Genomic DNA, 72,089 nt, shown 5'->3' with positions numbered 1-72,089 from the left:
AGTTTGAAGTTTGCTCACATGGTATCAAGCTTGTAACAAATTGGTTAAATGTGGTACTTTATGGTATATTTTCAGGAAAAGCTATATCTTTAAATTATAATGTTTTTTAAATGTAGGGTTATGAAAACTATGTCAGTGCTTGCATTGTTATAGTATTCTGTATTAAGTATTAGTCAACTTTTTATATAAACCAACAGATTTTTAACATCTGAGATAAGTATGAGTAGTGTGCTCTCTAAATTTTTTATCGCTTAATATTCAAATTTGGCATCTTCGCTTATTTGTTATCTGATGAAAGGTTTTTACTTGTTTCATTCTCGTTATTCTCCATAATACAAATGAAATAGTTAAAATTATCTTTCAAAAAATTAGCAAAAATATACAAATTTTATTCAGCTTTATTTTCCTAAAATAAACACTTGCATTTATGCTGGAAATAAAGCAAAGATAGCAAATTTTCGTTATTTCATATAGCCCACCAGAGGACGAGCGGTTAAGACACTGAACACTGGTAGTTCGGTCCGAGGTTCGAATCCTGCGAACGGGCTGGCTGCATGGGTGTTTTCATGGTTTTTCCCATGTGTAACGTGTATATGAGCCAGTTTCCCTTAGAAAGTCCTCCACGAAGGCATCCCTTCCCTTAGGCAGATAGCCGTAATTAAATAAACCAAACCAAAACCATTATTGATCTTCATCAGTAACTAATAATAATATATGTAAAACAATAATAATAATTCATAATAAATTCTCCTGGTCAAAAGACCCAAAAAAAAAAAAAAAAAAAAAAAAAAGTTAAAGTGAGACATTGAAATCAAATTATGAGCCATACTGTGCACTTTTATAACAACTTTTCCATATTAAGGAACAAGTAGTACAACAAATTATACATGGCAGTAGATAAAAAAAATAAGTTGCATTTTTTGTTAAATTTTTATAAGACATTAGAATAAAAATATACAAATTGCACCCACACAGAAAAATAATCTTAGTTGTTAAAACTATAGTGTTCTGAAATTATAAGTTTTATAGTAATTAATGTATGCTAATTTTTTCAAATAAATGTATATTTGTGTGCTGAAACAGCTTAAATTAATAATACCATATATATGTTTTTTCAAATAAATGTGTGTGCTGAAATAGCTTTAATGAATAACACCGTATTCATTAAACTATTTAATTTGAATATAAAAAGTTTAAGGGCTATATACAGAAGTCACGTAATATATTTTTCTTATTTATAATTGAACTAAAGAACAAAATAAGGAAAAGATCATTACAAACCTTGTTTTTTATGGAACTCTAAGTTTCATACATTTTGTCATGTTATTATAATTATGGTGAGTCTTTAATCTTAATGTGACTTAAAACTAACTTAAAAGTGAAAAAGAGGTCTTGTAACTTAAAAGGAGGTCTTAAATCTCCTGTGGTGAGAAACAGTTCTAGACATCCTACTTCAGTGAATTTAATATTTTTTTCACATTACGTTATGAATGCATATTCTGTGTTTGCTTAAAATTGATGACGAATATGGCGTAACTTTAGCGACGGTATCTTTGTGCATACGTTTATGTGCTTTTAAATATCTCATCACATAGAAAGATGCACTGCAAGATTTGCATTACGTTTAAATATCTATATAATATGGATATGTTTAAATATCCATCTCAGTAATAAAAGCAAAAAGAAAGAAAGCGAAGTGCAAGCTCTTTGATATAAACAAACTGCTAACAATTGACGAGATACGCAGTTGGAGAACTAGAAATAGAGCCAAAAACGTTTCAGGACTGTCATGTGATATAGTCAATGACAGTAAAGATAAGCATTTTGCGTTATCTATCTTGAGATGCCTGTTGCCGCATGGCTCTAGAAACTTCTGGATGAATTGGTCACAGGGCTTCGAAAATAGGTTTTCGTGTCATAACGAACTTTGCATTTATCTTGCATAACACATCCTGCAGAGTATAAATACGGGTCTGAGAACAAGAGAGCTTGTGAATCAGGTGCCAGACTTTGCATTTAGCTGAATTACAAGTTAGTGTTTATCCTGAGAGAGTGATTTAGGAAACTTTAGAATTTATTCCATGAGCTAAAAGTGAATTGCTAAATATCCCTATTCTCCTTGATTTGTTTTCAGCTATTTTTGTTCTGTGTGTAATAGTATTGTGCCTATTCTCCTAATAAATTGTTCATACCATCCTGCTTATCTGGACTCATTATTTAAAGAAACATCAACAATCCTATCACCTAACTGGACAATGATTATGTATATGATAAATGTGTAATTCACATTTACAGTAGAATAGTTATTATAAAGCATGACTTTATAAATAGATTTAATGTATGCGTAGATTAAGTATAGGATAAATGCATAGCTTAGATATACAGTAGAACAGTTATAACAATTTTATTAAATTTATAATAAGATACATAATTAAATTAAAATGAGACATCCAGATTAGTTACATAAAAATCAAATAATTTGTTATAAATACACAAATTTTAAAAATACTTAAATAGCATAATTTTCTTAAACATTATTTAGTGACTTTTCTTTTAAACTTTTGGCATTCAATTCACTGCAATACAAATGATCATAGCTGGGATCTGAATTAACAATTAATTGATTTAATAAAATAGGTTTGGTATTATTTTTTTCTGCTGTTGAAGGATTTCCAAACTGTACTTTTTTACACACTTTTCGTTTTTTAACTGAATAAAATCTCTTTTGGGGAACAATTTTTTTATTTGTTGGTTCTTTTGAAATTGAAGCATGTGCTTTATCTAACAAAGGAACTTCTAATAAATGTTCAATTGCATTTAAATGCTTTTTTATTTGTGTAGCAAGATTAATGTCCATATTTTCAATGCAGTTTAATTTTTCAGAAATTGAAAATGAAGATTGAATAAGTTCACTAATGCATGTTTTACATACTGTTAAAGATTCATAATTATTCCTAGTAGGTATTCTGTTTAGAGGGCCTTTATAAGGTTCTGTCTTTTTTTCAGACATGATTACAAAATGTATATGTTTACACATATTATTTAAAATAGAATAATCATGGCATGTACATTTATAAGCTTTTAAACAGCATGAACAAAGTCTACAAGTTATGAGGCATAAATCATTACAAACATGATCTCTGATAATTTTATAAGAATTTTCTCCCAGTTCTGATGAAACTTCCCATACATCATCTTTTTTTACACAGTTAGCATTTAAAAGCTCAGCAGCTTTATGACGTTGAAATGTTTTTGTTGTCTTCTTTGTTATTTTTCCTTTCTGATATTTTATGTAAGTGTCAAACTTTTGATCATTGACAAGATTGACTCGATGATACATTTATCAACCCGTTTGGTTTTCTTCCCATCTAAATAAATATATTTTAATTTCCGATGAAATGTTTCAACATACATATTGGTGTTGATTTTAGCCCCTTTTCTGAAACAGTATGCCCACATTTTGGCTCTTTCAAAATAGTATGTCATAAAATATTTATGGAATTCTCACGTGTCTTCATCTTCACATAGTTGCTCAAATGTTTCTAACATTTTGTTGAACATTTCTTCATCTAATTCATACATTAAAGTTTTTAAAGTTTTGTACACTGCTTGTCTTTTATGTTTTGGCACAAAATTCAAATGACCTTTCCATGCTCTGTCCACATGCCAAGCACATAATAATTTTTGGCAAGAACCAAATGTATGCTCCCATGCATTATAGAACATGGGAGCATCATCGCTCATGAAAACCTTTGGCTTGATATCAATGATCTTTTTGATGCAGTTAAAAAAGTTTACCAAAATTTTTTCTGATACTGTTGATGATATTAAGAAAGCAACTGGTATGCCCTCTTCATACTTATCAACGACAAGCAATGTTCAAATCCATAAGCAGAAATTCCATGTGTAGAATCAATACAGATTCTATCAACATTTTTTTTTGAAATTCTGTCATTATTGCTAACATGAAATCATTTTTGTTTACATTTGCATATTTTTCTCCTTGACGTTTATACATCAGAACGGGGTTGAATTCCATTTGCGACATCGTATTAATCCAGGACCAAACACTTGTCTCATCATCTGTTAAAATTAATCCTTTAGAATTAATGCTCAGACCAAAATCCCTCTTAATGTTATGCAGGTCTTTTCTCGTTATTAACTGTTTTGTTTCAATATCATCTCTCGAAGAGAATCTTGCATCTTGCAAAATTCGTTTCTCTTCCATCCCCTGCAATAATTTACCTGAAATAATTTAAAAAGATAATTAGGAGATAAAAATTATATATATTATATGCAAAATAAAGTTTTTCATTTATATGAAAGAAAATTTTATATTATTTTATACCTACTAAATATGAATTCCATGCAAACAATGGTATGATATTAGAATATCAGCTTGCAACTGAAAATTTTTTTTAATGAACATTTCATTGCCCTAATCAATTCTTTCAACAATATATAAAATAGTAAGTGTTTTGAAATTTGAACATCAACTTAAGGAGTACAGCAACTGAGACCAATATTTATCCAGCGCTTTTTGCATTTCTGCCTTATAAGACACAAGCAACGTAAGTTGCAATGTTTCAGGAAGTGAAATGTTGGTACCCTAAGTAGAAGCCGGACATTATAAAATTTGATTTTGAAGCCGCAGCCATCAATAGCTGTATGTTAGAATTTCCCAGTTCGACTATATTCGGTTGTAACTTTCATTTTAATCAATGTTTGTGACATAAGATGAATGGGGAGAAATGGGTGTAACAAAGGAATATAAAGAGAACGAAGATATAAGACATGTCTGTAGAATGATTTCTGCCTTAGCTTACTTGCCAATAGAACATGTAGATGATACTTAGAGCATTGTATAGGAAAAAGCTTTTAGCATTGACAAACTTACCACATTCATTGATTCTTTTGTTGAGTAGTGAATGGAAAATCAAAATATGCCCATTAAAATACGGAATGTACATGGACAGCATCATAAGACAAATAATTCTGTTGAAAGGTGGAATTCTAAATTAAACACAATCACTGGCAGAAACCAGCCTATTGTGCACTTATTAGTTAAAATACTAAAAGAAGAAACACAAAAAAGTGTCTTTTAATTTGAAAGCCAGAGAATTAGGCGACCCTGAAATAACAAGGAAAAAAGCATATGTAAAATTGGATGAAAGAATTAAAAACATCCTAAAAGAATTCGAAACATCAAACAATTTAGAAAAATGCCTAAAATCTTTTAAGTTTTGTAACTAGGTTGGACTAAATTGTAAATTATATTTATGCCTTTATAATAAAGGATAGCTAGTATTTATTTACTAGTATCTGTTTTGTATATTTTACTTCTAATATTTATTTTTACTTACATTAATGCAGCTAATTAATTTTATGATAACTGCACCTGTTCTAATATTTGACTCTAAAATACAGTTTTCCACAAAATCTCTGAAATTTTTATTTTTAGTCTGCTATTTTTTATTAAGTCTGCTGTTAAGCCTAATTTTAAATTTCACACTCGCGTGTTTCTCTCCCAATCTGAATTTTTCATGAATGATTTTCGTTATCAACTTCATTAATATTAAAATTCATTCACTTTTGGAATTTTGAACCACCTGTATATTAATGACAGCTAGAAAGGCTCCAACTGCATAAGTAATTATAGTTTTATTTAAGAGAAATTAATACAATCAAAATACGGTCTAACACATAACTTGCCTGCTATACTTTGCTTTTCTTGTTTAGGAATAGGGAGATGACAAAGGGATTTTTCATGCTTGTAATGTTCTTTAAAATATACAGCTTCAAAACGATTGCCAAAATCTTTTAGTATGACAGTAGCTGTGCAAGAGAAACCTGTTTTGGAAGTCCCTTGTGCTTTTAGCTGTCTTTCACCTTTGCCTTTTGCTTTGTATGTCCCACTTCTATTACAGCAAAACAGCGTCCTGGTGTAATTTTTATGTTTCTGCCCAGATGAATCTACCACAAAATGAGTCTTTGTTTTTCTTTCTTCATCCGATAGCCATGAATAAAAGTCTAATAAATAAATAAATGTATAAATTTTCATAATAAGGGCATCTGATTAGTAAATAAAAATATGCAGATTGCAGCCACACAGAAAAATAATCTTAATTGTTAAAACTATAGTGTTCTGAAATTATATGTTTCAAAGTAATTAATTTGTTAATTTTTTCAAATCAATGCATATTTGTGTGCTGAAACAGCTTAAATTAATAATACCATATATATGGTGTTTCTTCAAATAAATGTATTGCTGAACTAGCTTTAATGAAGCTATTTAATTTTAATGTAAAAAGATTAAGGGCTATATACAGAAGTTACGCAATATATTTTGCTTATTTATAATTGAACTAGGAAAACAAAATAATAAAAAGTTCATTGCATACCTTGCTTTTTTTGAAACTCCAGTTTTATACATTTGGTCATATTGCTGTAATTATGGCAAGTCTCTAAGTGAGATCTTAAATCTCCTGTAGTAGGAAATAGTTCCCGGCATTCGTCTTCGCCGCATTTAATATTACTTCGCCTTATATTATGGATACGTATCCTATGTTTAGCTAAAGAATTTTTTGTACAAAATTGCTTCGTACAATACGTACACGAAAATGGTGCAACTTTATTATTTAAATTCGTGTATTCTTTGTGCATGCGCTTTCAAATATCTTTTCGCATAAAAAGATGAACTGCAAGATTTACATTTAAACATATCCATTTTGATAATAAAAAAAAAGCAATATCCTTGATTTAAACAAACCGCTAACAATTGGCGAGAAACACAATTGCAGTTGGCGAAAAACCAGAAATAGCGCCTAAAACCAAAGAATCTCTTACAGATTCTTTGCCTAAAACGTTTCGGGAGTGTCACGTGGTATACAGCCAATGACAGTGAAGATAAGCATTTTCCTCTTCTCGTCTTGAGACGCCTGTCAGACTCGCTCTCCCTTCTGCTGTCGAGTGGAAAGAGAATCCCGACTGGTTTTCCTAAGGATTTTACTATAGGAGCCTTACCCCTAGCTGGAGAGATAGCTGGTTTCCAACTGCTATTTTGACGTCATCGGTTGCGAGACGGATGACGTCAAAATAGCAGTTGGAAACCAGCTATCTCTCCAGCTAGGAGAGCATAACCGATGAACAGAAGCTGTTATCCAATGAAATTGTGTATCCCTGTAAACAAACTCACGTTGTTCGATAAGCGAAGAGAACTTGAACATTAGCGTCTCGTTTTCGGTTAAAATCATGCAAAGATCAAGTAATTTCTCTATGCGAGAATTGGAAGTTCTTGTAAATTCTCTTGAGAGTTACAAAGAACTTGTTAGTGGAGAATTAGGAAAATCATACGCTAATTTAAATGAACAAAAAGAAGCATGGAGTGAAATTGCGGAGATTCTGAACTCTGTTGGGTTAGGAGTCAAAAGGACCGGACAATAAGTAAAAAACAAGTGGATTGATTTGAAAAGCCGCACAAAAAAGAAGGCAGCGAAAATAAAAAATAATCATTTCGGTACAGGAGGAGGGCCAAGTACGAATATGAAACTTTCATATGTTGAAGAAAAAGTCCTTGCCCTGATAGGGAAGACTTGCGTTGAAGGCATCACCTCATTAGAATTTGATACTAGTGCACAATATATAATAAATGTAAGCATCTTTTGAATTTTATAATGTGTTAATTTCAGATATATAAATAAGATTTTTTTCATGTGTTTGATGTTCAAGATATTACTGATATTCAGGGTGTTTTAAATCTTATTAATGTCATTAATAAATGTGAAAAGCGAGTATGATATTCATAAATAACTGAATTTTCTGGTAAACATTTGATAAAATAGTTATAAGTTACTGAATACTTTTTTCTAGTTTTGAGTGCTTGGATTTAAATTTAACAAATCTGTTATTATTTATTTGAATTAAGTATATAGTTATAAAACTGCAGGTTTTAGTCCCATTTATAATTCAAGTAATATATCCAACATGGGAGAAACTGTAATTTCTTGTATAGTTCAAACGGGCAAAAACTGTAGAAAATCCTCAAACTATTTCCATCTTTCACCTGCAGAAGAATTATATATATGTGTGTAATTTATAAGAATATTTGTGATCCTGCATGAAAGCTCTCCTTTCCTTAAACAGATAGCATTCTTTATGTTTGTCATAATTCAAACCTATTCTGGTGGTTTGTGAATTTCATGACATCTTTTTAACAAGTGTAATAATGTTATTGCCTTATCAAAAATGTAAAGATAATGTCTTAAAATTATGACTTTTAGAAAAATAACATTAAAATGTTTTTAATTCCCTGTGTCATGTATTAAAATATCTTTTATTCTAGCAGTTTTTGAATACCTTGATACTGAAATTGAAATAATAATATGTTATAAAACATAATTTTTGATTTGTTTTTCAATGAAAGGAAAAAATTACTTAAACTACAATAAAATTTCATTTCTAGTTTTCCATTTCTGATAATAAATGTGTATGTATGTCTAACTATTTCAAAATATGCCAGTTTCAGATTCACTTTACACTTTATCCTAAACATTTACTTTAACGAGTTTGGTAGGTATTACTGTTGGCTAAATCTCAGTATTTACACCATTTATTACCTTATTTCATTCTTTTATTTATTATTATTGATAATACAAATTGCAAACTTAAAGAAATGTGTAAGCTGGTTTGCATTAGCAGATTTCCAGTTTCCTGCAGAAAACCTTAATTCTTTAAATTTCAAATAATTTTTAAGTAAAAGTTTTCTAAAGTTTCAATTACTGTATAGTTAAAATTTAATTAAGTAATATATACTATTGTATTTATCTTCAGGAACAAACAAAACTGGAAGGAAATAGTAAGTTGTTACAAAATTAATTTAAAAATTTAAAACTCATTTTAAAAGTATATTTTTTAAATTTTTATTTTGAAATCATTTGCTGTAAAATTTTTTTGTCTTATGTAATATTTTATTTTTTGGAAGCTTCAGAAAATTCTGCGATACATACTCCAAGCCAACAGGTAGGTGCTAGTGCCATTATTTTCAAATAATCATGAATATGTTTGTAATTTTTTTGTATAATAATTTCTTAACATAAATATTTATCATAAATATTTCTTAATAACTTTACATATGTATTTGTTTTTTTATTTTTTTAGAATACAGCATTAGTTTTCACGCCACGTTCCTTGAATAGTAAGTGTTTGAATACGTTAGTAAAAAAATTCAGACTTTTCCAAACCACAGCTTACTTGTATGCAAGTACATAATGTAATGCATTTAACCATTCTTAAAAATAAAAATACACTGTTAATGAATTATGATAGAATTCTGAAAGAATGGAATTTTCAGATTTTTAATATATATATTGCTATCTAGATTTGATATGAATATATAAAAATATTAAGTACATTTTTATGTAGTTCAAATAATTTCCACAGGGTACAGATAATATGTATCTGTTTGCATGAGTTAGGTATCATTATATTTGTGCATTTCAAAAGTTTAAAAATTTTTAGGAAATGTAAATCATCACTGAAATATGCTTGTTAATTATGCTTACTTTTAATATTGCAGTATGTTTCTATCAATGCATATTATGATAAATGATGTTGCCCTACATTAGTAATTTTAGAAGTTTTCTCTGCTGTTCTTCAAATAGTTGTGTGTTGATGAATGTTCTACTAAGTATTTTTTTTTTCCTTTCCTAGATGACGACTGCAGAGCACAATATCATCAACAAAATTTGGTTAGTATTTCAAAATTTTAACCATTTTTATAAATCTTTTTAAAACGCAAAAATTGATGAATTACAATTATTATGATTTCATGTTTGAATTTGAATAAACATATTATAGACAAAAAGTTATCATTTCTTTAATTTTTGTCTTGTTTTATATGGATCTCTTGTAAGTAAAATTGATACACATGTCACTCTGTCTCTTCTGCAATGTTTTTTGGGAGATAAAATATCTATTTTGTTGATTTACTCACTTTGTTGTTTTCAAGCAGTCAAAGAGCAAAGCAGCATAGTATAACAGTTTTATTCTGTCAACTTTCTGAAAGTTATTAGCTTCACTATCCATCTTATCACTTGAATTTTCTCTTGGAACAGATGTATCCAAGCTCCCAAAACATGTTAAACTGATACTAATCTGTTACTGCATTATACAATAGGTATGTCTGTTTCTGTAAACATTTATTATATTTCAGGGATCATCTTCAGTAAACAATTACAGAATACTGATGGAAGCAATGAAAATTTTGCAGTTATAGAGAATGATGAAATGCCTACTGGTATTAAATGCTATCTTTTAATTATGATTATGCAAAATAAAAAATTATCTCTGATTGTATAAATATGTCAGAACAAATTCTTGAGTAAATCATACTTATATTCATACGATTTCTTCTCATTTTCCCCCCCTAAATTTACTTTAGTAAACTCTACATCACAATGGCATTCTGCAGCTGAAACACCACAATGGCATTTAGGGAAACGAAAAAGTTTGTATTCTAGTTATATAAAATTACAGTATATATGTTTTTAAAAGCCTTATATGTTTTTGCCTTATTTATATGTGTCTAAATAAACAAGGAAAACCATATAGTATAAAATTATAAGATGTAAATGAAAACAATGAATTGTATAATTTTTTATTTTTGTTGTAAATAAATTGCCCTTATGGAATTCACTAATAACATTCAGGAGGGGGGGAATATATGTGAAATGTTCTAAATTAAATGCTCTGGTAATCCATTTTTTAAATAATTATTACTTGTGTAATTGATATTAAGGTAAGAAGTTCTGTTCTACACAAGATATGGCTATCTTCAAACCAATTTCTGGCTCGCATTCTTAAAAATTTTCATCTAACATGTAAGTAAAATTCTACCATTTAAGAAGTACAGTATATATAGTATTCAAATTAGTGTAGTATGCAAATTCGAAAAAAAAAAAAAAAATATGACACTTTCTTTTTCATCAGCCAGCAAACTCAACAATCCTCTTACAATTCATTGTGAGAAAAAAAGTGTACTTTATACAAAAACATTAATAAAAAAAATGACTGTTGAATTCATAAGATGGAAATATGCATGAACTGAAATGAACAACTGCTGCCTGCATGTTGCACATAAACAAATTTTGGCAACATTTTAGTTTGTCACATACATAATTCTGTGCATGAATACTTTTTGGAGGGTAGGTGGATAATCAGAAAGAACCAATAAAATAGATATTAATCATTAAGAAATGTTTCTATTGCTTTTAAATTATTCATTTTTAAATGATAATTTAAAAATTTTTATTTTTAGATACAGGTTCTACAATCAGAAATAGAAGAATGAGAGAGAAAAGGAAAAGAATAGAAATGGAGAAAATTGAAGATGAAGAAAAGGACATCATTCAGACTCAAAAAAATATCTGCAATTTATTAGCTCAGATGCACAATTTATTTGAGAAATCTGTAGAAAATCAAAGAATTTGTATCGAAAATCAAAGAAAAATTATTGAAAACCAACATACAATCATAAATATCTTGAAAAAATGAATAAAAAAAAATTAATATAACATTATTTTCTATTCTAATATATTTTTGAAAACATAGTTTCGAACTCGATACTGAATCATAAAAAAAAACTGATTTCTTTGCTTAAAATTTAGAAATCCACATATTTCTTGATTAGTTTTGGCATTATCAGATCTTTAATGATTATTGCAAATTCACTTTTGACCAACTTCATGTAATTTTATTCTCATTGAAACATGTCAGAGTGCTCAATGTCATGAGCTTACTTGACCATTGCACATATTTCAAATCATTATTGCACATCTGTACCCACTTTTTCCTGATAAAATACTATTTCCATATACCCATACATCTCACACAGCATGTTATAACACTCCCTTAGTGTTTTTCCAAGTTTGAAACAAAATTTTACATTGCTGCATTTCACCTGTAGCAGCATTGTGGTGCTGTTCACATTATTTGGATAATGTGTACACAAAAACTGCATATCAGGACATCTATCAAGCTATATCTAAAATGGGTAACACATTATTACAATACGCAATTTAGTTTTGAATTTAATATCAAATTATAATAAAAATTATTCAATAATTAAAAATCTACACATTCTCCAATTAGTTTTCATATTACATTTAATTCATTGCAGTCCACTTGTGGATTTTGTATAATATTCCAGCTTCAAAATCTATAAGCTAATTCATAAAATGTATATATAAAATTCTTTCTGGAAATCCGTGTTTGGCAATTATGGTATAGAACATTCAAAATAAAATTTAGAAAAAAGGAATAAAGCAGAAATAAGTTCAGTTTAGGGAAGAAAATCAAGGCACTGCTTTTGTGTTAGAAAGAAAGATTTGAATGGTAAAGTCATTCCATTCATGTACAGAGAAATATTCGGTTAAAAAACACAACTATATAGCAGTTGAAATCCACTAGTGGTCAGATGGATAAAAAAATTAAATCCCAGTATTTTGTAAATCCAGTAAAGGCATAAATGTGTTACTAATAAGTACACATTGTGACCAATGTATAATGATACTGATCATTACACTTTAAAAATACTTTTATTTCACATAATAATCAAGAGATAATGAAATAACACTGAAGAAAAAACTGTATAGATGATCTTGCCATCTTCGAGAGGTAACACATTGGTCATAGAACTTTTTGGATGTTCTAATTTTCGTCAAAGAAAATCTGCAAGTATCCTAAAAGCACTTATTTTCTGAAAGCTAACCAAGCATACTATATAGACAGTCACAGAAACAAGTGCCATTGGGACTCCATACAGTACAAGCTGATACTATATTAAAATACACGAATGTCAATATACACTCATAATATTTTTGCACAGACATAAAACCATCATTTAACTGCATAACTCAAATTTAAACTTTTGTTTTAATAATAAAATATACAAATTATTCCTAAGAAAATTTCAGCCATTAATGAGATAAGGGAATTGAATATAATAAAATTTCTTAGACAACAAAAATTAAAAATAATTTTATAAACCTGCTTGAAACTGAAAACATTAAACATTAGAAAAATTCAGATTTGACTATGGTTACACACACACGATTAAATATAAAATATTTCTATCAAAAATATTTAAAAGATTTAATACCAGAGATTTTCTTCTTATTATAAAAATACACAGGTTTTATGCCAAAGTACGTAGAAAAATAGTTGTCCATAAAAGCTGCTTCACAGGTCTTTCAAAATCTGAGCAAATGGAAAAAATGAGCTTTATAATTCTGCACATTCAAAGACAAATATTCTTTAATCTATTTTGTCAGAATCTCTGGTTATAAGTATTTTACATCTCTTTTTAGAAAGCTTAACTCTAAGCACTAGAACATAATTATAATTAATATAATATTAGTTTGTATATAAAACACTTAATTTAAATAACACAGCATGCAGTGTAAAGCAGCAGAAAATGACTAAAATAATTAAAAACAATGATCTGTATGTCTACTATTGGCATAAAAATTTCCGTGTTTGTCTGTACATAATTGTGCAAATTGTGTAATCATCATTCTGAAAACTTCCATGTGGAAAAAACATAAAATACATTCAGAACCTTAAATATATATATATGAAATGAATAAAAAAACCACATTTTTATTTAAATTTTTGAAATTTATTCTTTTATATATATATATTCTTAAACAGTAATTAATTATATATATATATGAAAATTTAATAAAGTATTTTTAAATAGTACAGACATAAATAATGTTATGCATGATTACATAAATAAAGTATCTAATATTACATACAAAGAGGCCTGGCACTGGGGGGTCAAATTTAGAGGCATCGGGTGACAAAATTTTAAGAGCAGCAAAGATTATGCAAGGTGAACATTACGCATCGACTCAAAATTCTCTGAATTATGAATCATATTGAAGCTTCATATGCAATATGATATCTACTCAAAGCTTTCCCGTTAACAATTATATAAAATGAGACGGCAACTTTCCAAAATCTCATTTTCGTTAACTATGTTATTTACTTTCAAGTATAATCATATAATTTACTTACGACCATTATTATATGTCGGTCAAACTTTCAAATCGATGGGAAAAAAGAAGTTCTCAGAATTTTCAAATTAAAAAGATTTTTGTTAAACTGCACTTGAAAAATAACTATGATTCAACGTTGATGCAAATATTTACAAAATACAATAAATAACTGCATATATTAATGGCAAAAACAACTATGATAGGGGAACATTAAAGCATGATTAAAATGAAAAAAAAATCCATTTCTCAGCTAATCACTAGCTTTATAACATTATATGACATCTGTTTGAAAGAAAACAATTCTGATTTTGCAAATATTCTCTTCTAATGAAACACATTACATTAGAAATAAAAAAATTCTGAGATAATTTCAGATGGATTTTAACTAATAGCCAATGCATTAATGTGATAATATAAATACATACGTGTATGATAATTCTTATCACCAGTAGTGAAAATCAGACATTATACTGCAGTTAACAGCAATGCAAAAAGCATTTGAGTAATATGAATGAAATCTTTTCAACAGCACATTATAGCAGCATTAACATTTAATACAAAAAGATAGATAAAAGTGAAAAGACAGTTGCATTACAGAAAATATACGAAATTAAGCTGAACTTTTTTATTTCCAATGCTGATTTTTCTTTACATATTCTCTGGCTATTTCAACTAAGGAACTATTTCATGATAATGATAAAAGTACAAATATTTACAAGCTTTCGATAGTATAAAATTATTACTATTAGAAAAATAAACGTGTTATTTGTATGCATATAGAATACTAAATTTAGAAATGAAATTAGAAAATGCTTATACGTAAAAAACATATGCTGGAAAGTAATACATGCCTGTTAATAAGTAAGCAATAATTCCCAAAACATTTCGGCTTTTCTTACAGCATCTATCACATACACACCTGAATTTCCATAGAATATCCAGCAACATTTAAATAAAGCCTCATTTCCTAGCATTAATTCTTACAGCCAAGCGAATCATACCATTACCGATAATTCGACAGAATTGTACTGATCTTTCAAACGCCAGAAATTAATCATGATTGTGATTTTGCTGGTCATCAAAATAATATAACTTCAGCCATCTTGTTTACAAAAATGCTGTTAAGTGAGTTTGCAAAATTTGCTATAATCGTGACGTCATTTTCAGAGGCCTGGTCACAAAATTTGCTATAATCGTGACGTCATTTTAGAGGCGTTTCTTCAAAGCGTGGCACTTGAATTCGGTTTACCAGCTAACAGGCAGTTGCGACTGGTAACGTCGCACTTGAATTCGCCCCTTAGTCAAATGGCAAATATTCTTCCGAATATTCACCCACTGAAAAATGAATAACCTCTCATTAATATTTCTGCCCCTTCAAAAAAAATGCAATATAAAATCTCATGTTTTAAACAAGCGTTTTCTCTCATTTACAGAAAAAGCAGACATTTTCGGTGTTTCTTTGGAAGAGATTCTTTGGAGCATCATTTCTTATTTGTTATTAATTGAATGTTTTGAAACTGGAAGATAATACATAAAATTAAAGAAATTATTTTGGTGTTCGCTGCGATCCAAAACACTTTCATAGAAAAAGATGGGAAAATTCATATTGGGCGAATCCAATTTTGCAATTGGGCAATTTTTTTAAATATATCGCAACGGCGTAAACGATTTCAAAACAGTGAAGATATATTTTTTGATTTGGCAACTTCGAAGCCTCTACTTGTGAGTTGTCGTCTCTAAGGTGTCGAGTTAGACGTATGTTATGTGTTTCATTTAAAATATTTTCATTATTTATGTTGAGAATGGTGAATACTCTGTCATGCTAGTGTACAATTAGGCATTTTTATGAGCCACTTTCTTATAAAATTATACATGTTTAGCAGTTTTCTTTATTTTTATATTCATAACAATGTTTATTAACTTTTTAAATTGCAATAATTCATTGCCTTAGATTGATAGTTTTAGAATGTATGTAATTTTTTTTAATTGTTTCTGCCCTTAGGTAGGATTCTATATACTGTTTGAAGAATTTAACAGTCCTCAGAATGGTATGTATGAATTAATATATTTATCGGTAGCAAAATTTGAGTCTTATCATTTTAACTATTATACGGAAATCCTTAGATTTGTTTTGAAATCAAAATCAATTTGTATGTGTGCACTGTTGACTTAGTTGTCAAATGAGTGACCAATATTCCATCGGGAAAAATTAGTCAAGACAGCTAAGAAAATAAGGAAACAATCAATTTTTGTTTACTGAACCTTAGCTGATATCTGCAGTTGATAATTGCAAATTTCAAAAATATATCAGACATTTTGCTTCCAATCAGTGACAATATTTACAATCAATTTCAGCGATGCTGAACTCGTGTTTACAAATTACACAAGTTTTGTGAACAATAGATAGAATGAACTCTATTAATTAATTATAAGCATGACTGGGAAACTGTTAATGTTTCTTTAGTGGCATTTTAAAATTCTTGCTTTATATTTCACTGCCAGTGTTTATCATGCACGGAATTGCTTGAAAGTTACACAGAAGACATTGTTTGGAATTTGAAAATTGACTTTATCAAGAGAAGAAGTACATATATGGAGCTGTGAATAATTTAAGTGTTGGATCCTAGCACAGCCCACACCCTTGGTGTGCCCAATTATATGGCGCGTATCGATGTCTACATGGACGAAGTCAAGGTAGTGTGCAATTCTAAGATGTTTCTTTAAGAGAAAATAGGTTGATGTGTACATGGCTACCTAATTTGTGCAATTTTTTGACTTGTTATTTTCAAGTTGGCGAGTTTGAGAAACGTGCGAAGCAGTGGGTGATTCTGCACTTTCCCAGTTTGTCGCCAAGGGTGTGGTCTCTCCTAGGATTTTACCTAATTTAAGCCATTTACATTTGGAGATAGCTTATTAATAGAATTGTATCACTTTTGATTTTAGTATAAAATGTTGCTGTAATTACATATTTGTATGACATTATAAATAAATTTTGCCAATTACTTCAGATATTGATGGCCTTGATTGATAATAAGAATTATGAGAAAATTAGGATGTCATCAGAGGAGCTGAAGCTAAAAAAAAAAATTAAGAAGTATGGAAGATTGATTATATCAGTGATGTGTTAAAAATTATCTTTTTCAACATCATATTTTCACAAATTAGAAAATTAATGAATGCAGTAAATGTTAAGGTATATAAAATGTATAGTGGAATGTATCTTTAAAATATAAATATAAATATATATTTAAAATATAATATATAAATATTAATAAAAAGGTATATAAAATGTATAGTGGAATGTATCTTTAAAATCCCTTAGTATCTCAAAAAGAAAAGAACTGCGCTGTAGTTGAGTGGTAAGGTTATTGAGCAGTGGTAGTTCAGTCTGGGGTTCAGATCCTGATGATGTACTGCATAAGAGTTTTATTGTTTTACTCAAATGTCTAATGGTTATAAGCCAGTTTCCCTTTAAAAGTGCTCAAAAGAGGCATCCCTCCCTATAGGGAGATAGGCCTTGAGTTGCTTTTTTCTTGCTCAAGATAACCTAATTTAACATATCAAAAAGTTATTTGCAATTTTGGTTTTAAATCAGTATATTTTCCTATAAGCTATCTCAAAACATATTCTTTGAAAACCTTACTACACTCAAAAGTCTTTAATCCGGACTCGTCGGGACTTCGGCGATTCCGGATTATAGATCATCAGTTTAAATCTGGTAAAATCGCATGCAGAAATTATAAAATTAAAGATATGAAACCGTAATTTATAAAATAATGAGCAATTATGATCGAAAGGGTATCAAAATTTGCAAAAAAAGAAGCTTAATATTTATTTGTTTACTTTATTAAACATTTCTTTCAACGTGCGCATGCGTAAAGCATACATTACGCATAGTCGAAATTAGAAAATTGCAACCAGAAAACTATTTGATTTGTATTCATGATATTTATCAAAGACGGAGTAGATCGAGATGAAATACAACATTTAGTAAAGAATTATAAGCCGAATAAAATAAAAACATCTGCCCTGAAGATAAGGATAGTGCTGACAGATCAACTTCCAGTTCATTGCACGTCGGGATGTCCCCCCCTTCCGCAGAGCAGCGTGAAATTGATAAACAGATTTTGGAATGGTTAGAAAGACAAAGAATATGTCTTTATCTATTTTTTGCAGCAATTCCACTTTTTGTTTGATGGACATCGAAACATGCTTTCGCTTTGTAGATCGTTTGGCAGCTCCAGAATCGGAAATTCTATTTGACATAATCGAAAGTTCAAGCTTACTTTTATAAAATTGCTCTTACAGTCTGCAAAAAATAATAAGCCGGATCCAATTCGAAGATTAAGGAACAACGCAATCATCAATATTAACTGTAATAGATAATTAGATAATTTTAGCTTATACCGTTCGTTATTAAACGCGCACGCGAAAACGTATTCTACGCTTGCGCAGACGAATATGCAAGTCATAAAGGTCTTGCGCGCACGCAAAAACGCCTATGCGCATGCGCAGAAAGATTTTAGCTTTGAGGTCCGGATTATAGATTATTCCGGATTATGGGTGTCCGAATTAACGACTTTTGACTGTATTTCAAATTTTTAATTTACATGTCAGAACGATAAGTAAGCAGTTAAATCTATTATTTTCTTGGAATACTGAGTAATCTTAATGACTTCAGGTCTTGTTAACCAGTAATTCCCAGATTTTGCACCAGCATGTGGGAGGGGGAAATATTATCTCTAACAGCATTTGGTGTGGAACAGTTTAATAACATTTAGCTTTTCGTACAATAATAACCAACCAAAAGAGCTATAATTTCTTGTCTACATTTATTCATAGCAACCTTAAATTTAGTTTTTTTTTAGAGTGGACATTTCAGTTGTCAAATGCAGGACTTGTATGTCAAAATTGTCAAGACATGTTGTTTCTTTAAATTTTGTCTTGCTTTTATTGCATTCTAATGAAATTATCCTGAATTCTATTACTTTATTCATTTATTATACTTACAACAGTTTCCTCGCATATGCTTAAAGTATATCAGAGTCCCAAATAGTTAATTCCCATGTATCCAGGATTAGCACTAGACATTTTGCAGCCTGGTGCAATCTTTGCAAGTCCAAATTCTGTTGCCAGGAGCCTCCCTAAATTGTAAAATTTTTCTTCCCAGTGCCTTCCCTAAATTCTGGAGACTTTGCCATCCCTTAATTTTTTTTTGCTTAGTGCTTCTCTAAATTCTAAAAAATTTCCTTCGGTAAATTCTGTCACCCAGTGCAGCTGCACCAGCCCTAGGCTTTACTGAATAATAAATCAGTTATTCTTAATTCCAACAGCACTAAATGTAATCTTTTGGCCTGTGGGTATCACTTCTAAATCTATTCAAAATTTATTGCATATGGAGAGAAATTTCTGTTAAATTTTCCATAATCACCTAGCATAATGTCAACATAAAACGTTACTGTACTCTTTGGTTTTCAATCTCTAATATTAAAATTTAAAAAAAAAGAATCTTTAGGCATCACTGTGCGAGTCATTCCTTAAGCTGCGATTCATCAGGCTGGCATCAGTGCCAAAGTGAAATTAAGAATTAAAACTCTCCACATATTTAATTATAAAAGAAATACCAAATGTGCAGATGTAAAGCTTGAAAATTTTAAAAAAGGGGTTGGTGGTGATCTAGATGTCTGGATTTTAGATCGTTTTTAGATAGTGGATGTCCTGCTTTTGAACTTTGCCCTGTATTGAAATGGTTTTTATATGTAGGCTATTCAGAGAGTAAGGAACGTTTTGGAATTAAAAAGAAATTTAAGTGCAAGGAAAAAAAATTATTATATACATCAGAAAGAGCGACTAAAATTCTACTTTTCTACATAGTCACCAAACTAATTAAGGCACTTATCATAGCGACGGACAAGCTTTGAAATTCCTTCATCATAGAATTCTGCCGCCTGCGATCTCAGCCATTCAGTGACGCACACCCCCAGCTCCTTGTCGTCATCAAGGCACTGTGTTGCTAGCCAGTTCTTCATCCTTGGAAACAAGTGAAAATCACTGGGTGCAAGATCGGGCTATAGGGCGAATGAGGAAAAACCTCCCATTTGAATGAATTGAGGAGTTCTTGAGTGTGGTTTGCCGTGTGAGGTCAGGCATTGTTGTGCAAAAACAAAATTTTAGACATCAACTTTCCTTGCCGCTTGTTTTGAACTGCTCTCATAAGGTTGTGCAAAGTTTGACAGTACCGCCCAGAGTTTATTGTGGCACCATGTTCGAGAAAATCAATCAGAAGCACACCTTGCCTATTCCAAAACACAGTCGCCATAATCTTCTTTGGTAACAAGGTTTGCAAATATTTTGTGTGCTCCCACTGCATGGTCTGTAATTTTGTCACTATTGCCAATTCACGTGTCTCACCCGCGTTTCATCACCAGTTACGATTTGATCCAGTAATGAATCACCATATCTGTTGTAGGCCTCCAGAAATGTCAAAGCTGCCCCCATTCGCTGACCTTCATGGTGGTCTGTAAGCAATTTCGGCACCCATCTCGCACAAAATTTGCGGTAGCCTAGCTTTTATGTGACAATTTCAAACAACAAAGTCCATGAAACTTGTGGAAAACTAAGTGAAAGCTCCGTTATTGTGAAATGGCGGTTTTCACGAATCTTTTCATCAACTTTAGTGACCAGTTCGTCAGTCACAATGCTAAGGCATCTACTCTTCTCTTCATTGTGAACATTCGGCCGTTTTCAAACTGAATGCACCATTTCTGGATTGAACTTTCATTCATTACGTTGTTTCCGTACACTTCACACACTTGCCGATAAATTTCCATAGGTTTTAGGTTTTTTTGCCAACAAAAACCGTATCACAGACCGCACCTCACAACTGGTGTTCAATTGCAGCGTACATTTTAAATTTGAATATCGAAAAAGCAGGCAGCGTAGAAATGATCCCGTTGTGATGGCTGGACACCGACTAAGATGCCGAGCATGCAGACACCAAAATATACGTGATCGGCATGTGCGTAGCAATGTTAGACAGAAATGTTCCTTACTTTCTGAATAGCCCTCATAATTTAAGGTTGCCAACAGGTAAACTTCCTCAAGAAAGAGATCTTCAAACAGAAAGATTGTGTTCAAGTAACCACTTCATGAAATTAAATGCAATTAGTAGCTGAAATTGCCATGCAGCATTCCTGTATGCTGAGAAGGAAAAGGTGTTTCAAATATAAACATGATTTGTTGGATCATATATTTAATTCATTACTACTGTTTGATTCTTTACTTGTCAGACATTAATGTCTTGCAAACTGTTTCAAATGAATTGTAGTACAACGGTTGATTGAAAGAGCATGATAAAGTCTTTGCTATCTCATCCAAATGCTAAAATCAATAGACACAATAAAATTGTAAAGTCATGAAAACTTATTTATAAAAAGAAACATAACTTATGCAGTGCTCTGTCACTCACAGTTAGTTTTGAAGGATTTTTCTTGGACTGGAAGAATTATCTTTTCCAACATTTTTATCGTTGTGCCCATAGGTTTCATTTCATCTAGTATTAAACCAAAGCCTTTACTGTAAAAAAGAGATAAGCTAAAATTTGCCATTATTGTGCCAGAAATATGTGGTATGGCTTTAACTGAAAAATATTGTTATGAATTGTGCACATTTAGAGAGTTTAGTGCAGTTAGATGTGAAATTGTGTGTTTCTGCATAATGTAACATGAAAAGTCTGCAGAGAAAAGCTTTGCCGAGAAAGTAAGAATACAAGGGCAAGTCTATTTAACCCTCCGAGCGGCCAGGGTTTTTGCTAAGAAAGCACAAATTTCCCAAAACTATTACGAGAACAAATTATTTTTTTGATTTTAATGTAAAAACTCTGCTGGTATTTCATTCCTGGATTTGTTTTCTTTTCATATATTGCCTTAATTTCTTTGACATATTTTAATATGCACATATATATACATTCTTACAGATATCACAAAAATTATTCTAGCCGCTTAGAGGGATAACATTGACTCAGTAGTATCTCAGTAATTTGGTGAGATTTATGACCGGCAATGGTTTTGGCGATTAACCTTTGCCACCAAATTTGGAAGAGAAATTGCCAAACGTCACCAAACTTGGCAACATTTGAGTCCGGTCCCTGTATCACCGTTAATATGTATTGTTATTGAATAAATGTAATTTATCACTATATTAGCCACATATTGCCTTCCAATAAATTTAAGAAGCAGAAAGTACTAGAAATATCTCGGTGGCCAGGTGAAACTACGTCAGGCTGGCGAGACTTGTTGCAAATTGTTAGTTCAGCAAGAAGATCAGTGTAGAGATATCTCTGGGTTATCTTTCTCTTTAGAGGTGCTTTGCATTGCGTTGTGTTTAACATTCATATTAGTTTGAAGTATAATTACTGATTGCACTCTGCAGTATTGTGAAGAGTTGTACGACTATTTCTGTGGAACAAATCCATCAAAAAATCTTTTAACATTGAAAAAGTATATTCCAGTTGCATTTGCACAGTACTAAAAGAATGATATCATGAATGTGGTTAGAGTAGACTGAAGGATACCCCTTGTATTATTACCAAGTTGTTGTTTCGTTTATTGCCAAGTTGTTGTTTCATTTATGATAACCTGAGTAGTTGAATGTTCTGTAAATATACTTTTATCTAGAATTGGGTGCTTCTTTGACTTTTTAAGTGAAAATATATCGATGTGTACATGTACAAAGTCAAGGGAGCGCACAATGCCAAGTTTGTGCAATTCTCTGGTGTTTTTTTTTTTAAGTGAAAATAGGTCAGTGTGTACATGGATACCGAGTTTGTGCAGTTCTTTGACTTGTTATTTTGTCTTTCTGTAGTACAAAGCCAAAATAACAGGTCGAAGAATTGCAGAAACTCAGTATCCATGTACTGCCAAAAATCACCAATTTTCGTCAAGGGGGTATCTGTAAATATACTTTTACCCATGAATGTGAATTTAAACTGCTTTTCCATGCTGTTCATGTGCATGAAGTTATACCACATATTTATATTATTCCAGAGACTTTATTAGTGCCACCTGCCACATTTTCCTAATAACCATCTGAATTATTAAGAAGATACAAGTGACTGTTAGAAAGTGAAGTGCATAATTAGAACTCTCAAATTGTGAATTTTATTTTATTAGGTATAATTTGGCAAAAATATTTGAATTGCAGTTCAAATTTCAATTAGGAGCTCAAAATTCAGTAAGTGTAGCTTAATAATTCACTTTGTAGATAACTGGGGGAAACATAATGGGGTGGGCTAATAAAACTATTTACGGCCTATTAGTACTAGATAAACAAAATATGTGTAAATCTCTAATAAATCAGACTGGATCGCAGTTAAAGTAATAAACAGAGGAGTGTTCTTCCACACAACATTTATTCACGAACACCAAAGACAAACTGATACATATACATAATTGACATCACAGTTTCTTTTTACAAACAAACACTACTGCCATCTATTGGCGATCTATGGATACACAATCCTAAACTTAATACTCCCCCCCCCCATGCATCCGTAACGGATGCATCAATTTTATTGAACTTCAAGATTATAAAGTCTTTCAATTGGTCTTCTAATAACACCCTTATCCAACTGAATCTCACAAGATCTAATTCTATCATCTCTTCCATGAAATAATTCCTTAATCCTACCTATCTTCCAGTTACAGCGTTTCACATTATCTTCTCTTACAAGTACAACATCATTAATTTTAAACACGGGAGAATTCTTTGGAGTTTTTGAAAACATGACTGATCTTAATTCTAACAAATATTCTTTATAAAACCTTTTCCAAAAATGCTCTAATATTAATTGCCTATGCTTCCATCTTTTAATCAACTGAGATCTTGTAGATTCTAGTTTAGATTCAGGTGAAGGTAAAAGAGTCAATCTAGATCCAGTTATAAAATGAGATGGTGAAAGAGGATCAGGTTCATTTGGTTCATTGTATACATACGTTATAGGTCTAGAATTAATAACAGCTTCAACTTCAACTAAAACAGTATACAGTTCTTCATAATGTAAAGAAGCTTTACCTAAGATACGTTTTAAACAAGTTTTTACAGATCTTACCAAACGTTCCCAGAATCCGCCCCACCAAGGAGCACCTTCTACAATAAATTTCCATGCAAACCCATTTTTACCAAGGAAATTTAGAACCTTTTCATCTTTACATAATTTATACAAATATTTTAATTCACGATCAGCAGTCTTAAAGGTTTTAGCATTATCAGAATATATAACTCTACAAATACCCCTACGTGCAAAAAATCTACGTAAGGCTTGAATGAAACACTCTGCACTTAAATTTGATAACAATTCTAAATGGACTCCTCGAGTCTCACTGCACAGGTAAACAATGAAATATACACTTTTGTACCATCCTTTAAATACAAAGGCCCAGCGAAATCTATGCCACTTACCTCAAATGGTTGAGCTTTCTCCACTCGGTCAGCTGGAAGAGGAGCCGATATCTCGTGTCCAGCTTTAGCATTATATTTTTTACAAAATCTACAATCATGTAACATGGATTTTACAAAACGTCTAGCTTTTAAAACCCAAAATTTCCCTCTTACTTGCACTAAAGTTTCATTTACACCACTATGAAGTACCTTTTCATGACAATTCAAAATAATTAAACGAGAAAAATAATTATTTGGTAATATTATAGGCTGAATTTCATCAACATCTAATGATGATTTCACTAATCTACTTCCAACTCTTAAACAACCCTTTTCATCCATTACTGGATTTAACCCAAACAATTTGGAATTATGTGACAATGGTTTTTTACATTTAACATCATTCAACTCTTCAAAAAAATACTCACCTTGTGATAAGATAATCCAATAACACATAGCATTACATATTTCATTTTTAGTCACAGGACCAATCACTCTATTCTGTGACTTTAAATTATTAATGAATCTAAATACATATGATGTGACTCTTAAAAGTTTACCTAAGTCACTAAAGTTTTCTATTTTTAACACAGGTTGTAAAGGTTGAACACTGCTAGTAACTTGAGTCACAACTCTTTCTTCAACACTATCTACTATGTTACAATGCTTGTTCACTTTAGGCCAATTTATTTCATCTTGATGAAGCCATGGAGGTCCATGCCACCACACGTGATTTACTACAAGATCACTCACTTTAACACCACGTGTAATTTTATCGGCTGGATTATCTGAGCCAGGACAATGATGCCACATGCTCGGGGATGTTTTGTCTTGAATTTCAGACACTCGATTTTGTACGAATGTTTTCCATCGCCGTGGTGAGTTTTTATCCAATGAAGCACAATAAGAGAATCTGTCCATAAATGAATCTTAGCTTGAGGAAAATGCACACGGACTGTAGTTACAAGTCTTGCACCTAACACTGCTGCCATGAGCTCGAGTCTTGGTAAAGATAATTTTTTCAGGGGAGCCACTCTGCTCTTGGCTATCACTAAACTTGTTCCACAATATTTTAAGCTACGGAATTTCACGTACACTGCTGCTCCGTAAGCACTTTGAGATGAATCACAAAAACAATGTAGTTCCAGTGTTTCAGGCGTTTCATCAACATCACGAAAATACCACCGAGGTATCTGGATATTAGGTAGATCACATAGTTGCCTATACCATTTGTTCCACTTGTCTTGCAATTCTGGTGGGATAATTTCATCCCAATCAACACCTTTCAGCCATAAATCCTGAAACAGAACTTTTGCTTGAATAACATATGGAGCAAGAAACCCAACAGGATCGAAGATTTTTGAAGCAGCTTTTAAAACACAACGTTTTGTTTGGTCATTTGACTGGATGAAATCAATAACGTCTTGTGCATTAAAACAGAAGATATCCTTAATTATATCCCATTGAAGTCCAAGAATCTTTGAGGGGGAATCACAGTCAGGCAATTTAAAGCTAATGAAGTTGTCACTTGATTTATACTGGTTTTTTACAGTATCCGAATTAGAATTCCATTTGGTCAAAGTCATTGATGCCTTTTTCATTATATCATTGGCTTCATGATATATCTGTATAGCTTCCTCCTCCGTATCTGATCCACAAATAAAATCGTCAACATACATGAAGTTTTCTAACATTTCTACAGTTCTGGGATGGATGTCTTCAAATTTCTTTATGTGATGCTTAATGCAAGCGCTCAGCAAAAATGGACTTGATTTTGCTCCAAACATTACACAACACATCCGATAAACTTGAATTCTCGGATTGCTCAAACTTGAATTCTCATCAATCCACAAAAATCGCATTGAATCCCGATCTTCAGGTGCAACAGAAATTTGTAAAAACGCTTTCTCAGTATCTGACATAAATGCAATTCGATGAAGTCGAAAATTTATTAAAACTTTCAAAAGTTCAGGAAGAAGATTTGGTCCTTGTAGTAAATTATCATTTAGAGATTCATGATTTTTTTCCTTTGAAGAAGCATCATAAACAATGCGAAGTTTCGTAGAATTATGATCTTCACGGATGACAGCACGGTGAGGTATGTAGTAAGTTCGTCTCCCAGATGGAGTACCAAGATCGACCTTTTCTACGATTTCTTCCTTAAGCTGATAGTCAATCACTTCTTTATATTGTGCATAAAAGTTCAAGTTTGATTTAAATTGTTCGATTAGCTTTAAAAATCGTCTTTCAGCATTCTTAAAATTGTCTCTTAAAGTCACATTCTGATCTTTCCATGGAAGTCTAACTTCGTATCTATCACCCTTTTGTGTAATCGAGTTGTTAAATATTTGCAAGGCCATTTCATTTGGTTCTTCGTCAGAAATATTTTTAATTCCTATAGATTCAATATCCGAAAACGATTCGATGCTTTTTAGAAGTTTCTCTTCTGCACTTACATTTAAACACGCATCATGGATTTCAAAGTCTGATGAAGAAAATCTGCCTTGTATAGACCACCCAAACAAGGTTTTCATCGCTATGGCATTTCTGTTTATCCTTTTTATTTCTTCGCTTGCTATTTTCCACATAATGTCCGCGCCGATTAAAACGGAAATATGATTCATCCCATCGGCGGCGCCGCAGTCTGTCAAAGTGACGCCGAATGCTTGGAGTTTGGATTTCATTTCTGCATCTGGTATCCGTATATCGGCATTTGTTATGACTGGTACTTCGATGACTTCGAGATTTATGTATTTTTCAGGGTCATTAATATTTTCTTTCGACTTTCGAATAAACTTTCTTTCGACGCCAATATTTCCCGTTCTTTTCACCGAAGGTATGTAGATTTAAAACAGTTTCTCCTTTCACTGGCAATTGTAATTTTCTTGATAAATCTTCTCGAATTGCAGAGATTTGGCTACCGCTGTCAAGAAGACATCTCACAATACAATTCTTATTTCTGCCCTCAGCCACAGCATACACCGTTTGAAGCATAATATTAGATCCAGTTTTGGCAGAAGAATTTTGAACAATTTCCGCCGATGTTTCGGTTTCCTTATTTTTTACACTGGAGACAGCTGATGTGGGATTTACACACACACTTTCATGATGTTTACCGCTGCACTTTTTGCAGGAAAACTGTGTGTTCTTACAGTTGATAGCTAAATGTTTACATCCAAAACACAGAAAACATTTTCTTGTACGTTTCAAAATATTGCGTTTCTCTTCAGAGTTCACCTCAGTACATTTATATTTCGTATGGTCTTCTTTATCACAAAATATACATTTGTATACAAATGTTGATAAAGCTGAAGCAGTCGGAACTTTCGGTTTATAATTCGGATAAACTTTCGTGCGTTGTTCATTTTGACGAAAGTATGGTTTCTGATTCGTTTTCGCAGAGTTCATTAAACTTGCAGCTTCTCGACAGTTAACTTCCTTTTTTAAGAATTCTATAAGTTCCTTTATATCAAATCCTACTTCCATACTTCGACTTCGATTAAATTCCAAATTTAATTCCTCTGGAAATTTCTGCAAAATGATAGGACAGAGAATATTTCCATAACTTCCAGAAGTAACGTTTAACGATTCTAAACTTCGAATGTTGACTTCGCATTCATCGTACAGCTTACGCAGTGCTTTAACATTTGAAATGTTTCCCACTGGTTCAAGGGATAATAATTTATTCATATGCGAAGTGATAACAACATCTTGTCTTCCAAAACGTTCTTTCAATATTTCTACTGCGGAATCATAATTCTGGTCACTTAAAGCGAAACCGGAAATGGCAGCTAAAGCATTACCTCCAAGTAAGGATTTTAGGTACGCAAATTTTTCAGTTTTTCTCAACCCACTATGATTATGAATTGTATTTTTGAACTGGTTCCAGAAGTCCAACCATTTACACGAATCTCCGTAATAAGTTCCGATTTGCAGACGTGGCAACTTCACTGTTTTCGCTTCAACTGGAAGTGCAACATTAGCCGTTTCGTTCTGATGAACTGTTCTAGAAGATTCCGAATTCTTCTTCAAAAATCATTGCATTCTTCCTCTCAATATAACAGTTTTATCCTGGTATTCTTGACTTAAGGTAACTTCATTTTCAATCTCCTCCGAAGTTACTTTCGTTTCTATTTCTGAATCTAAACTTTTCAGTTCATTGATTTTCTCAATTAACTGTTCATATAAATCCTCGATTATCTCAATTTTCTCATTTAGCGGAATATTATTTGCTAAATTCAATTCGACTTTGGTTATCAGTTTCGTAGTTAATTGTCTAACAACCGATCGTTTCTTTTTCAAATTTTCAAGAACGCCCTCCATTTTCGAAATATTCAGTCTGTCGATTTTTTGGTTCGTAATAATCCCGGTTTGCAGGCACCATAAACAAAATATGTGTAAATCTCTAATAAATCAGACTGGATCGCAGTTGCAGTTAAAGTAATAAACAGAGGAGCGTTCTTCCACACATTTATTCTCGAACACCGAAGACGAACTGATACATATACATAATTGACATCACAGTTTCTTTTTACAAACGAACACTACCGCCATCTATTGGCGATCTATGGATACACAATCCTAAACTTAACACTAGATTATCTTGATGTGTTGGACAGGATAGGAAGCAATAGGTGGGATACTTGAACAGTGGTTTTATATATATAGTCTCTCCATGCTACTGTGCAGTTTCATCCCAGTTTTGATGAAGATACCATGATCTGAGAGGTATTGTTTCCCTGTCACTGAACCACTTAAAGGGACTTTAGACTCAGCAGTATTTTAAATATCCCAATGCCACACAGACACCATACACTTGCAAACATACAAATCTTGTCCATGATTTGAACCTACCATGATACAACCAGCATCGCTAACCATTACGCGGATAGAGATTGCAATTACCTTTGCATAGAATTGTCGAGTCAGTTCAGGAGTTTTAGAGAAAAGGACCAATTATTTAAAAATTCCAGCCCTTTTTCAGTTGGCTTGGTGAAGCAATGCAAGTGCCTCGGGATGATATTGTGGTTCAGATACCATTGAAATTGCAGCATTCACTTTTTTTTTTTCAGTGAATGCTTTTTATAGAGTAAATAAAATGTTATTTATTATTGCAACCACCTTGGCACAGTTTGGCGAATTTTATAGAATAAAAAGAGCAGTTACTTTAATCATAAATATTATGTAAATTATATATTATATACATACATATTATTAAATATGTATTTTACATTTCAACTGTATATTTCTTTCATAAGACAGTGAGCAAACCTAGTTACAAATGGGTTTTTGTTGTAGTGGAAATTTCATAGTAATTGTTCAGAAAAAGAATTCAAAGCATCGTTTCTTTAGCGATTTTGCCGCAAAATAATGTATTCCTGTAGAAATTTCACCTCTCTTTCTCCTTTCATAAAAAAATTCTACAAGCACAAATTTTAAAAATTGAGTTAAAAAATAATCATAATTTTTCTAGAAGAGCTGTTGAAATATAGAATACAACAAAAAGAATGCATACGAAATGGCTGTACTGGAAATCGAATATTTGTCATGGCCACGGTTGGCTGAATAATTGTTAAGCATGTGGTTAATAGAGTTTGGTGTAGTCTGAAACTTTGGGTGATTTCTACTAAGGTGGTTGCGATAGTATAAAACTGCCATGAAACTAATCTCTCTGAAATTTTCACTTAAAATGCTTAACAAATTTTAGATTAGGGTTCAAAAGATTCAAATGAGGGGGAAATTGTCGAAATCTGGTTGTAGCAAGTGTGCTGGAATCTTTATCAAGATTCTCAGAATTCAAGGATAAGAATGTTCCCATCCCTAGAATCTATCCTATGTGAAACTTCAAAAATATTTTGTAAAATAAAATTTAAGTTCTTAATTTTTTAAATGCTTTTATGAGAAAATATATTTTATAATCATTTATAAGTATAAAATGTTAATTAATTATCCTGGATATTCACAGGTTCTTTTGGCTGCAAGTGTGACTACAAAGTCAGGGAAAGGTAATATTAAACCTGTTGTACTTTTTGAGAAATCTTATGCTAGTTTTAATAAGATAACAACTGTAATTTTTCAGGTTATTGATCTGGTTGAAATTTTCACTTTTTGTCATTAATCTTGTCTAAAGAAAGGTCTTTACGGTTTTTTCAAATGTTTTAGACCATTTTTACCAAATTGATAAGTATTGCCATTATATAGTGTGAAAGACATTATCTTCCATGTGGCTTGGAAAATAAACTGTTTCCATTCTATTATCGTTGGATGATTTATGATATTTTTAATTTGTCTTTCAGCTGCTTAACAAGCTAAATAGTTTAAAAGCAATAAGTGTATTTTGTTGTATTGTTACAAATTTTGTATATATGTAAATAATTTTAGTAAATTATATGCAAAATTGTAGTATTTTTTATATAATGTAACTTGAAAGCCTGCAAGAGAGTGAAATTTCACCTAAAAAAGGTTACAGGGACAAATCCATTCAACATTGAGGTAAATGGCTATCTTGCCAAATTGACGAGGTAATGCCAAGCTGGAGAAGGTTTTGGCAACTAATCTTTATCACAAAACTTGGTGAGAAATCATTAAATGTTGGGAAACTTAGCAACATTTAGGTTTGATCCCCATACAACTGTTAATTGGTCTAATTCTTATATTTAACTATAACTGCACCCTATCTTATATGTAACTATATATAAGCAATTTCGAGAAATGGATATACTGGAAATTTCTTGGCGGCTGGGTGAAAACTATATAAACCCGGAGAGAGCTTCAGTTCTCACTTTAGTTCAGAGATTAGCTCAGAGTACCGAGAGATAATTGTGGAAATTGTGCACAAGTAATTGTGCAAAGAATTTGAGGCTTTCTTGCATTTAATGTTCTTAATAATTTGAAGTGGTAAGTACTGGGAGAGGGGTGTTACTAGACGCATGAGCAGGTGGTGGTTCTGTATTATCTAATAGGATAGCTTTGAATAACAAATAAGAAGCCGTGAACCCCTTCTCGTAACCCTGGTGTTATGTGACCCGTGCCTAAGGTGAAGGATACTGCAGTTATAGTGTCCTAGCAGAGGCTCTAGAATGCCTGGCAACTTCTAGAGTACAGTGAAAAGTCGTTAATCCGGACTCGTCGGGGCGATTCCGGATTATCGATTTTTCCGGATTATAGATCATCAGTTTAAATCTGGTAAGATGGCATGCAGAAATTATAAAATTAAAAATATGAAACCGTAATTTATGAAATAAAGAACAATTATGATCTAAAGGGTATCAAAATTTACAAAAAGAAAAAGCTTAATATTTATTTGTTTACTTTATTAAACATTTCTTTCAATGTAAGTTGTTTAAGTTGCTTCGTTTTATGTGATAATACTTTCTCTTTAATTCTATAAGCAGACATAATTTCTTGTTCGGTTACAAAGTTCCGCTGTTCAAGTCCTTTAATTGCTGTGTCGAGAATACCGACTAATTTGACAATCGAAATTTTTTCGTTTTCAATAACCTCTGTGTCACTTTCTTCACTTTTCTTCTTATTGGAAGCGAATTATAATGACGAGGAATTTGATTTAAATCATATCAAAGACAGAATACATCGAGATGAAATACTACATTTAGTAAGGAATTATAAGCCAAATAAAATGAAAACAGCTGCCCAGAAGATAAGGATAGTGCTGACAGATCAACTTCCAATTCATTGCGCTCCCCCCCCCCCACAGAGCAGCGTGAAATTTATATAAACAGATTTCAGAATGGTTAGGTCAGTTTTTGCAGCAATTCCACTTTTATTTAATGGACTTCGAAACATACTTTCGCTTTGAAGATCCTTTACATAATAGTAAATAAATATCGGAAATTCTATTTGACATAATCAAAAGTTGAAGCTTGCTTTTATAAAATTGCTCTAACAGTCTGCAAAAAATAATAAGCCGGATCCAATTCGAAGATTAAGGAACAGCACAATCTGCGACATTAACTGAATTAGATAATTTTAGCTTAGCTTATACCGTCCGTTATACATTAAACGTGCATGCATAAACGTATTTTGCGCATGTGCACACGTATATTCGCAGCCGTAAAGGTCTTATGCGTCAACACGACGCATGCACGTAATCCAGAGGCATGCGGATGCGCCGCGTTCCATAGACGTGCGGATGTTCCAGAGGCATGCGGATGCGCCAGGCACATGCGTCGCGTTACTGCGTCAACGCGATGCATGCGCAGAAAGTTTGTAGCTTTGAGGTCCAGATTATAGATCATTCCGGATTATGTGTGTCCGAATTAACGACTTTTGACTGTATTTTGCTTTACCTAGCAACAGGTAATACTGGGTGGAAGTCTTTTTTTTTTTTTTTTTTTTTTTTTTTTTTTTTTTTTTTTTTTTTTTATGTATAGCTGAAAATGACGATATAACTAAAAATCTTGCTTTTGTAGGAGAAATCTCCGAGGTAGACCTTTCTTCTCAAAACAAGGAAATCCAGAGGAAACCAATTGAAGGAGTAGAAATGAATCCTTCATCGAGTAGTGAGGTAGAAATGACTTCTACTCAAGTTACTCCGTCAACATCTGGAGAAGGGCAGGACGCTATTTAAACTGTGACTGCCTCTCTAGATAAAATCAAAATCAAAAAGAGAACGAAGAAACAACACACCATATTATATATGAGTGTGATCATCAAATAAAGTGTATGTTAGTGGGAACAGTTATAGACACTTGAATGTGGCCAACAAAACAATAATAGATTGTAACAATTACCTGTGGCAAATTTGTCCTCAAAGCATTCTAAGCAGAGCTTCCAGTAAAATTAGAGGGTCTAACAAAATAGTAAAAATTGATGAAAGTCTTGTTACAGAGTGCAAAAATGAAGCAGATCAATTATTGATTATTTATTAAATAAAGAGGCTTCAGTTACTTCAGAATTTTGCAGGAATAATTGGCAACTTTCATGGTTCAGTGGTAGTATTTCTTTTAAAGAGTAATTTAAATAATAGTTTAATAGTTCAATAGTAGTTTTTTTTTTTTTTTTTTTTTTTCTTGTGTATGTTTTAAATTTTATTTTAGTGTGGGCAATTTCATAATGACGTAAGTTGGAAATTGGATGCATAGTCTTCTTTAAATTTAATGTGGTCTCTGAGGGTGGTCAATATTCATTACTTTTGACTAAAAGGCAATATTTAAGTGAATGACAAAAGTGGTGGTTAATTGATAAACTTGGAAGTGTAGACACATATGGAGGTCATTCAGGATCTGAATGTTCTTCAGGATGTTCTGACATAACTGGGGTTCAAAAACTTCTGCTGTAAATGGTGTTGCGCATATCAGCTTGAAAACTTCCCCCTTTTAAGAGTTGGTGAAACAAGTTTGCAAAAATCTTGTGATCTGGAATGTGTTGGTTGGGGGAAGCCCTTTCAGTGAAATCTTTGCACATTCCTGTTATTATCATCATTGACATGTCATACACAAAATGCATATGTACTTTCTTCACTTTCATATACTGATCCATTCCCAATTGCTGTTGCGTTTACATCCACTTTTGTAAGCATGCCTGACTACATTCTAACCTTTGCACTTATGGTAATACATTTTGTAGTGGAAAGTATTTGTTTTGGTGTGTTCTATCACCCTTTAACATTTGTTGCATTGATGAGTTGCTATAATATTATTCTGTTAGGAACGAACCTCATGTGGAGATATTTATATTAATTTAATAAAAAAAAGGTGTTTATTCAAGACATTAACTGTGCATTTTCCCCATGGATTGCTTGAGCTTGATACTTGTGACAAATATTCGCTATATGTGAAATGGCTATAACTTAGGTATTGCCAGGACATTGAATGATATTTTTCATAATGACCAGAACCTGACAGTATACTATTAATAGTACTGCCATTGCCAGCTTGCCACTATATTTTTAAGAAAGTAGAATCATGAATGATATTCTAGGATTGTTGTAGTGCTCACAAGAAAACAGAATCATAAATGGTATAGTTAGTGGTATATGGCCAAGTGTACTTGTTAAATCACTTAAGCTTCATCAATGTGTTAAAAACATTTTCAACTCTGAGAAAAACATCTTTCCCTTCTAATATTTTATAAAATGCATTAATGTTAATTAAAATAATCAGAGTTTTTATCTGTTATTGTGTGTATAGCTTATCAACACTTGTTTAGACATTATTTTTTATGAAATCAGTATAAAAATTCTGTCAAAGTGAATCGATATTTCATTTAACATATATTTTTAATTTTTTGTAGCCATAGTATCCCGTCAGTTTGTGGAGATGACCCGAGCTCGTATTGAAGGTCTCTTGGCTGCTTTTCCGAAGCTACTGAGTTCTGGCCGTCAACATACTTTTGTTGAAACTGAAAGTGTACGTTATGTGTATCAACCCATGGAAAAGCTGTATACTTTGTTGATTACGACCAAAGCTAGCAATATTCTTGAGGATCTGGAAACACTGCGTCTTTTTACAAGAGTAGTAAGTATTAATATATATGAAACTTAAGTCTTTTTGATTGAAAGTAGGCATTTTTTTTATTAAATTTATGGTAGTTTATAAAGTTATTTTGATTCCTACTAATTATTACTTATTAACTCCTATCTTAGCCAAACTTAGAGATTGCTCAGATAGTTTATTTACTGCCAAATAACTTGCTAACATTTTTACTGCCATTTTCTCAGTTTTGTGTAGATTGAATGTTCATATTTGCTAATGTTTGACCTGTGCATATGATAACTGTTACATTGGTAAAATACTTTTTAAAAGTAGGAGAAGATTGATAAAGTACTCTATCAAGCATTTTATAAAAAATGTAACAGGAAACATATTCATTTGTGACCAAAACAGTAGGCGGCGGAGTGAAATGATGGAATGAAACTGAAATTAATTTTTAATAAATTTAAAAAATATATACTTACTGCTTCACTTATGAATTGTTTGGAGAAATGTGTGGTTGCATATATATATTATATCTTTCTTAAACCTTAACTGCAGAGTAACTTTGTGAATTATAACTGTAATATACTATCTATGCTGGGTCTGAAACTGTTTATTCTAAAGGGCAGGGATTATCTAATTTACTAGTTTCAATGATCTTGGTCAAGTCTATGGTCTTTAAGTGTGACATATACAATTATAAGTAAGACAGTTGATCCTTGCCTTCATCCTTTGAAGGCACTCCAAATAAACGATTAAAATAACCATCTAGAAAATAGCACAGATAGCTGGAACATAATGAAAGAAAATGCAGAGGCAAAGAAAAAATTAGAATACTGAAATAAAAACAGAGAAAATATTTATACATGTTACCAACCGCAGTGGAAAGCAGTAAATTCTTTGAAGATTTTAGGAATGATTCAAATGTCATTGAATAAATAAGTATGAATACTCTTGTAAAATGCCAAAATAATGCTGTAAAATATATACAGTCAAAAGTCGTTAATTCGGACACCCATAATCCGGAATGATCTATAATCCGGACCTCAAAGCTACAAACTTTCTGCGCATGTGTCGCATTCACGCATGCGTTTACGAGAGCGCATAAGACCCTTACAGCTGCGAATATGTTTGTGCGCATGCGCGTTTAATGTGTGACGGAGTTATACGCTAAGCTAAAGTTATCTAATTCAGTTAATGTTGCAGATTGCGTTGTTCCTTAATCTTCAAATTGGATCCGGCTTATTATTTTTTGCAGACGGTTAGAGCAATTTTAAAAAAGTAAGCTTGAATTTTCAATTATGTCAAATAGAATTTCCGATATATATTTACTACAAAGCGAAAGTATGTTTTGAAATCCGAAATCTGTTTATCAATTTCACGCTGCTCTGCGGGAGAAGGGGGGGGGCAGAAACGTCATTATTAGATTATGATAGATTAGAAAGATTATGCCAAATAGAATTTCCGATATATATTTACTAATATGTAATTTGTATCAACAAAGCGAAAGTATGTTTTGAAATCCGAAATCTGTTTATCAATTTCACGCTGCGGATTGGAAGTTGATCTGTCAGCACTATCCTTATCTTCAGAGCAGATGTTTTTATTTTATTTGGTTTATAATTCCGTACTAAGTGTAGTATTTCATCTCGATATACTCCGTCTTTGATATGATTTAAATCAAGTTCCTCATCATTATAATTCACTTCGGATAGTGTAGAAAGTGACCCAGAGGTTATTGAAAACGAAAACCGACAAATTAGTCGGTATTCTCAACACAGCAATTATAGGACTTGAACAGCGGAACTTTGTAACTAAACAAGAAATTATGTCTGTTTAATAGAATTAAAGAGAAAGTATTATCACATGAAACGAAGCAACTTACATTGAAGGAAATGTTTAATAAAGTAAACAAATAAATATTAAGCTTTTTCTTTTTGTAAATTTTGATACCCTTTAGATCATAATTGTTCTTTATTTCATAAATTATGGTTTCATATTTTTAATTTTGTAATTTCTGCATGCCATCTTACCAGATTTAAACTGATGATCTATAATCCGGAAAAATCGATAATCCGGAATCGCCGAAGTCCCGACGAGTCCGGATTAACGACTTTTGACTGTATAATGCATTGGAACCACTTATTATGCTATGTAAGCATCTTTTGTGGATAAAATCACTAAATAGTGGTAGTTTAATCTGTATTCAAATCCTCGCGAATGCACTGTCCGCATGGACATTATTAGGATTTCTCCATCTGTAATGAGAATACAAGTCAATTTATTATAGAAAGCCCTTCATGAGCACATCCCTACCCTTAGACAGAGATGTATATCTAAGAGAAGGGATGTGCTTTGCCATTCAACTAAACCAGTTAAATATAATAATTTGCAATATGACAAATATGCATATTAAAAAAAATGTGAAAAAGTACGTAAATAGGATTTTCAAAACTTGAATTCAGCACAATTGCTACTGTTGTTATACTGTAATTAATTATTTCTAACTTAAGGCTATTTAAAAATTTGAAATTAAAAAAATGAAAACTAAACTAACAATTTTAAACTAAAAAATATCATTACTGTGAAATAAAGTGTCAACAACTTTGACTAAGAGTGACAGTTTACTGTAAATATTAGAATCAAAAGTGATAGAAGACCAAATTAAAATATGAGAAATTATGTTTCGTAATGCAGTTTAATATAATATAATAATAGTTTAATATAACAACACAGTTTAAAACTTATTTCTTGGAAAATCTTCAAGAGGTGGTAAGTAAGAAACTGATTCTTTCACACTGGTTCACAAAATGTATGTTTTATTCTCCTTAACCTATCACATGCCTTTCTAATTAAAATCAAATTTAATATAAAATATGCACATTCCTCTCATAATTTTAGACCACTTCTACGTATTTTTAGGTGCCAACATAAATATAAAAATGAAAAAGAATCATGTAAACCAAAATGGCACTATTGACATGAAAAATACTTTAAAGAAAAAGGAATTTATATTTAATATGAAATATTAAATACAACTAAATTTATATGAAATATTAAATACAACTAAAGAACTTAAAACAAGCTTTATACAATTAATTTTAGTGACAAATTTATTCAGCGTATCAAAAAATTATGTAAAAATGTGGCCTAAGAAAATTTTAATGTTTACTTATGTTCCATCTCACACTAAGAGTATGTTTCTGTGTCAAAATCCAAAGTTAGTTTGGTTGGCCTGAAATAGTCAGAAGGGTTGCTATTGACTACTAAAAATCTCACTAACTGGGCTACAAAGAAAACATTATCTTCCAAAAATATAAAAGAATTAAAAAGGTAATGTAGGATAGTTATAAATTTTTTCGTGCAAATTGGCTATTCTGCAATTAATGAGCAAAAAACTGTCTGGCAGTAGTAGTAAAGGTGTCAAATATTAATTTACAGTTTTTACAAATATACAAGATTTTTATATGTACTTAAAATATTTGCTGCCAATAGCCTGTACGTTCCTATCAGGTTTAAGATACGGCATTATTTCGCAGCTGAATATTTAGAGTGTGTAGGTGTGTGAAAAACATATTTTTAATAAAATAATTGGGAATTTTATTTGTATTTAAATTTTTCATAAGTATTAAAATTTCTTCTTGAACTTGTGCAACTTCTGAGTAAATTTTTTGATTCTAAGAATTTTATTAAAAATTTTATTTATTAAAAATTGCATGACTTTTTGGTTGATGTGGTTTGATTTCAAATTCATTAGCTCTAAAGTGTTAAAATTTCTTCTTTTGTCAAAAAGTTTTACTTCATTATAATTAGTAATATTAATATTTAAATAGCCATTGACAAATCTTGTTAGGATAAGAAGGGTATATAGTACTTGTTTAAATTAAAATTTAACAATAATTTAAAAAAATTTTACAAGGGAAAACAATGCACAGTATTCATTTAATACAAGTCTGTTTAAACCAGTGTGCAATGTCAGTGTTGTATAATGCTGAATTTTGGCAATTCTCTTATGTTTTTTTAGCGAAAACAAATTGCTGCAAATACATGAGAAGAATTACAGAAAAAAAAAAAAAAAAAAAAATCTTGAAAAAGGTATTTTATTATTGATATGTCGTCTTTTTTTTTTTTTTTTTATTGTATTGATTGCTCTTGTATTGAATTCTTAGTGCATCACCATTTTCAAAATGGCTGTTGCCTTTTAGTTAAAAAAAAAAAAAAAAAAGTTGACTATAAGTTTGAGAATGCTCGCCAATGAGTTTGATATTTTGGTGGGGATGTGGATAATCAGGAAGTACTGTAAAAACATTAACTGTTTGGGACAAACATGATAGTTTATAAAAATAAATAGTTTGTAAATTGGAAATACGTAAGAATAAATGCCTATTATCATTAAATGTTGTTCTTGACTTCCAGTCGTACCATATGAACTGACATTTTATTATATTGTTTCAATTTTTGCTCAATATTGGGGTTGTTTAACGTAGTATATGTTAATTTTGCTTGATAAGCTGTTTAATTTATTCATTATTTGGTAAATTATTTACTAGGCATCGAAAAACTCAGAGACCCAATAAAATTGATGATTGCTTTTTTACTTTATGCAGTTTTGGGGTGCAAAACATTTAATAGAAAAACTGTTTTTTAAATCTGCATTAAACCTATATATTTAAATGTATTTTTACAATTTTATACCTTTGTTATTGGTACAGTTCGATTGTGTACTAAATTTTACTTTTTTCAAGCTATATCAAGAATGCACTGTTGTGCTGGAGTTCCCCCAATTTCTTCATTGTGTTAAGAGTGGAAATGTACTCTAAGAATATATTATACAGGTTTACTTATGTATTGGTATTTTCATTTCTGTTATAATGTTTCAACACTTATTTTTTAATTGACAGATGCAGGTTTGCTTGTGTATTGGTATTTTCATTTCTGTTATAATGTTTTAATTAACAGATTCCCGAGTACTGTAAATTTATGGATGAACAAGATATTATTAACAACTCATTCAACTTGATCTTCGCATTTGATGAAATTGTTGCCCTTGGTTACAGAGAAAATGTGAACTTAGCTCAAATTAGAACTTTTGTGGAAATGGATTCACATGAGGAGAAAGTTTATCAAGCTGTTCGACAGGTATTTTTATGTGTCTTAGTGATACTAATTACTGCTGCCTTTCAGCAATATAAGCTGCTATTCTTTTATGAATAATAAAAACTAAACAAACATTTTTCTTTCGTTAAGGCATATTATTAAGCATGTAAAAACAGGAGATCTTAAAATTTTATTTTAATATGCATGCATGTACTGGAAGTCATATGAAAGGTGTCACACTTATTCTTTAAATGAAAGGAAAAAGCTGCATTTTTTTTTTTTTTTTTACAAAGGGATTTGAGTCCTGAAGTACTATTACTTTCGTTTGGGCATTTTGCATCGGACTCCTATAAATGTCGGTTCACTTTTCAAACTGTTACCACATAATGTTAGAGTCCTGCATTATATTTGAAGAATTAAATAATGAAAAATCTGCATAAATGTATGTATATTTCTCGCATTGTGATAAAACAACGGTATCTAGAGCCATCCAATTTTGAATGATGTAATCCTACTGCGAATATGGGCATCTGAAATCCCAAATTTGAAATTTGTTATTTATTTTATTATCGATTTCATATTTTGTAAAACTTAAATGATTTTTTTTAGTAACAAACTCAGCGATTTAAAAGCGAGCAATGGCAACACTCTACGGAGGAAAAGAGACCTTTTTATCTCCAGCGCGTCGAACTGTGTATCGAAAATTCTAAGGATATGCTCATTTTAAAATTATTTTGCGACATTGCTATTGAACTGAATTTTATGGTTTAAGTGCAAAGAACATGATATTTAATAAATAAAGGTAACACATAAAACGTTAAAAAAAAGCCCCTTCATAAGCCTAAAAAAAGTTTTAAAAAAATTTTATAAGTCATTTTTGATTGTATTTCCTCTATGTGAGTTATATGCCATTTATCAGAGATAATCATTCTTAGAAAATTGAGTGTTTTAAGTGTTTCTGTTATAACCAAAGTGGAAGCTTTGATGGGTGTCAAAAATGCTTGCAAATAGTGGCAGCTTTGTTAAGAATAATAGCATTCCTCTCATGCATTCTTGGGGTTAGCATATCCAAATAGCAGTAGAAGATCTGTAGTTCAGTTCATGGTAGGAAGCTGTTGTTTTTTCTGCATCTCTCTCTGAAAAGTCTGATAATTTCTACAATTTGTCAATAAATAGTTATCTTTATGTTGCAGTTGCATGCTTATTCTTTTGGAGATTGATTCGTACATTCAGTGTTGCATGCTATTCTAAAAAATTCAATAACCCAAATCCTAACAGAAGCCATAGAAACTTAAATCCAGAGAAAGCCCAACTCAGCAATGGTGGCAAAAAGAGGCAAGAGAAGGTGCACACCATTTGTAATCTCTGTAATGAATTGGACAGGTGTGCACAAAACTTCCAATTTTACAGAACACAGCATAGTTATAAAGTGTGAATTAGTTTATTGGTTTTGATGTGCTTTGTCTTCATTATGTTAAGCTCAGAATAAATTTTCTTGTATTTGAATCATGATCTCTTTAGTTTTCTTATGTAGTACAAAGTCCGAGATCCAGACTCATCGGGACTTTGGCGATTCTGGATTTGGGATTTTTCCAGATATAGATCATCAGTTAAAACTAGTGAGATGGCATTTTTAATTCTTTTTGTAGACACAAGAGAAAGAGGCTAGGCAGAAGATGAAAGAAAAGGCAAGGGAACTGCAGCGTGCAAAACAAGAAGCAACTAAAAAAAATCGTAGTCCGGGCTTTGGATCCAGTAGTAGCTACGGTTATCCACCTTCACCAGTTGTTGGAGATACGGCTCCAGTTGTACCTGACACTCAACCAAAGCAGGCTTATTCTGCTCCTAGGTAATTATATTTATAATAATGCTTGAAAAGAATTATTTTATTGTTATTATTATATAGGTAATCAAATATAATATGGGCTGTTAGATTTCCTGAATAGTGATTTCTACATCAGAGTGAATTAGGATGTTCTTACAGTCATATGTTACTCTGCAATAGAAGCTGTATTTTGTCAGTCAAATGTAGAGATACTGAAATTGATCTATAAGCAAACAATGTTTTAATTTGTAGAACAAGAGTTGTTAGTTTTTAGAGAAGATGAAAATTGCAAACTTCTGAATTTTGGCCAGGCACTGTGAACAATGTCTGTCATGTATAGGTAGATGAATCTTCCTATTATATCCTTTTTACAATTCAGATATAGGTTCCATCAAAACTGTTATATCATTCCATTCTTTTGAGACATATTTGAATGTTTTGATATTATGAAGACTGAAGTACTAAATTAAAGATCTAGAAATGAATTAATGTTCTAAAATTCCAATAATTTGCACTCTTTGGGACATGAACTAGTGAATTTTGTTGATTATAGGTTATCTTTCTTGGTTTTGTTTCCATTTTTCTTTTTCTAATTTTTACATAAAATTTGAATTGTTTTCACATGAACAACTAACTAAAATATATCTTAAGAATTATTTAATCAAGATAACATAAAATTATTATATTTTAAAAAAGGAACTACTATGATTAACATAATGAGTGATGTCAGCCAGTAATAAGGAGAAAGCATGGCAGAAAGAGCATAAGAGCATAATAGGGAAATGTTTTTAAGAGTGAAGAAATCTTTTTATAAAATTGCATTAATTTTTTTAAATTGTCTATTTAAAAATTTCAAAGTAATTTGCACACTCTTAAGTGAATGGAAAAAAAAGTATAGTTTTCAAAACTGTAATAATGAAGATTTCCCTGTACAGAATAACTCTACGTTTTGTGCCTTTCCTGTTTATTAAAAGAAAGTTTCTGTATTTTTTAAATCTTCTTGTTAATATAGTGTCCATTTAAAGTCTGATACAGTAGCTGTTTTTTAAGAATTGTTTCTTCTTTGCTGCCCGTATAATCATGCTTGTTTCTTGCTTGAGATATAAACAAACCTGTTAATAAGATGCTACAGAACTCAAAATTTGAAAAGCTTTGAATGAATATATTCTTTATTCATATTAACCACATAAACTCGGAAATAATTTTAAAAGACAACAGAATGTACATCCAATAATAATGTTTTATCTAAATCTAATTTCATCAAAATTCTCTTGTTATTGCTAATACTTTTAGTGAAAGTTACAGTATTTCTTGCAGAAATTGAATTCCAACTAAGGGGGGGGGACAAGTGGGACTCTGAAAAGGTTTATCTTTGCTTTCATCAAAATGAAGTGGTTATTTCTGTCACTGACAAGATTGCGATCATGGAGGAAAATTCCAGAAACATATATAAAATTTAAATTGGAGGATGAATTAGTTATGAGCAATAATTTTGCTTTCAAAAAGTGAAAGCTGTAATTTTAATATCAACAGTGAAACACTGTAAACAATTTCCCCCTTCTTTCTATTTGTATACTTTAGTATAAGCATTTAATTGTTTAAATATTTTAGTATAAAACTTAATGCTATTTCTTGTGATTCATTTTTAAATGAACTTTGCTTCTAATTTAAGGAATTTACAAGTTATGATTTGTTTATAGCAATTGTCATGGATTCAATATAGCAGCAATAATCAAAATAGGTAAAGTGGCAGTAAAAATGAATTAGGCTCAGTGTTCATTGCAAGTATGGAAAAACAAAATTTAAGCAATGTTTTAAAATAAAATATGTTTAATTGTATGAAATTCTTCATATTAAAGATTCCTTAATGAAGTCATTCTAATATTTTTAAGCACATTTTGGTGCTTAAATCAGTATCATGCATTTATCATTCTAGGCGAATGATATTTCTTGAAATATTGTATTGCTCCAAAACAGTGACTGTCAATCCATAGGTCACCACTGACCATCAGTTTAATTCCATTCTGAAAATGCATTTGAATTTATTGCATTGTCTCACATTAGTGACTATGTGTCACTCCTTAAATCACTAGTGACTAATTGTTTTGACAGGCTCTAGTGGCCTCCAATTTAACTTAATTAAAAAAACTCCATCTACATTTACCTAAATTCCCAACATGAGTGATTTATCATTAACCTCCAGTGAACATCAACTTGTAGATCATTGGTGACTATTTGTCTTGACAGTCATTTAACTGCCACACTGGTGACAATCCTTTGGTGTTAATTTTATGTTAGAAAATCTGCCTAAATATAGTGTACTGATGAGGACTTGACTGCTAGTGATGGTAACCCTAAAAGTCACTGGTGACTGAATTGCCTTGGAGGATGTTGGTGTTCAATTTAATTTGTTTTTTAAAACTATCTAAATTTACTGCACCACCCTATGCTCATGATCTATAGATTGACTGTCAGTGCCTTTTAACCTGTGGATCAGGGGTTCTTAATTAGTGGTATGCAAGAGAAAAATAGGTAGTAAGCAAAGTATTTTTAACTATTAAATTCAAAAAGTAAAACCTCAACATCCTGATTGAGTGTTTTCTCTAACAATCGTAAATTTATGCGATCTGGGCTTTGTTCAAGAGTAGTGGTGGTACTACAGGTTTTCAGTTTTTGTTTAGATGGTACGCTTTAGTCAAAAGGTTGACAACCGCTGCTGTAGCTCATTAATGACCAGAGCTAAAATGCTTAAATCTGTGTAAATTTACCCCTTAACCTTTCACCGGTGACTGTCAACCTATGGGTCAAATGATAATCATTGAAGGTTACCTTTGGTTTAATTTTATAATAAGAGTGTGTTTGGTGCAAAGCAGTTGATGGTCTATTTGATTATTCATCAATCTTTTTGTACAAATGAATACTCTGCAAGAAAAAAGATATTTTGCATTAAAACAAAGTTATTTAACCTGTCTTTTCATTTAATAGTCGACCTGCAGGTGGTGGAAAAGCCATGAAGCTTGGAAGCAAAAACAAGGATATTGATTTATTTGTTGATATGCTGAAATCTGAAGGAGAAAGTAAGTTTTTCTATGATAGTTATCAAAATTTACTTTAGTTTGTTTTGAACTGTGCTTTTTCTCTCTTATATATAAGACTATATAAAGCCTCCAATTCTCTAACTCGAGTCAGCAACCTGCGGCTCAGTAGTATCACACTTGTGGCTGTTGAGCAGATTAATAGTATTGAAAAATTAACTGCGATATTGCCATTGCCAAATAAATTTTAATAACCCCGTGTCAGATCGCATGCATATAAACTTAGCTTTAGATAACCTTGCTCCCTACTCTTACCAACGCGACATTCGAAACTAATGGCTTCGCTTCAACTATATTAACGAACTGGCGATTCACTCGACCAATCGTTGTTTCACATTCCTAAAAGGTACTCTCTGTGCCCTCTGCTTGCGATAGCTGCAGCAGATAATCATTATATTATTTTTTCTAATATTACTAATGTATGTTTTTATATGTGGCACTGTAAAAAAAAAAAAAAAAGTTATCACATTGGGAAAAAGATGGCTCTTAACTCCAGAAAGGTTGCTGACTTCTGCTCTAACTGATCAGATAAGTAAATGCTTCAAACTCACTATGATGTGGGAATGGGAATGCCAATGGGAGAATTAAAGAGTAAAGAATAAATCCGATTTTAAAGTTGTGTATACATTTAAAAACTTAATGATAAAATTAAACAAAGATTAAATTAAATTAAATAATAAATAAGTAATATTGAACAAAAATTGAATGAATTTGGATTAATTATTTTATTTTGCAACCTAACTCAAATTTTGCACAACAGTAAGCAATAAAGTCCACAAAGTAAACAAACTCATGAAATTAATCAAAAACTTTACTGTATACGATGTTGCATATAAAAGCAATGTTAAACAATGTTAAATATTAATAAACATTGGTCAGCTGAGTGTGTTCACCGCGCACACATTTTTTCTTTTTTGCCTTTTTCTAATATAAAAAGTAAATAAATTTTGATATCTCATCACATATTGTAATTATATGGATAATGCTGGTGTCAAACGATATACTCAATAGTTTTGATTCAAAGGGATCGACCTATTTTACGTGAATTTTTTTTCCGTCAAGCTTTTATATTGAGATTTTTCAGAAACCTTTTTTCATTATATATATATGCAGTTATTTTATTTGCCACATTTATTTAAACTTCTAGTGTTATCTCTAAGAAATTGTCACCCTCTTCAATCAGAAGAGTTATAAATGCATTTCTGTGTGCCTTTAAATGTGACTGTTAATATATCTCATCAAAACTGTAGTTGATGAAAACTCAATGGTAATGCTTTAAACATTCCATGAACAATAAATGTATAATTCATCTTACAAAGTTTAACTTCATCATTTGGTCTGAAATATGCTATCAATTAACAGAGAACCCTATTCTTTTTGCTTCTTTGGTAAGAAAGAACCATTTTTTGAAGAGATTAATTACTGGAAATGAAATCTAAATCCTTTATAAGAAACTAATGTAAACACTTATAATTTAGCCACAATAAAATTTTAACAGCAGCAAAGCTCAGTCTTCACCAGAAGAGAGTTTTAATACCAATTTAGTGTGATCAGGATGGCATTGTATATTATGAATTGCTTTCACAAGGGCAAACAATTTAATGAAATACTGTTCCCAACAGGTCAAATTAAAAGAAGCAATCAACAAAAAATACTCGGTGTTAATAAACAGATCAAGCATTGATCCTAGGAGGATGCCAGGACTAACAAATTTCATTATATACCATAAGTCTAATACATAAAATGTGTATACTCATTCTCTGTAATATACCACTTAAACATAACTCTTCTTGTGTACACTGCCATCTGCATTTGAAATAAAATTAAATTATGATAATGATATTTTTTAATATTATCCAGATTTGGAGTCTCTCTTTCCTGTCTCCCCATCCTTTTTCTTCTTTTTTAAAATTTTATTCAAATAGTTACATCCTTTTTTTTTTTTTTAAACCTTACTATTGTATATTTGAAAAAGAAATATACTGACCTTTAAACAGAACCTTTAAAATTGAAATTTTTCTTAAATTGAGTTTAGATATTATTCTGCTGTAAAGATTTAGTTTTAAAAGCTGGCAGTTGTAGATTTTATTAAAAAAATATTTGTCTGATTTTTTCATATATAATTTTTTATTTTAAAAAAAATTAAATCACTAAACTTCTTTTTTGTATTAGACTAGTCAAGTTTGTTGTAGTTTTTTACATTTAGTTGGAATTAAATTGAATTATAATTTTCCAAAAATCAATATTTCCTGTATATTAATTACAAAAGACAGCTCACTTAATGTGAACTGATTTTTTTGATTAATGTGAGTGTAATTTTGAAAGTGTGATTTACATGAGTGTCACATGCTTTGCTAAAAAGTAATATTTCTGTGTGTGTCTCTCTCTCTTTCTTTTAATATATGTTTTTATTTTAAGTGGTCACTGCAGGGTTGAAGAAATGTGCAACCATTCTTAAACTTTGAAGTGCAATTTGTTTCTGGTAATGCATGTGAAATTATTACTATTGAACTTCTTAATTTTCATAGAAATTATTATTGATGGACTTCTTTATTTTTTGATGAGTTAATATATTTCAATTCATTTTCTTTCGGGAAATTACTTTTATTAAAATTATAATTTTTTTCCTGAAATTGTTGCTGAACTTGTTGATTTTTCAAGAAATTATTATTCTTGAACTTATAGGTTTTTCAATACTAATTCTGCCACAGAAGTGTTGTAAAATGGCATTTACAGTATGTGGCAGTATTGCATCTTATTGAGCCCTTTGATCAATACTGAGTGGCATTTGGCCTCATCAGCAGTAAAGTCACTTAACTGTAAAGTCACTGGTAGTTCAGTCTAGGATTTGAATCCTAATGAACAGACTGGCTGCATTGGCATTTTTGTTTTTTTTCCCCATGTGTGACATGTATATGAGCCTCCTTAAAAAGTCCTCCACAGAGGCATCCTTCCCCTTTAGAGAGATAGCCCTGGAGTGCATTCCAATATCATGTAAACCAAGCAAAGCACCATTTTGGTTTCAAAATAAGAGAAAGGAGAATGTGAAATTTGATATGTGACAGTAAAATCTTCAAAATTTATAACTATTTCACAACAGAATTTTTCTTTTAAGTATAGTGTGTATAAAGATAGTTATGCTTATAAAAATAATGTATTTTTTGTGATTATTTAATACCATAATGAATTTTAAGGTTATTTTAACGTCATTAATAATATTTGACAGAATTTTTATTTAAGTTTTAAATAAAATGCTTTAATATTGCTACTTAAAATGAGAAATTGTGGAATTTTTATTTCTTAGCTCTTGATACTACCTCAAGTTCAAAACCAGCTGTGAGTGCAAAACCTCAGACTCATACTGAAAGGTATTTTCTCTTCATTTGCTTCTTTTATCATATATTTGAATATCACTTCATTTTTATTATTAAAGAGTTGTACTTTTCACCTTTTGGATCATATTTCATATATTTAAATTGTGCTTTATTTTTTTATTAGTGAATAGCACTTTTCTTTCTTCACCTTCTGATTGTGCCATATACTTAAATACTTAGTGTACTTAGTTTTTATTATTAGCGAGTAGCTCATTTAATCATATGCTTCCTTCATGGAATTAAATAGTACATGTATGATTAGTCAGTAGCATTTGTTTGAGTGGTTTTTTTTTTTTTTTTTCCTGTATTTTGTTTTTTATTGATGCACTTTTAAAATTATTCGGGACATTTATTTTCTGTGTATTTAGGGAAAATAACTTAAAAAGCAAAAATTTTTAACCTGTCTTCTCTTGAAGAAATGATTTATAAACAATCAGCTTTGTATCAACAGATTTACTGGAACTCATCAGTTATTATTCTACTGTTACTTGAAGCTTTTGTGTTCTACCTAGCTGGAAATGCATTGTTAGCATTTAAACATAATTTTAGTGTAGCCACTAAATATTTAACCTGTAACCCCAAGGTCTAAAGTTTGATGCTACTAAAAGTAGGCCAAGCTGTTCATTTGTCATGGATAGATTCCACCCCTGTTGTAAGCTTTTATGAAAAATCTTAAATTGCATATTGCTGATAACATATATGATGAAAGCTGCTCTTGCTGCAAACCTGTGCAATGCAAACTGTTTTGAAACTATTTCCTTTCTTCTCATCTTAGTGCATGAAGGCAGGCTTATTCATTCTAATTCATCAGGACTCGCATATATGATCTCTGATTCATTCAGACTCGTGAACTTAGCTGTAAGTGCAACATGTGTATTCACTTTCTTACACCTTCAAATATTATGCTGGAGGAGAACTGTGTAACAAATTTGTTTGCATTCAGAAAAGTCTTGTCAAATTTTTAATGCTTGAATAAGAAGTGTACTTTTAGTTCATTTATTAAAATATTTGTCTATGGATCCAAAAATTTGATGAATGCCATTGCATTTCTCTCTCTCTCTCTACAGTAAATGTTTTCATAACCATAATCTATCATGCAAACGTAAAACAGCAGATCATTACAAGGCTTTATTGATAGCATAAACAGTAGATTAACTCATATTATGTATGATGTATTCATATACTAAAACAAATTTAAGAAATAAAAGTGCTTTGTAATAGTGTACTGTATACAAGTTCTCAGATCCATGTACTTGCAAGATGAATTGTCAATCTCTCTCAGCACTAATATTAATATTGTTATAGAAGTAACAAAAAACAAAAATGTAGTGTATATTACTAACCCTAGATTAAAAAAAAAAGTCTGTAGTACGAATCAAGTTTTTTTTTTTTTTTTTTTTTTTGTGACTTTATTTTCATCCTTGGGAGAGCGTAACTAGACACTGTTCATGTATCTATGTTATTTAAGTTTTGCAGTAACATATTAAATATTGTAAAAAATAATTGTTAATTCCAAATGATCACATTTTAATTCAAGTTTATTGGATGGATGAACTATCCAGGTAGAAATGATTAACATAATAAGGCATGTTTTGAGTAAAATTCATAACACTTGAATGCACTCCAGTATTAGCAGTTGTAAATTACTGTAGAGTTAATTCAACATAATAACTACAATAAATTTTTACAATTCATGTTTTCATTATTGCCCTTGCTGCTATGAATTTATTTGTTTGATTACGGCAGAACTCGCGAGAGCTACCTGCCTCCAAGGAAAATGGCTTTGTGGAGGCCTTTTTAAGGGAACTGGCAAGTGGCAAAAATGGCCATCTAGCTAATCATTTTCACATGAATTGGTATCTAAGTCAAATTATTAGTGTTCAACAATCTTACCCACATGGACACTGGTATCATGGATAGTCTGTAAATGTTTGTATGTTAAAATTTTTGAATATGTGAACTTTGTAACATTGTTTTATTTTATACAACCCAGCGTCTGAAATCCAGGCATGCATAAACTAAAATGATCTGTTAGTTAGACATCCCATAAAATATACCTCATACATCTATTATAGAAATAGAAAATAAATCAATCAGTATATTTGTTTCTTTGATTATTTTTAACTGTAAATAACATTTAGTTGGTTGTGCTTTGCGATATCCTGTGTAGTATCAGCTATGATAGAGAGAGAAATGAGAAACTTTTCATTTCATCCACAACCTATTTTTTCAAACAGCTATTTAAACAATCATTTAATTCATTTTAAATTGTAGGACTCAAATACTGAAAAGTGTCATTTCTGTCAATAATTGTCAATAATTTGACATCAGATAAAAATTGCCTATGTATGTATCTGAGGTACTTTCTCTGTGTCCACGAAAAGTGTTAGCTAATTTTAAATTTATCGAAGCTAGTCTGTCTAAAATTGATGTAAATTAATTTTATCTTTTACAAACTTTTCCAACATTGATCAATGCTGTTGTTTCCTTCCAATTTTTCTTTGTGATATGAGAATTTTCTCTTGTCCATTTTTATTCGTATGGATAATGTTTGCCATTACTGTATTCCTTTCATCCACATCATGTCCTTATTTGGAAATAATCAACGTGGTTCTCAATAAACTTTGTTTAGGTGAAAAACAAAGCCAAAATCTCTCTATCTTTAAACTCAATTTATTAATCATTATATAATAAACAGAAGCAAATGTTCTGCATATCTTGATTTTGGGGAAGGTTAATATATTTTGTTCCACAAGGGCTATAATTTAAAATAAATCTCTTCATATCCTTTGCAAGATTTTGTGCATAGTGACTGAAATCGGAAGAATATCTCATTTTTTACATCTGGGAAAAGCGGCCTAAATATTTCTGTCATTATATCAACTCTATTATGGGAAATTTTACATACACAGAGGGCAATTCTTTTTTAATCAAATTTTAAGAATTTTAAAATTAATTAAAAACATTTTTAATCATATTTGAAGCAGTTTTAATCTTTGACTAATGAAATCTTAAAATATGCATCCTATAAATGCTTTGGTTTTAACATTTTCTTCATTAATCAGTTACTTTGTTGCAATTTAATTTCGCTCCTCCTCTCATTTCTTAAGTTATTTAGTGAAACCTCAGCGTTGTTCTGAATTGTCTTTGCATACATAAAACGTATCTGAATGTGGATATTAAGTCATTTTTTTCTATGAGGATCATTCATTAATATATATCTCTCTATAGGATGCAAGGAATTAAAATATATTTGCATTTATGTCTTATAAATGATATCAAATAAGATCATAATCAATTTCATTATCAGTTAAAAAATTGTGAAAGAAGTAGAAAACATGAGTAGAAAGAAATGAAAAAGAGAGATTTTAATCTTTTTTATCTGTTTGTTTTTTAATTTTATTCAGAGTTAAACCATTTTGATGAGATTTATGTAAATACATGAATTGTACAACCAAACTTCAAAATAAGAACTGGTGTGGTGTCTATAATGCTTGGATAAAGTAGTTAATTTTTACAGTCAATTTTTTCTTTTCGTATTTACAAGAAAATTTGACATATGGCTACAATACAGAATCGTTTCCTAAAACTGAAAGTTCTGGGAATTCTATTGAACTTCCGGGTACAAAATGAAGGTACAAGATGTCAGGGGTCCTAACTTCTTGTACCTTCATTTTTGCTGCTTTTCTCACATATTTGCCTCAAGAAATTTAGAACTTGTTCTCACAATAAGCCTGAGTATCAATCTGCTCCCAGTTATCACTAATGACTTAAAAGCTCTGCTGTAGATGAGAATCAAAACAAAGTTTTTTTGCTTTGCATTCAGTTGAAGTTTTTGTATCTATAACACTGAATTCAACTTTTTTATCTGCTTACAAGGGCCACCTATCTGCACCATGTGATGCAGGCAGGGGGCCCTTGGAACTTAAACAAACATGGATTCTATTTTATATATGTAATGTATGAAATATGAAAGAAAATTACTAACTTAATCTAGCAATAGCCTTCTTAATTCGTGGTTTTAATTTAGATACAACCTCCTTCAAAAAATCCATATTTTGTCATTTCCATCATTATTTCATCTGCACTATGAAAGCTCTTACCCAATCACCTTTTAAAACTGAAACAAAGAAGCTATGTTTATAAATATTCCTGCTCCTTTATACGCAGTCTCTTTCTGTGCCTGCTCCTGCATAGGTAACCTGCATCTCTTTGATTAATTGTTTCTCCTACTATTTAAGTTACTACTATTAAAATGTGATAAGTTTATATGAATTGTGGATCACTTATATCTTAATAGATTGTCAAAAAATAAAGCTACTTTGTGATTATGCAAGTATTGTGGTTTTTCCAAAATTCCATCTGGTCACAACAGTCTGCATGTATGCCACTTTGGCTGATTGAAAAGTTAATTGGTGTGTTCTTCTGCAAAATTGTGACATATCTATATATATATTTATAATACAATCCTTCTTCTTTTAATTTTAAATGTGTAAATGTAATTCAGCAAAACATTTAGGGCTGTTTAGGCCTTCAGGCCCCTATGCAACAGTGTTTCTTGCATACCCTTATTTACACCACTACAGGGTGACACTCCCCCCCCCTGAATTCATTAATTTTTCAAATTATGCCTTTTTAAAATGAGCATATTTTAACATCATTGAAAAGTCTGTATTTTGTCATAAATGTCCAAATCTGCATATTGTTTCTTTAGCCCTTTTTCAAAATCTTTTGTTATAATATTAACAGATTTGTAACATATTCATTATAATTTTCCCAAAATGGCAATTAAAAACTTGGTAGCATAACAGCCCTAATGGGCCAAGGACTGCAGTGCCCGAAAATCTGCTTTCTTGATCGTGGGCCCCAGGGTGCGAAAGCGTATGCCCTGAACAAGTGGTCAGCTTGTCGCAGGACCCCCAGTGTTTAGTTTCCAAGCAAACTTGATACTCAATTTATAAACCCAAGTGATGGAAATCAAGGGATGAAAGGCTGAGTCGACCTTGCTCATCCCGGGAATCGAATTCTGGACCTGTTTTGCTGCTGCGCGATGCATTAGGCACTGCGCCAACGAGCGTCAAAACGGTAATTAAATGAACTTCATTATTTTATTGTCACTTAGTTATCTTTTAAAATTTGATACATAAAAACTGTATTATGCATTTAAAAAAGGTGAGAGGAAATAAATACTTTTTGTTTAGTTTTCTAAGGAAGAGAAAATTGAAATTAAAGCTTCTTTTATACCATCAATATAACTGTGCTTTTTCAACAAGGAAATTTTCAAACTGATCAAATAAGTTGAATTTACATGCTGTAAACATATTAAGAGTTCTATAAAACTATGAACTTTCATGGACTTGAGCATCTCAGCCAGAAGCTGAATGGCGTATTCTGTTTTCTTGTTCACTCTTTGTTAGAATTAACTTGATTTCTTTTATTCTAAAAAATTTGGTATATTTTGTAATTTTTTTTAAATTCTTCTTTGAGGGGGTTTAGATTGCAATCTGAAGTTTTCAGGTTGGAATATTTTATGTACTTATTTATTTGTTTTTCTGTAATACAGATGAAAATGGCTTGACTTTTGATTTCTATTTAGTGTGCACTTGCGCTGTGAAGAGAAGATAACCGTAGTTGCTAAGCGAAATGGAGGCTTGGATTCTTTAGAAGTCCATGGTATAGTGACTCTGAACATAGCAGATGAGAAGTATGGGTGCATCCGAATCAAAATTGATAATCAGGATGAAAAAGGAATTCAAAGCCAGGTATTTTTTCTTCAGATATTAGATATTATAAGCAATATATAGTCAGCAGTAAGTCAATTTTTACTTAATTATGTGTTTCTAATTGTAGACGCATCCTAATATTGATAAGGAATTGTTTAGAAGTTCTCAGATAATTGGCATGAAAAACTCAGCTAAACCATTTCCTGTCAATGTTGATGTTGGTGTCCTGAAGTGGCGTTTCCAAAGTCAGGATGAAAGCTATGTTCCTTTGTTGAGTAAGCATGCTTATTAAAACATTCTTCTTATTTTTCATTGGATTAAATAGTATTTTGAATCAGAAAGCAAGTGTTGTTTTCCCCAAAAGGTTTCTATTAAGAATTTTGATGTATTTTATTTTGCATTATTTAATGTTGTTATAATTTATATAAATATTTGTGTCCATTGTTGCCATATTGTGTTGTGTATTTATTTGTTAGTACATTTTATTACAATTTTATGTTGATTATTATCATTTATATGAATAATCTATGGCCATTTATTGCAATTGCATATGTTTAATTCCTTTATTATTTAGTAGAAATTGTAATTCTGAGCTAAGGATTTTTAATTTGAAAATCTTTTTGGGCTGGGTTTAATATTATTATAGGGTATATGCTTAGTTTTTTATGAATTAACATTGGTTGATTTTTCTGAAAAGAAGCACTATTTGCATGCTTTTTTCTTTCAGTTATAAAAATTTTTAATGGTAAATATTTCGTTTTGTGGTATGTGTCATAATTCTGAATTTTCATATTGTTAATTCATTCCCTCCTTTAAAAGCATTTACAGTGATACATGTTATGAAGTTTTATATTTACTTTTACAAGCTTTATGATTATAAAATTTACATTTTAACTTAAGATGCTATAAATAAATCTCGATGTTGCAAGTAAAGGCCCTTCTTAAATTAAAAACCTGCATAACAGAGCAACATTTACTTAAATTAACTTTAACTTTTTTGCAATTCAGGAAATGTTTGCCAGCAAATAGTAGTACAGTACATAGTACAGAATTTGGATGCCCAATATTTGCAATGTTCTAATATCCAGATCTCCAGACCAATATTTTTTTTCATTATATATGTTAAATTATTATTAACTAACTTTGCAGCAATTGCGCAAGTAATAATAACTTGTATTCGCACTAAATGGATTTAAGTTCATACAACATTTGATATGCTAAATAGCAGCTATTAGCGCTATTTATCTCTTACCTAATGTACCCACTTTATATATTATCTCCAACCTTTTTAAATTTTAAAGTTCTTATACAAAAACTTTACTGTATTGAAGGTTAGCAGCCTCCTTACTTTTATATCTTGCTAGTTTAACTCATATTGAAATCACTAAATGTCATTCCACTAGATGACAAACTTGAAAATTTAACGCCATGCCTGCTACAGGTAAACCCAAAAAACAATTTCTATGAAAAACATTTAACTGTATTTACATGATTACATGCGGTACTTGACATATTAAATATATAGGACAGACTAAAAACAATCTTAACTTTCGAATCAATAACCATAGAGCTCAAATCAAAAAATTCAACGCACAAAAAAATAACATTAAAATAAGTACACCATCACAACTTAATACAGCAGAATTAGAACACTTTAAATACCATGACTTCAACTCTATTCAACTTCAGATACTAGATATAATACCCAATCACAAAACACGAATTTTTCAGGAATCTCTCTATATACTAAAACAACGTTCACTTTATCCATATGGACTTAACACTTATATACATAGTCATAGAGATACTTCTAAGAAGTCTATTTTCAGCCAATTTAAACTCTACAACATCAAAACGCAGAGAGGAAAAAGAGGAAGCAAAATAAAAAATAATGCGAGATTTTTATCCACTTTGGATACACTTGCATTGAAAAAACAATTGAAATGTTTTTTTGACTCAGACTGTTTTCCCAAGAAACTTCTCAACTGGTTACACTCCTGTACTAATAAATTCCTTATCAAACTAAAAAAATTCATTCAAGAAAGCTACGACGACATACAAATCATTAAAGACATGATTCTTGATTTTAGTCTTTTCAGACTCTCTAATAGTCTCACTCAACGCAAAATTTATTTTAAAGTCAATTTTCTGCATCCGCAGTTTGACAATATTAATTTCTCAAGAATCATCAGAGATTGTAAAGATTACTTCCCCGCTGTTGACACTATACCAATGATTGCATTTAAATATCAAAGGACCTTAAGCAACTTGCTTACTAACCACCATGAAATAGATGAAACTGCAGAATGACATTGTAAGACACCAATTTACAGCAATTACGTAGATTCTCATCACCAGCACATAATTACTGGCAACCTGAATATCATACAAAACCATCAACTAAAAACACTAATGAGTTATGGTACAAAATTTAGACCAGTCAGAAACATGACTACAAATTACTGTTACAAGACTTTCGAAAACAACATCAACGAATTTATAGTTAAAGCAAGCTATCAACTGAATTTTCCCATAGATACCTTCTTAAAATGGAAAGCTAAAATTCTTCAACGCATATCCACAGAAATCAGTCACCTCAAATTTAAAAGTACACTGAACTGGTCGCAACTTACATCTGATATTAGTAAATTAAAACAGCTTTTTACTATTACAAAAATAGATAAAGCAACTAATAACTTTAGCATTATATGAAAACAATTCTACACTGAGATTATTCATAAAGAACTTCTCAACGCAACTACTTATCAATCAGCCAACCTTACAGAAACATCTATAATAAACAGGATTAAAACTTTTCATAAGAAACTCAATATTACTTTCAATGCAAACTACAACAGATTTACTAATCTTTATGCGATTCCCAAATTCCATAAAACACCATTAAAATTTAGATTTATAACTAATGGAACTAATAATTACAAGAAAAATATAGACTATTATTTTTCAATTCAACTTAATAAAATCTGTAAATTTATTTTCAATGATTGTAACACTAATCATAACTATTGCTGGATCATTCATAATAACACTCCTGTCATTAATACCATTCATACCATTAACATCCAAAACATTAACTGCTATGATTTTGAAAACTTATATACCTCACTTCCTCTAGAAGAAATCTATACCAGTCTACTTGATCTACCAAAACTTTTCCCTAATATACTCAATATCATGACTCTTGACAAATGGAAAACCTACCTAAAATGCACACTTTTTCATAACTACATCAAGTTTCAAAATCAACTTTTTAAACAAGTCAGAGGATTGCCAATGGGCTTACATTCCAGCACCTCGATCTGTAATATCTTTTTATTTGTCAAAGAATTTAACTTCCAAAAAAATCTACAACCACAAGAGTTAAATTACTACAAACACACCTACAGATTTATTGATGACCTTATTACAATTAATAATTTTGTTAAAATAGAAAACTCCGACATTTATCCGAATTGTCTTAAACTTAATAAAACTAATAATTCACAAAATAGCATAGACTTTCTAGATCTTCAAATCATTAACTACAAAAAAATTTTACTTTTTGACAAAACAAGAAACTTCAATTTCAATACTAACAAATTAATAAATTGGAACTCCAACATATCCAAAAAAGTAATTAACAATACTATAATTAATCAAATACAACGAATTAAAACTATATGCACAGATACAATAGATTTACAACGCGAAATTTTGATCCTTATCAAAATTCTCAAAAATAATCTAATTCCCTTTCAATTTATCAACCATTGCCTTAAAAGAGCAGGCGTTAAATACTCACTCTAAATCATTTAACTGATAGGGATATGATAATTTATTCCTAAACCTGAGGAGGCGGTATAAGTTGGATGACTGTCAGTTGAAAGATTTGTATATAGTGTAATTACTCAATTGTATATATTGTAAAAAGCTAATTGTCTTCAGACATATACTGTTACTAAAAAAATGGGCCTATTTCCTGCCTTTAGACTGTCTACTAGCTCTTGGATAGCGAAAATGCCTTTTCCTTTCTTAAATTCTTAATCATTGCAACACGACAATTAGCCAGAAATTAATTAATTTCCATTCACTAGTATTTTTAAAAAAATCTTAACAGACGGTCTCTCTCAGATAAGAACTCCACAAAATACATCCCTCAAGAATTCCAAGTCCAACCCACTACCATAAATTTCTTCACCCAAGTCTTGCCGACTGATATAATTCAAAGCCCCTACTGCCGCTAAGAATTTTCGGACACCCTACACTTCTGAGTCAGACACGAAGAGAACACACTGCCAACTCCCCCACTAGAAAGAATGTAAGTTACTTAATACCTTTCTGGCCTTTATATCTTCATGTACATTCACTGATCTTATTTATATTATTTTCTATTTTATTTTTCTATTATTTTTATGTTCTCTTTGATTTGTTTTTGCAAAGTTTGCATTATTTATCTTTTTTATAATTTTCTATGTTTATTTCAACTTTACTTTGATTTCGATTTCATAATGACAATTTCCAATGTTTAATTTCTACAAATAATATAGTACTCAAATACATAAAGATGATAGTGTCGGGGACGATTACTCGAGTTTTACAAGATTTCTCTACAGTAATTGATTTTTACTCCAAATTGAATTGACTAAAATGCTTCATGAGAATCAGTTCTTTGAGTAACAACTATTCGCGGAAATATTTGGCCTGACTAGAATTGCCGGTTTGGCTTTAATTTATAACTCGAGTAAAGACGAAACACTTTCATATTTACGTATTTCTATCAATTATTGATCATTGAACGGGAGTTGGTTTGTTCCCCTTGAAAAGTCAACTAATTTCCGATCAATGACAATAATTACATGTTTTAATTTTTACTTTTACAATTGTAATATTATTCTTCGTGATGATTTAACTCCAGTCCCCGTTAAAACATTATTAACATTTTGCTTTCAAATTACTTCAAAACATCTTTCAAAATATAACTTACCAGTATGGATGCACACTTTTAAAATAATTCTACTTTAATTAAACTTAGGAGATAATATAATCAATTAATCAATACGGTTTAGGAAATATATATATATATATATATATATATAGGGTCTGGTTTGCAGGGGGAGGAAGTGTTTTTTTTTTAAATAGTAATATTTTTTTACACCTGCTGGTAACTTGAAAGTGCATACTTTTACATTTAGAGCTGTTTAAATGCTTAAATCTAAAACTGACTGACATGTTTTTGCATCTGCTACTATCACTGCTATTATTTATGCTGCTAAGCCTAATGGGGCACGCATTGACTTGAGCCTGTTTACTTCTGAAAAACTGTTGGCTTTATCTTAGCATAAAGTTTGAGTGCTAGAGAAAACAAAATTTTCAAATGAATGGAGTTTGTGAAGAAATATGGGGAAGTGATAATAAATGGAGTTGATATAACTGAAGTTTTTCATTGCAGGGACTATGTCCCAATCAGCAATTAACTAACAGAGGATGAAATCCATACATTAGTTTTAAATCCCAAAAATATCACTGTCCATTGTGAAGGAAGTGACTAGGAGGTTTTTGAGAATGAAAAGATTTTGATCGGCAGCTGAGTAGGAATTCTGAACATAGCCATTACAGAACTTAAACAGTGAAACTTTGTAACTGAAGAAGAAGTTACGTCTATCTTATAGATGGAGAGAAAGAATCAAGAGAAAGTATTAGTCAAAAAAGAAAAAAAAAAAGAAAAAAATAAAAATAAAAACTCGAACAACTTAAATTGAAGGGAAAAAAAAAAGTTTAATAAAACAAATAAATATTAATTGTGTGTGTGTGCTGTTAAATTGAAAAAAAAAAGTTTAATAAAACAAATAAATATTTATTGTGTGTGTGCATGCATGTGTGTGGATTTTGGTTTCAGAAAGGTCATAAAGGATTCAAACAACTATTTCATGTTTTGAATATTGTAATTTCTGCATGTTTTCTAATTAGATTTAAACAGGTGATTTAAAATATGGAATCGCTTAAGTCCTGTTAATTCCATATCTCCAACTTTGTCTTGTACTACTATTTCAAACTTTTTGCATGAATAGTATTAAAATATTTTTATAACTTAATAGTATTTCTGTTTCCATCACTAGTAAACTGTTGGCCTTCAGAAAATGGTAGTGGTTGCTGTGATGTCAATATTGAATATGAGTTACAGATAGATAGTCTGGAGCTGAATGATGTAGAAATCCAAATTCCAGTGCAGTAAGTGCATTTTTATTTATTTTGTTTTAGTTATTACATGTGCATGTAATATTTTTCACATGCTGCATTCATTCTGTTGCTATATCTTGAATATGTGTTTTAAGGAAAAAAAAGTGAAAGTTCAAAATGTTTATTTCCTAAGGTGTTAAATTACGTTTGAATTAAAATTTTTCTAAAATATGGTATAAATATTTATGAAAATAGTCTTGCATTGTATATAGAAAGTGTTGTGTTTTGTTGAAATAAAATTTGTAGAAATTGGAAATCTCCTGAGCTGAGTCTATCCAAAGCACTGCATTCCAGTAACCTGTAGACTGAATATTGGTAATTTGACGTGGGATCCAATCCCAGCAAATGGACTCGCTGTATGAGAGTTGGAGTCCCTCCATGTGTAACATAAATGTAAACCAGTTTTCCTTAAAAAGAATGTGTGCCCAAAGGCACTCATCCTCGTAGACAACTAGATCCTGTAAACGTTTCCTCACTTAAATAATCTAATCCTTTCCAAAGCATTACATTACCATGCATTTATCATCTGCCTATCTTTGTAAGTATTGCCATTGCTTGAAATCTTGCACTTGATGACTGTGAATCTATAGGTGATCACCAGTAACTAATTTCTTTGACATTTAATTTTTCTTTCTGCTTACTTTTATATTAGTAATTGCTTCTAAATTTACTCCACGGTTTTACTTTTAGGTTGAGTGCAACTACAAGCTCCCAATAATCAACTGCCTTGATGAGCACTTATTCTCATCAGTTTAATTTTATATTTAAAGTCTATCTAAATTTATTGCATAACCCTTGATCAGTAGCATATCAGTTGATCATCAATGCCCATCAGCATATTAACATTAGGTTTCCATAATTGTCTGTTATGATGGGCAGCGGCATCTTCCAGTTTAGCTTTAAATTAAAATGTGTTTAAATTTACTGCTGTTTAAATTAACTTAGTAAATCACTTGACATTTGTAGCCTGCAGATTGACCATTAGTGAATATCAACATGTTAATCTTTGGTAAGCAGGTGCCTTGGATGCTTGTTAATGTTATAAGTTTATTTTGAATGTTTTGTTTAAATTTACTGTGTTCTCCATACTTATGATCCATTGGTTATTGGGTGGGTTGATAACTATTGGAATTTAGTTCACTGAATATTGAGCATCTACTTGTAGATCTTCAGCGACTGATGCCTTTCTCAGGTTTAGTGTTTTCATATATTTTTAACTTAAAACTTTAAATTTACTGTTCTTCATACTAGTAACCATCTGGCTGACCGAAAGTGAACCTGTAGATCAACAGTGACCTTGAGTACTTGTCAAAGTTTTTGTCCCGAGTTTCAAATTATGTAAATTGGCATCTGAAAAAGAGCAACAGGCATATTTGACAGAATGGCCACAATATATTTTAAATGCAAGGATTATTTTAGCATCAATAGAACTTCTTATGCAATTTCAAAGTAAGCTTCCCCCTTCCTAAAAGCTCCATTACTGAAACTTTTTTAACAACAGGAGAATAAGCAGACTGAGGCCACGTGAGCAGCCCATATGTAAGGATTCTTCCCAGAAACCTTCCAACGGGCTGAAATCCCAGAGAAGGACTCTTGTTGAATCAAACATTTAGCAATCACACAGCCTGAGGTCAGACTGAACAGTACTATTATGAATCCTTGCAGTGTCTAAGGCTGCTATCACACGTCGGTTTGTTTAGGAAGAACAACTGTTTGGAAAATTTTTTCTGCTTTGTCACAACAGCCAATCACCATAGATCCTTAGGGATTAACACAGGGGGAACTGGTTCCCCACTACAAACAAGCTGATAGCTGTTTGGTTGAAAACGAACAACCTGCAATTTTTTTGGAAAGGAAGGAAAAACGTCACACGTCTTTCTTTCAATAGTAAACCAGGCAGTTGGTGTGAAACGAACGCCGTGTGATATGTGCCTAAGTAGGTCACAGTTAAAAAAAATGGTTGTAGTCTTCTGAAGGCATCTTAATCCCCTCCAAATTGTCCACTTCTCATGTCAGGACAGAGAGGGTGACCAGCTTAGAGAGTTACTAATAGAACAGCAAAATCATCAACAGTTTTGAGATTGTTAGTATTATTATTTGGAAGCATTATGGTACCTCAGCAAAAAGGTATCCTCAGCTTAAAGGTAATTTTTTGGAAGGTACTGGCATCTTTATGTATTCACCTGCTGTATAAGTAGTTTGCAGTGGTTAATCAATAAGAACTTTACTTGGGTAATTTCTCCTTGGAAGGAGAGCAATGCCACCATGGTGGAGATTTCTTTCTTCAAGTTAAAACTGATCTTTGTCACAGGTGTAAGCATCTTTGCAGAAGTTTTTGTCTTAATGAACAGTGGCTAATGAATACTGGCATTTTCAACAGAAAGTATTCCTTAAACACAAATATAAGAGATGTGCAGGATACCTCTGTGAAACATCTATCAAAAAGTATTTGTGTAGAACACATAAGTTTATATACTATGTATATTTTGTACATAATATATAAATATATTTATGGGGGTTTAATGAAAGTTTCCCGCCACTGTAAATATCATCTGGCAAACAGTTTGCATTGGCATTTTTAATCGTATTTTGTTAAATGATTTTTAGCATTTGGAAGAAAGAGACTTGCTGTAGAATACTCTGTTGTTAAATTTGGAAAAAATATTGTTATCATTAAGTATAAGGTGTTTGAAATGGAACTATCATGCTACCAGATTAGAACTATCATTTTCTTCTAGTTCTGTTGCAAAATGTCAGCTACAAAATGTCGCTAAATCATATGTAAAGCTTTAGGTATTAATGTTGTATCATATGACAATGTGAAAGTGTGGTACTGAAGTTCAAAAACAAGGACTATGACATTCAAGAAGCAGAGTGCTCCGGCCTGTTGATGAGGCCTACCTGCAAAAACTTGTAGAAGAAGATCAGTATGCAACCACTCAAGAACTTGCTAAGGAGTTAGATGTTAGTGCCATTTCCATTAGTCGTGCTATGCATCCCATAAACTTCATGTATTAGTTTAATTGCATGAGGTGACTCAGGCATATAAAGAGGCAGCAGATTAGTGCAGGTGTTAAGGCCTGCACTAATCTGCTTGAATATCAACGCAAGGACAAAATTCTGGACTGGATCGTCACTCGTGATGAAAATTGGATTTACTTCAACAACACAAGCTGAAAGGGAATTGGTCTGTGCCCGGTGAGCCCATTCGCAAAGTACAGGTTGACTAACAAAAAAAATCATGCTTTGTATCTGGCGGAGTTGTTATGGTATTATCCACAAAGAGTATATGAAAAAAAGGTAAAACCCTCTGCAACAAGTTGCTAGTCCATGTTGACGTTGCTATCAAGTCAAAACGTTGAACTGAGTTTCAGCCCAAAAAGGTAATGTTCCATCAAGATAATGCGAGACCTCATGTGTCTGCATTCATTGGCTGGACTCTGTATGGACTTGAATGGTATCTTTTGCCACAAACAGCATATATCCCTGATATCGTTCCTTCAGACTTCTACCTTTCTTCACACTTACAGCAACATCTTGCTGTACTATCTTCCATTTTGCACAGGACTTCCAAAATGAGGTTGATCTGTTTTTGGACTCTTAGCCACTAAGTTTCTCGACCAAAAACTTTGAAAAAGTGCCAAAATGTTGGTACCGAACTTTAAATCTACTGCTTTTATTTATTTATTTATTTATTTTTAATCTAACTTTATTAAGAACATTTTGGTGGATAACTTTTGTTACAACCAGATATGTACTGTGTACAAAGTTAAGAGTAAATATAGTATTTTAATTAAAGTATTTATTTTTAATAGTACAGTACAAGTCCAGAAATCTGCAAAGCTTGGGTTCCACCAGAGGTTGTGCGGATTTTAGGATTCTGCAGATTTCAGGACAGAAAAGATAAATCATAATATTCAGAATAAAAGTGCAAAATAAATAAGGCATATTAGATACATTTAATTAAATCATTATGTACATTATTACAATACTTTATTATATGCATTAAATTATTATATTATTCATTGTATTATATATGTACACAGTGTCGAGGTTTGCCGATTTTGCCTCATGCAAAGATTTCCAGTTTCGGATTCCGGTGTTAGAATCACTGTTGCTGTAAAATTTCAACAGCTTTTCTTTATTTTCCCATATATCATACACAATCGTGTTGCAATTCCGTATGATTCTGCTATAAACCGAGGAGTAGCACCTGCCTCCATCTTTTGCAGAATTTGCACTTTTTGCATTACCGTCAATGCAACGTGTTTACGTTTTTCAACATTGCAAGCAGTAAAATCATGAGCGTGTTTCTTATCTGTCATTGTATTAAAAAGCACTGAAATTTAAAATATTCTTGATTTGTCCACAAAATATCTGGATTAAAAAAATGGCAGCATTCAACAATCTCGTTTAATAACATAGCTCAGAAAATACACAACGGGAATTGTGAACTTGAGAGAAGAGTTGAGTGAATCGTCTACTTTTTAATCTTGATACAGATTAGAGGGAAAAAAACTTTTATCATGATGTCAATAATTTGGTATTTCCGTTATGACTCATTATTATTAAGTATTTTTCGTCAATATTTTGTACTCCATGTTGCGGTTTCCGAAACCTATAAACTGAATGCTTATATTTTGAGAGGCAACGCGGATTTCAGGTCGGCGGAGTTTCGGTATTTGACTGTATTTTAATTTTTATTTATTTTAATTATTTTTATTTTAGTTTAATAAAAATATTTAAGAATCTTAGTATTTCATTTAAAGTAGAGATATTTAATTTTAATATACAATGAAGGGTATGAGGTATTGAGATATCCATTGTGTATTTTCCTGTTCCTTGATTTGATTTATTGTGATAAATTTTGTATTTGGAAGTATGCAAAGTAATAATTTAGGAAGTAAAAGCACTAATTATGTTCGTCAGATGTTATGTAGTCTATTGTCATGTATGTTGCTCAAATATTTTATTCCATTTTTCGTTATTTGCTGGATTGTAGTGGAACACCTGTGGTTTCAGAATGTGAAGGACTGTATGAGCATGATGGACGAAAGAACCGATTATTATGGAAGTTGCCTGTTATAGATTCTTCTAACAAAACTGGATCTATGGAATTCTCTTGCAGTGGAAAACCATCTGATTTCTTTCCTATTTCTGTGGAATTCGAATCACTTTCATCCTATTGTAACATAAAGGTAATTTGATAATTCTAATAATGAGCCACATTTTAGAAATTTCAGGAGCCTTAGCTACTAGATGTATTGTTTTAAAAGTGGTAAAACATTTCTTTAAAAAATTAATTAATTGGGAACTGGATTACTTTAATTAATTTATTTGGAATCATAAATAAGTATTGTTTTCTTGCCCTTTATTCAAGAAGATTTGTCTGTTCAGTATGCAGAATATTTCCCGATGAAAACCAAACATTTTCTTCTGATTATATTTATTAGCTGATTTTAATGGGAAGGAAATTAAGCTGGAAAATGACATGGTCATTATAACAATGTGAAAAGCTTTTCTTTTGAGTGAAAATTAATGCAGTAGTCTGGCTCTTATAATAAAAATCATAATTTAGTTTTACATACATAATTAACATGAGGCTCAGTATTTGGAATTAATGTTATAAAACTCATTAGATAAGAATTGGATCATAAGAAGCATTTAATTTTTTTAATGGAAGTTACAGCTATAGATATTTAATATAATGGTCATTAGTGCAATTTAATTTACATTGCTAATACAGCATTTTGTTAATTATATATGCCATTTTCACATCACAAAAAACCACCATCAATTCTAAAAATAACATAACCATGATAATAAGTCATTGCAATGAAATTATTTGTCTTTTTTACTACTTTAGACACATGGCAACATTTTGAAATCATTATATTCATAGTGTAATATTTAAATTCAGATTGTTTAATGTTAAAAACCATGTTGTAGTTTAATAATTCATATTATGCGCATGCTGTAAAAATAAAAAGGCTAATCTTTGGAATATGGTAACAGGTAGTTTGGCGACATTTTGGTAAGGCGATAATGGTTTCTAGCTAGGACTTTAGCAGTGTACATGGATAAAGACAGGAGTGTGCGCAATGCCATTTTTGTGCAATTCTGGGATTTTTTTTTAAGTGAAAATAGGTCGATGTGTACATGGATACCATGTATGTGCAATTCTGAAAAACGCGGCAAGCAGTAGGCGATTCTGCACTTTCTCCCAATTTCGCACCTAATCTTCATCATGATTAAGCAGTTTTGTTCCATAAAAGTTCTAGCATAAGTGTAATTCGGTTAGCAGAGTGTTGGAAAAAAATGTTGAGTAAAAAAAAAAAAAAAAAATGCTTTTACTTTGTGAAAATAAATGGCATCTAAAAAAAAAAAAAAACTAGCAGGTTGCTATAGCAGGGTTGGTCGCCAAATTTTCGCCAGAAAATTGCCAAGTTACCATAATCCAAAGATTAACCAATAAAAATTATTGTTTTTTATAACAGTCTCATTTAGTGGGCCAAAAAGTCACATGCAATTCAAAAGCTGCAGACTTACCATCTCTATTGTATAGTAAAAATAATGTTAAACTGTAGTAAGGTTTAAATTTTATGAATATCAAACAATCATTAGATATTTATAAATATGTGAATGCATAGTTAAAGAAACACCAAAGTGTATTTTTGATCACTGTAAGTCACAAACTAAATTAATCAGAAGTGATAATTGGAATGTAAAATTCTTCATATTAAATTAATGATATTAGAGTACAATGATTAATTAAACATGCAAACATTAATATATATTTAAAGCTAAAAAATGAAGTATTTTTATTAGAGTTGGAATAAACCTTAAATTTTTTCAAATATGAATTCAGTGAGGGTTTTGGATCTCTTGAATTATTTATATGCAAATAAAAAAATGAAATTTTAAATTAAATTAAAAGTTTTTAATTTAAGCAAATCTCAAATTTGTATTTTATAAAAATCAAATTTAGGGAAACATTTTTTAAATGCACTTATATTTAATATGATGATGTAAGTGAAATTTAGTGAATATAGTGCTAAGTAAAGCTGTTGAACCCTGAGGTTCGTTTCCTCAGTATAATTTGATTAAAAAAATATTGAATAACATTGCAAAGTTTATACAGAGGGTATTTATACATTTCTGAAAGGATTTGGGGGCTGCTTAATTAATGTTTAAAATGCAAAAAGTATTTTTCGAAATGTTAAATCTGTTAGCTTTTTTCCCTGGACTATAAGTATGTTTCCATGATTTCTGCGATAGAAGGGCTTTTCTTAAAATTTCCAGAAGATTTCCATTCCTCTTCCACTACTTTCTGGAATCCATCAGTCATGGTAGGTTTGCACTTAAAAAGAGCTCTTTTCGAGGGACCAAAGGCACAATAGTCCATAGGATAAACATCAGGGAACTTTGCAAGAATATGTTGAAAAGGTGTATATACAATACCTGTATCAGTGTTAATTTTTTTTTAAGGAATACTGTGGTACTTTTCAGAGTATCACTTCTTTTTTTCTTGATAAAGTTTCACTTTTTTTTTTTTTTTTTTTTTTTTTAATATTGGATGTGAAACTTTCTCTTGATAGCACTTTGTATCAAATGTAACATTTTCCCACTTTTCTTATTTTTAATTTACTGTTGTAAGAGAATCCTGTGACAATTGTAAAACCCTTACTGAAACTGTCTTTGCATTGATGGAACCAGGTTTGTACATTTTTTGCTCTTTGTCTTCGATAATGAATAAACCTTTTAGTTGCAGTCATTTAGGTAGACCCTGCTTCATTAAGTTTCTCAATGTATTTCTTTTATCTCCTGCTAAATAGTTTTCATAGAGGGTTCTACAAATTGTTCTGTGAGTCAGGTGCTTCAGCAAAAGCTGGGGAACATTGTTTTCAAATTTTTAAGATGTAAATCTTAGTTTATTATTCTATTTATTTTGCTGTAGATGAATTTAAAGACTTTGCAGTCGATTTCTATGTTGGCAGATTTTCTTTCATTACCAATAGTTTAACTTTTGAAACATTAGAAACAGTGTATACCTTTTTTGAGTATTTGTTTGGAGTCTTCTTTCCATGTAGAAGTAATGATTGATCATTTCTCTCTTTCTGATTAATAATGTTCCTTATTTTGCCTTTAGAAATTGGCTCTTCACAACATGTAAAAAGCATGCATTTCATATTTTTGAATTATGGAATTATTCATTCTACATTTCTCTTAGGAAAGTGTAAAACTATATTCTTCAATCTACAGCTTGTTTACATGCAACATTTTGAAAGAAGAATCCATTTTAGGTTCAAAGAATCCAAATTGTTCTAAAAGTGTGTAAACACCATCTTTATAGTTTCCCAGAATTCTTTTAAATGAAAACAAAGGTAAAAGGTGAATATTGTTTTAAAAGTGAGTCATACAGAAACATTAAACTTGCAATACTAAATTTTCTCAAAAAAATGAATGATACTTGGGATCCTGCAAGATGATATTGATGATCTGGTTCAGTTGGAACTGCAATAATCATGTTGTTTTTTTTTTTTTTTTTTTTTTTTTTTTTTTTTTTTTTTTATGAATGCTTCCATTGGGAATCTGCAAAAGGAATCTTTCTTATGTTTTGAGTGAAAATGTTTAATAAAGTTTTAGATTACAGTTCAAATGTGTTGAATGGTGAAATAAGCAGAAAGACTCAAACCTTGAATCTTCTTTAAGCTTTGAAAATTCAGATATCCCATCCTTTGTTGTGATTATGTACTTTGTGGCTAACATGATGAAACGATGGCAATAAAATTGTTAAAATATTGTTGAATTAAATATAAAATATAACTTGATTAATCATATTAATATTTTATATGTTTCAGGTAGGAGATGTAGTAACACTTGACAATGAACCAGTGAAGTATTTTTCAGAATCTGTATTTTTTACAGAGAAGTATGAAGTTGTCTAGATTTGTTATGTGAAAAATTCATTCATTTTGTAGCTTTTCGTTGAAGAAACTGTGTGAGGAACTGTTTCTTATTTGTGTTGAACTCAAAATCTTGTTTGTATATCTAAAAATTATTGATTTCTTTATTATATACAAAATAAATATTATATTTTTCATTGTGTATTTGGGAGTCTTCAGTATTTAATATTGTTGCATTCTATGGGTTCATGGATTTGTAGTATTGCGACAAAACTTGATGAAGAATCAAAACATAATTTATTCACCAGTAATACACAGCACATTTCCAAAGACATGTTACAGTCATTGAAAAACAACAACAAACACTGTGGAACAATCAACAACACAGGCTATCAAGCTATAACAGTTAAGACAGCTTCAAAACAAGGCCTAAAGTACAACTCCCGACTCAATTTGGTCACTTCCCAAACTAATATCTGAACTCAAAACATTACTACTGAACTCAAGATACTCTGCAAACAGGTAGGGTATATATAGCTTTAATGTACCTTCGAGAACATTCCTGGGAAAACCAGCTAAGAATGTGTTCTAGAATGTTCTCTGTCCATCTATGGCTTATCACCATTTTTGTCACCCTATAGGTGATTTCGTGCCATATCTGACAAACCTAACCCGACTTTTTGCGTTTACTGCAGCTGGGCATTTCGTAACAATATTTAGTTGAAATAATATTTTTTAAAAATGTAACATTGTAAGGAAATTTTTTTCAGTATTAATTAAATTTCATACTTTTTCAAAATTGATGCTTGGTGTTCCTTGAACAAGTTTCATTAAAGATTTCCTGCAATTTTAAAAAAATTCAGAGGGGGAAAAAAGGGACATAAATGCATAAGATATGTATAACTATTAATCTATTTTATCTTTTGTTACCATTAAAATAACACAAAATTTCTTTTAACCCAAATCTCAAATTACCTGGGATGTACTGTATTTGCCGTCACATAAGATTCATTTTTCCCCCCTTTAAAAATAGGTCTAAAAAACGGAGTGCATCTTATACGTCAATACTCAATTTTTGATTACATTCATTTCTGGAAATGTCCTTTATTTGAAATTATGCGATTTTTTCTTGTTTCTTTGCGGAGTGTGGTAATATTACAGTTACTTAGAGTTCAGTGAGCATTGTCATTGACGATCACAGCTGGGTTCGTTTAAACTTTCCAATTTTTCTGAACAACTTTTAAGTGTGTGAAATTACTACTGTTCAATTTCCTTAAATTTGTTAGCAATTTATGGCTTTATAACATAGCATATGCCAACGTTGCTATAACATAGCATACAAGCTACATGTGATTGCATATGCTAAAGAACATGGAAACGGCTGAAGCGAGGCATTTCAGGCCACTCCCGACTGAGAAAATAATAAGAACTTGCTGGAATCGGGAAGAGGATAAAAAAAAAAAAAAAAAAAAAAAAAACTCACCATAAACATAACCTATGAAGCGGAACAAGTGACTCTTTACTTAGCTCTGTAGATGAGTGTCTGAGTTTTGACGAAGAAGATTAAAAAATTGTCTTTCCCAGATAGACTGGGTATTTGCAGATAAACTGGGTATTTACTTTGTATTTAAAATACTCTAAATTCATTATAATGATCAGTAATAAAGTTTTATTCTTCAAAATATGTAGGAAAAAGGGGGTGTCTTATATGCCTGCAAATAAGGTAATCATACAAAAACCTGCATAACAGAAATGACAGTGAAAGAAATAGAAATAAAGGTACATCAAATTTGTATAAAATTAACTAAAGTTCAATTTTATATAAATGATTCATTGGATTTCCAAACAATATTTCTAAAAGTATCATATGCACAAAAATTTGATATACAGAAAGAAATGGAAACTCATGGAGTTTCCTCACTTGGCATGATTCCATTTCTTTTTGTTTATTGCACGTGTAATATTTAAAAAATACAGCATTTTGAAATCCATGACATTTGTGTATCCCATTCTGAAGGCTGCAGGGGATTACAAAATGCCATATTTTGCACTTATGTCCACATGCTTGATCACACGTGAAAATTTTGTTGCAACTATGGTCGAGAAGACCATTCATTATCTTTCCTCATAAACAGCACATAAGACAATTCACCTTTAATGACAAATATACAACTAATGGAATATTACTTACATGGCTGAATAGCAGTTCAAAAAGGAAATATAATAAATCTGTGATTGTGAACAGTTGCTTTCTTCAGTGCCATCTTAACATATGAAAACACTTCACAGGCATATAGTTTGACAACTTTATTATTTTTTGTAGAGTTAGTGTGGGCGAGTGCAGAGTTGCCAACTCTTTCAATTTATACAGAGGCTCCCGATTTCCGACTGTCCTCCTACCAATCCGATTTACAACATGCTTTTGCTGGCTTTATCTTAATCTTAAAATTTCTCGAGATTTTTATGTAGCTTGGCTTAATACTTCATTATTTGCACTTAGAAAAAGTTATTTTTGGCATCTGGAAGCACTTTGCTTTCCTTTAGATTACAGGTAAAAGAAAACCAAAGTCATCAGTAAGATAACGTATGCTTCTGCTTTTTTGGCGAGAGCACATATATCAGAAAATATCATGTTCCAGTTCTCCAATAAACATCAGTCGTTGCTGCAAGGTCATGCGACATATATTAGCCAGTGAGCACAAAGCAAGTTCATCTCACTATGTAGTGCTACAAGTTTCACGTGCTTTTGAGAAATAGTTTAAGAAAATGTGTTTTTTGTCGTGGTTATGTCTGCAAAAAATGTAAAATACACATGTACTTTTCAAAAATTTTACACAGTTGACATTCCTTCTATTACTTCATGAGGAAATATAATACATTTGCAATGTGTATTGTTTGTCATTGA

At 31.0% G+C, this 72,089-nt stretch overlaps 2 protein-coding genes, 1 long non-coding RNA gene and 1 pseudogene across 4 annotated transcripts; 1 reads left to right on the top strand and 3 right to left on the bottom strand.

The window, feature by feature from the left end:
- Positions 1-2,380: 2,380 nt before the first annotated feature.
- On the bottom strand, positions 2,381-4,228 carry LOC118205823 (uncharacterized; annotated as a pseudogene).
- LOC118205822 (uncharacterized) lies at positions 2,381-6,828 on the bottom strand. The gene is made up of 2 exons (XM_085810970.1): positions 6,402-6,828; positions 2,381-6,030 (listed from the first exon to the last, which is right to left on the bottom strand). Exons 1-2 carry the CDS (start codon positions 6,661-6,663, stop codon positions 5,666-5,668), a joined length of 627 nt encoding a protein of 208 aa, XP_085667096.1. The 5' UTR covers positions 6,664-6,828; the 3' UTR covers positions 2,381-5,665.
- A 5,746-nt stretch (positions 6,829-12,574) lies between these two features.
- On the bottom strand, positions 12,575-15,177 carry LOC146998528 (uncharacterized). Its single transcript, XR_015039319.1, has 3 exons — positions 14,909-15,177; positions 13,157-13,254; positions 12,575-12,832 (listed from the first exon to the last, which is right to left on the bottom strand). It is a non-coding gene; the product is annotated as an uncharacterized LOC146998528 (long non-coding RNA).
- A 570-nt stretch (positions 15,178-15,747) lies between these two features.
- deltaCOP (coatomer subunit delta) lies at positions 15,748-69,388 on the top strand. Of its 2 annotated transcripts, XM_085810968.1 has the most exons (13): positions 15,748-15,812; positions 16,060-16,105; positions 30,460-30,499; positions 34,746-34,969; positions 39,887-40,066; positions 41,674-41,873; positions 44,835-44,926; positions 48,249-48,312; positions 53,915-54,080; positions 54,169-54,316; positions 60,158-60,269; positions 65,281-65,476; positions 69,140-69,388. In XM_085810968.1, the coding sequence occupies exons 2-13, from the start codon at positions 16,103-16,105 to the stop codon at positions 69,224-69,226; spliced, it is 1,512 nt and encodes a 503-aa protein (XP_085667094.1). In that variant the 5' UTR covers positions 15,748-15,812; positions 16,060-16,102; the 3' UTR covers positions 69,227-69,388. The 2 variants fall into 2 exon arrangements, with proteins under 2 accessions (XP_085667094.1, XP_085667095.1); XM_085810969.1 differs by lacking the exons at positions 15,748-15,812; positions 16,060-16,105; positions 34,746-34,969 and having other exon boundaries at positions 30,474-30,499.
- The last annotated feature ends 2,701 nt before the right edge of the window (positions 69,389-72,089 follow it).

This window comes from Stegodyphus dumicola, chromosome 2 (genome assembly GCF_044657685.1).
Source record: "Stegodyphus dumicola isolate Sdum_Otavi_A_Nest chromosome 2, ASM4465768v1".
Taxonomy (NCBI): Eukaryota; Metazoa; Arthropoda; class Arachnida; order Araneae; family Eresidae; genus Stegodyphus; species Stegodyphus dumicola.
Note: the sequence above shows the minus strand (reverse complement) of the source record. Positions and strands in the feature narration are given on the sequence as shown.

Bases quoted from the DNA above. Each gene is read 5' to 3' on its own strand.
- LOC118205822 (XM_085810970.1), bottom strand. From the start codon at position 6,663: ATGCACAAAGAATACACGAATTTAAATAATAAAGTTGCACCATTTTCG. The intron at 6,031-6,401 runs GTATGCAATGAA...TTTATTTATTAG, and splicing joins GGAGTTTCAAAAAAAGCAAG to ACTTTTATTCATGGCTATCG.
- deltaCOP (XM_085810968.1), top strand. The intron at 44,927-48,248 runs GTAAGTTTTTCT...TTTATTTCTTAG, and splicing joins GCTGAAATCTGAAGGAGAAA to CTCTTGATACTACCTCAAGT. The intron at 54,317-60,157 runs GTAAGCATGCTT...TTCCATCACTAG, and splicing joins AAGCTATGTTCCTTTGTTGA to TAAACTGTTGGCCTTCAGAA.